Here is a 72089-nt window from a genome sequence, read left to right as displayed (position 1 = left end):
ATAATTAGATCTTTAAATTTTATTTTCAATATGTTTAGAAGATTCGGTATTTTTATTTAAAATAGTTCATGTTGGGTAATTAACATTCAAATTAGTCTATTAAGTTGATTTTCTTTAATGCTAAGAAAATAAAATGTAAAGAAACTTGAGAAAAGGTTTGTTTCCCACCGCCCACGTAAAAGAAAATCCATGAAGGCAGGGCCGGCCCCGGGTCGAGCCAAAATAAAAACGCCTGTAGACACTACACTAATACCAAGCATTAGTAAGGGTAAACTATGATTAATAAGTAACGAAATATATAAGCTAAATTTTTAATGGACGACTAATGTTATGAATAAAAAAAGGTTTTGTGCGTAATATATTTAGGATGATTAAGATTAATATCTGTTTTATAAAAATAAAATAAAATGTAATATATATATGTGTGTGTAATTTGCCCCCCGAAGGATTTATTATAAAGATATATAAAAACGAAACGAAATTTAGTTTCTTAGCAATAAGGAACAAATGGGTTGACGCACAAGGGTATTGTAAGTTGTAACCTATAAAACACTAGAAGGGGTTAATGGTTTTCTTTGGAAAAAACTTCTTGTTTAATTTGAAGTTTAAAGACAAAATACTATAAAATACCAACATGTTTTCTATATATATATATTTAAAAAACTGTTAAATTTAAAGAAACATAATCACACAAAAACAGTATAATAAAAATACATGAACATGAAATGTGATCATAACCCAAAATAAAATAAAAAATTTAAAATATATGAAATGGTTTTGTATAAACTTAAAATCATTAAAAAGTTATAAAATGATGTTTATCGCTTTTATAATGTTATTTGTCAAATAATGTTTTGATGATTTCATATGATCATAATTAAAAGTTATTTTTTATATCAAATTTAATATGTTAAAAAAAAACATATTGACTTTTATGTACAAAATAGTGTTAAGGCTGAGGGGTGTGGGGGGCTTTAATGGGGGCTCCAACCAATAATATTATGACGTGTGGCAGAGAGAGAAACTGGATAAGGGGGGTGTTGGAGCCCCCGTTGGAGCCCCTGGCCCTGGTGTGGAGGGGCTCCAGCGAATTTTTTTTTATTTTATTATAAATATATTCAAACAACGTATTATTAAAAAAACTCATAAATTATTAAAAAAAACACACATTAATAAAAAAAACAGATTAATATCTAAAAATAAAATAAAAATTAAAGTACTAAAAAAAACATTATTCTTATTCTTCGGCTTGGTCTTCTTCGATCAACCTCTTTCGGATACGTTTCTTTTGCTTTTCCATTAGCATTTGATCGACCGGATTTAGGTTACTGAAGTCTCTAGTAAGAAAGTCCAAATCTCTCATTCGACTTTTTTCCTTTTTTTCATAAGAGACCACCTACATGGTTTTGTTGAATTTATTGAGGGATTCAACAAGATTGGCGATGTTTACGGCTTCCCCCTCAGCCGGTTTTTTCCTCTTCGCGTCCCTTCCCAATGGTCGCCTCCTCGGCGGTGAAGACGTTTCCTCCTCCGCAATGTTTAGGTCGAATCCAACGCGGCAATCCGACCCGGTTGAAGTGCTATACGCTCCAGACGAACTAGTTTTAGTACGTTTCAGCCCTACTTCCTCATCAACGTCCGGCGCCACCAGCTCAACCCACTTGGAACACCTTTTCAACCTATCCCACAACTTTAAATCGTCCCACGTCTTCACCATCCCATACCTCCGCAAACACTCCTGCTTCCGCTCTTCGACCGTGAAATTGTAAACCGCCAAATCATCACTGCCACTTGGTCTCATACGACCGCTGTTCCTGTTGAAAAGATTAGTAAACAAGCCGACAAATTTTCTGATTTCGGACCACCGACCCGAAATCATATCGGCATTCCGCTCTGTACTCCCAACGAGCATGTAGAACGTCTCCCTAACCTTTGTTCAAAAAATCTTGCACTTTTGGTAGTCGGCTGCAAAATGAATAAATAAATTAGATTTCCATTTAACTTTTTTATTTAACTTTTTTATTAAAAATCATTTTTAAAAACGTTAAAACAATTACCGCAACGCCGATCCTCAGAAATGACTATCCAAGCCCGACACAAGGCTTCCTTCTCATCCGATGACCACGGAGTGGCTTTCCGTTTCGTCCTCGGAGTCGAAGCCGGTCCCGACCCGTCCGTTGCAAGTTGTTTTTTTCCGGTGGACGCGTCTTTTTGGTCCCGTAGCTTCACCGTGTGATTCTTGTGTCTCCGGAACAACAAAGTTAGGAGACGGTTGTGTGTTGGATGGTTGAAAGCCGGATGATTCTTGCGGCTCCGAATAAAACATCGGTTGGTGCGGTGACGACCATAAATCGTCGTCAATATAATCTGAATCAAGGTTTGGGTACCAATTTCCAGCCATTTTTTTTAAAAAAAGTTGAGAAGATGAATTGATTTTGGATGAATGTTTGAAGTTGTGGTATAAAAATGGGTGAAATGGGGTATTATATAGGAAAATTTTTTTTTTTTAATTTAATAAGAGCCCAACGGCTCTTTTTCTAAAACCAAGACAAGCTTTTCTCTCTCTTCTCCCGCTAACAGGCTCACGCCTGCATGGTTTTTCACGTTAGCGCCCCTGTTAGCGCCCCGGTGGTGTGGTATTAGCGCCTGGGGGAGCGAGCGGAGGGGCTCTAGCGCCCCCGTTGAAGCCCCACACCCCTCAGCCTAAGAGGACATTTACGGGAAGTGTCTAAAATAATGTATTTTTATAGTATTTGCCTCAAGTTTGAAATTTGAAGATAAGTATGTAAGATGACCTGTTATTTTATGTTAATAAATAAATGAATGTCATTCGTAGGTTAATTACCAAGCGCTAGAGATTAGACATAATTACAGGTAATTGATTAAACAATTAGATAAAAGTCAAACTGACTTGGAGTTGGTACTGAATAAAATATTTCACTTTCTCCTTTACTATCTGTTATGAAGAGCTACAAATAAGAGTGATTTTCGATACCTGGCACAGATGGTTAGGTAAAAGTTAGTTATTATTATATATTAATTAGTTATATTTAGATAATAAATAAATGAACATTGGTACTTCAAACATTGCTATGTGTTTTCAGGACATTGGAAGTTATGGAGCTTAAACGAGCTAATTCAAAGCCATCCAGATGAAGATTAAGCAAGCCTCGAGATGATGGAAGCATGGGGAAACATGTATTGAGGGTTAAGAAGGATTTGGGAAAGGATTGGATGAGAAACTTGAAGCCGAAGTGAAAACTGAACAAGATAGGATAGCAGGGAAATGTATTTTAGTAAAACGGGCATATCTTGGCCTAGAAAATGAGTTACGGGATCCATAATATATGAATTTCATGTTTCTCAATGAGACGAATCTGAATATGAAGTCAGTTGCATCTTCGCAATACGTGAAGATGCTTAAAGTCGGCAAAAGTTAGGGTTTTCACTATATAAACGATTTTTCGACCCTATTTCGGATATTACGACTTCCAAAGGCAAAAGAGGCTGTGTTGGGCGATTTCCTACCATTCCAAGGCTTCCGGTTCAGCTCAGGTTTGCATGTTCATCAAAGATAAGTGTTTTGACATCATGATCATGTTCGGCTAAATCCTTTGTTCATTCTAGGCTAGGGTTTTGTATAAATCCTCTTAAGACTAGATTTATTATGCTTTATGTTATGAACTTGATTTGACTTTATTGTTTTTATCTTGTTCAACTTAGTGCTTGATTGTTTAAACAATTTATATTTGCGATTATTGATTAGTACATCACTTGTTTGGTTTGTTCATCAACATTTAGGGTTAGGCTCTTGTGTCATTGAACTAAGAATCATCAGTTAATGTTATTTAATCAGTTATCATAAAACATAAATTGGTAATTGTGTAGATCGAGTTCAATTGTGTCAACAATTCGGTTAGGGTATCGTTTGTCATCACAATCAAACTAATATGTCTAGTAATTACTACGCAATCAAGACAAGTAAATCTGGAATTAAGTTGAAGAACACATTACCCAAACCTAGAATGAATGTCTTTTATCAAACTACTAGGTCTAGTTATTTGTCAAATAATGTTTTCATGATTTCATATGATCATAATTAAAAGTTATTTTTTATATCAAATTTAATATGTTAAAAAAACATATTGACTTTTATGTACAAAATAGTGTTAAGAGGACATTTACGGGAAGTATCTAAAATAATGTATTTTTATAGTATTTACCTTAAGTTTGAAATTTGAAGATAAGTATGTAAAATGACTTGTTATTCTATGTTGATAATAAATAAATGAATGTCATTCGTAGGTTAATTACCAAGGGCTAGAGATTAGACATAATTATAGGTAATTGATTAAACAATTAGATAAAAGTCAAATAGACTTCTAGGAGTTGGTATTGAATAAAAGATTTCACTTTCTCCGTATACTATTTGTTATGGAGGGCTACAAATTAGAGTGATTTTCGATACATGGCACTACATCAACAGAGAGACTATTTTTATTTTAAGGGTACGTGCAGTGGTGTTATCGTCTTTTTCAAGTTTTTTTTTATTGTTTTCAACCCACATAGTCGGCGACAAAGGTATGACCTATCGCTTATGGTTGCAGTGTTGTCGCCCAAAAATTCCTGTCTTTTGACACCCACTACACATGGCCATATGATGTTTCTCATTTACATATAAAACTATTCATAGAACTGTGACAGAAAGACGCGGTAGTTTGTTGAATTTGAGCGCTTCTAAGTCAAACGTAATTAGTCTTGAAGACTGCTTTGTGATCTTAGACTTAGCATGCATCTTTAAATGACTAGACGTCTTACATAATAGTTCTGCAAGCCTAATAGGAATCTAGCTCATTTCTGACACTCCGTTATAGTAAATATTGGTTCTACATTGTAATGAACTTAATGGTAGCCATGCATCATGTTCTGATGTTCTAAGATTGGCACGCTTCAAAACTCCGCGTTCATCGAAACATCCCTCGTAATATTCAATCAACCATATACGTTATAGACATCAAATTGATTCGCCAGCCTAATTCCTAAGTGATATCCTTCCCTCATCTAATTTCAAACTATACGTGCATAGAATAATTAATTTAGTTCAAGTTAAGTTATTACTTTACTTAAATCAGTTTAGTTAAGTTAATAGATTAATAATGATAAAGGTTGATTATTAGTAGTTGCACGAACGGTACATGTGAATCGAATCATCGATACTTGTTCTTATCGTAACTATATTATGTTGTGATATGTGCACTTGTCTATACTTGTGATTAGTTGATTAGTTATCATTTTATAAATTTTAGAACTAACTATATATGCAGTTTTTACTATTACTTTATATACTATCCAACACACGCCAACATATTATGTAATGATGCTTCAAACTCCTTTACATCAAAGAGTTAAAACTTTGCAAACATTTCACTTAATGGATTTTGATGCACGTTGCAAAGGAGTGTCAAATTTTACAAGTTAGAACTGATGTTTTAACGGGTTTGAGTGCATTCTTGTAATAGTGTGTCAAAGCAATATTACAAAGGTCCGGCATACTTCGCAAACTTTGATTCGTATTATAATTAAGGATTGTGAAATGAATGACGATGTGCCAAACCAATCACAACATTGCATCAGACTTTGAGCCATTGTTATAATAAGCGTGGTGCACATATATAGTAGTGCGTTAAACTCCTTAAACGGTATTGCTATAATGAATTTTTATGTACATGTTTAATAGTGCACCAAGTTTGTTACAATGATGCATCAAAATAGAAAGTTCAATTCACATATTGAAAGCCATATTGTTAATTCTTGTGTTTGCTTATTTAGCTTTAGCACTCGAAAAATAAATGTATGACGCAAAATGAACCATAAATTATGTATTTATTCTTGCTATTTTTTTTCGTTGCAAACCCACAAACACCTAATGTATAAAAAGTGATGTAACAGTTTATGTATACTTTAGCGACGACTGCCCAAAAACATTTTATAGCGGCAAATGAAAGAGAATGAATATCTACAGTATAAAGCCTTCTCAATCTTAATGTGTAGAAAATACTATGCGAATACATCATAAAATGACATGAAGAATCATACTAAGGAAGTAAACATAAAGATATCCACACACGCACACAAACCCACAAATATAAACATTAAGAAGTAAAGAAAAACGAAAGAAAAAAAATGGGTAATACCATAAAAAACCAACTAACCTTTTGTTTTTGTTCATAAAAGTCCTTTCACAATTTTTTGAATGTAAAAGTCCTTGTACTTGATTATTTTGAACAAAATCATGAGATGACTTGCAATAGCCAGTTTCAATGACCTACTAAGGTGGTGTTTGTTTTTCACAAAAGATCTTCCTGACCTCTTTTATTTGCACCGCGCAGACCACGCGTAGACATTTAGGTTTGCAGACTGTTTGTTTTTCGGAAGACATTTCATTAATAAAAGTCTGCGCGCCCTCTTTTCACGCAGACATGGACCAATCCCACTTTTCAAATCTTCTAACATCTTCTATTCTTTCTTTCTTCCATCTCCATCAGGTCTCTCAAAAATTTCTCAAACCCTAGCCCCTTTCATCCATCTCGTCACCCTTGCCTTCCACCTCTGGTGCGCCGTCGCCGCCACCTGCCTCCTCCACCTCCAGTACGCCACCGCCGCCACCTGCATCCTCCACCTCCGGCGACCTCTAGCCGCCGCTCCATTACAGTCGGCACTCACCTCCAGCCACCGCTCACCACCTCTATCCGACGACCTATTGTCCATATCTATCAACAAGGTAAGCTTCTTGTCCGATGATAATTGATATCTTGATAATTGCTAGTTGAGAATTTAATTAGGTTTGATTTCAATTACTGTTTAGGGTTTCGTAAGGGAATGAATTGATCCAGATTGTTTCTATTATTGTTTCTTATGATATATTATGAAACTAATAGTGGTCATTCTTAATTTGATTACTATGGGCTTTTGTTGTTGTCAATAGGGGTGTAAACAAGCCGACCCAAGCCCAAGCTCGACTAGTCTAGACTCTAGAGTGCGGCTCGTTTTGACCTACAATAACTTGAGCTCGGTTTGTTTCGAGCTCTTTTTCTAAAGAGACCTTGGCTTGTCACTCGTTTTCTAAGCTCAGGCTTACCTTGAAATCGGCTCGTTTAATATTTATTTATTCATTATTATTTTGTTTATGTTTAATTTTTCTTGATACTTTCAGAGAGTGATGTTTGAGCCATCAAATGGAATGCATATGAAGCAAGAGCCCGAGTTTTAACCAAGACATTTACAAGTATGACTGCAAAGTACATAATTAAATTAGATGCAAATCCAAATTGTTGAGAAGTTAATGCAAAGTACCGAACAAATTATTTAAAGAAAAATGTTATTGTGGTTTTATGAATATTATTTCAGTGTTGTTTGGCTATTATTTAAATTTCAATATTGAATGACATTTTAATTTAAATTTCAGTTTATTTAAAAATTTCTGTTTTATTTTAGCCGTCTGCAGACGTTAAAAACAAACAGTCTTCTTCTTACAGATTGCAGAGGTTTGGTCCACCTCTTCTACTACAGATGCCTACAGATGTGGTCCGCAGGCTGCAGACATTTTACCTCTGAAAAAACAAACAGCACCTAAAACTCATTTATTATATAATAATTTAATTAAAAGAAATATCTGTTTTGACAAAATCATCCTCACCTACCTCGGTCACTTTCACCGTCGTAAAACCACCTACCTCGGTTACAAATTCCTTCCTCACAATTTCCTCTCATTTTCTAGTCAATGCCATTTGTACATCACTATTTTTCCCTTTTCACACTCATGATTTTAATTTGAGTAATTAGAATTTCATTGTTTCATAAGTGGGGTTTTAATTTTGCTCAATTTCAGTGTTAAGGGATTTGTAACCGGCGGCTATTACACTTTACACCAGTCACAAAACCCGGTTATTCACTCCGTGCGATGATGAATCTTGTGTTCAATGTTGGTACGCTTCATATCAAATTCTCCCGGATGGAAACATTATTATTGGGCGGCCGGGGAGCTTACGGTTTCGAGTTCTTCCCAAGAAACCCTACTGGTTCTTCATCTTTGTTAAACATGTTTAACCTCACTTTTTCTGACTTTTGAAACTATTAATAGAATCATCGTTGAAGGTATGACATATGTGTAAGCTGGAGTATGTGACCAACCAAGTGGGTCGCCGATGAGGTTGGTGATGGGAAGTAGGACTGTAGGTGATGTAGAAAAATCATAGACTTCTTGTAATTAAATTATATAATAAATGAGTTTTAGTAGGTATTGAAACTGGATATTGCAGGTCATCTCATGATTTTGTTCAAAATAATAAGTACAAGGACTTTTACATTCAAAAAAAAAAATGGAATAATTTTTATGAGCAAAAACAAAAAGTTGGTTGATTTTTTATAGTATTTTCCAAAAAAGAAAAAGAAAGAAACTTCAATTTTGAAAGCAATAAAGTAGATGGCCCAGTCTTCCCTAAAGGATTTAATACTGAGATGCTTCCAGTGCGCTTTAGGGGTTCTCGAGTCGGGGAAAGGGGAAGGACAGAGAGGATACCATCTAAGAAGGACAGTTGGAGTTGACGGTACAGTAAGAGCTGTTAATCAACAAAAATCCCTAAAATATCCATTTTAACCATCTATGTCAAAGTTAATTTGTTTATCTAATTAATTTTATTCCAAAATGTCCATCTATATATATATATACTAGATTTTATCCCCCGTATTACGGGGGTTGTTTTATATTATTTGTTTTTAATATTTATATATGTATATTTTGATTTTAATTTTATTTATTGTAAGAAAGTTAAAAATTAATATACTTGAGGTTTGATGATAAAATGGTTTCACAAATAAATGATATGTTATAATCCGGTTTAAAAGCTATCTGGATTTGGTGATACCTATATACCTGTTTATTTTCTTTATTATAAAATTGTTCTTTAATTATAAATAATATCTTTTTTTTAAATAAAATAGGATATTAATTTTTATTATATCCCTATTTTATAGGATTTTCACATCAAATATTTGATAAGATTAATTTTTAATATAATGAGATGTTATAACCCGTTTAAGAGCAATCTGGGTTTGGTGAGACATTTATCAGTGAATTCGGGTTAAATGCGTGAGAATTCTTCATTTACAAATAAAGCAATCTGATGGCTTGAGAGAATGATTATTTTACATTATTCGTTTTTTAATATCTATTTTTTGGATTTTAATTTTCTTTATTGTAAGAAAGTTAATAATATACTTAGGGTTTGATGATAAAAAAGTTTCATAAATAAATGATATGTTATAACCCGTTTAAAAGCTATCTGGATTTGGTGACCCATGACCCACTTATGTTTTTTACTATAAAATTGTTTATTAATTATAAATAATATATTTTTTCTTTTTAAATTGAATATCAAATTTTAGTATATCCCTATTTTATAGGATTTTCATATCAAATAATTGGTAAGATTAATTTTTAATTTAATGAAATGTTATAACCCGTTTAACAGCTATCTGGTTTTGGTAAGACCCATACCCATGAATTTGGGTTAAATCAATGAGAGACCTCCATTTAAAAATCAAGAAATCTTATGGCTTTCATAAAAGGGGGGCGACCACATCACGACACCTAGGATTTTAGGGTTTTCGTTTATATATATATGTATGTATGTATGTATGTATGTATTACCGTCGAATCATTCCTTAAACTTTGTCAGGCTCGCATATTAATTCAATCAATAGCTACTTGTCACGCGTCTCTTTTACCATCGAACCTTTCAGATATTCCGCTAGATTATGTCTTATGCTTGATTATATTTACATAAGATTATAACTTTCTTTGATATTGAAACTTTACATATTAATTTAAAATCGATAACAGATATTAATTTTGAAATCGGTTTAAGTATCGATGTCAAGGTGTATCAAAAATGTAACTTTTAGCTAGAATTGACATTATCAAAGTTTAGATTAACACTTTGATTAACTTAAATAAGTGTTTACAAAATTTGTTTGAATGTTCTTAGTTTAATATTTTAAATACTTAAGTAACATGTATGCGCATCCACTTTAGTAACAAGCTATACCTTTTGTAAAGTAACAAATAACTTAAAACATTAGAAAATTTAAAAACAAATAATAATCAAATAAAAAGGTTAGAATTTAGAAAGTGTTAGGGCAAGTGAAGAAGACATTTCCTCATTTATCTGCTGTTTAAATCCTCTGACACAACTTTGATACATAACAATAGCATCAATCCCTATTTTTATATTATTATTATTATTATTATTATTATTATTATTATTTATTTTTTATTTTATAAATATATACTCATCCTCCTACTCTCTCACACCTAAACACATACACACGTATCTATCTATCTACATCTTTCTCTCTCTAAAACTAGTCTTTGTTTCAAGAGAACTGAACAGGTTATGAACATCAAAAAGCTTCTGCATCAAATGATTTGAATAAAGAAGGTCAAATCAAACTTCCCTTAACTTCTGTCTCAAGAACAAATCTTTGTTAATCCAAGAACAAACATATATCTATATCTATCTCCATCTGATTAATACTGAAATCAAGTTCAAAGTTTTTATATTTTATAACTAGTTTAACTTTCTCTTTCAGTGTTTCTAAAGTTCAGACAATGATTTCACCATTCTTCCTATCTTTTTGGATAATATTATTTAGCTTGTGATAATAATATTTTATATACATGTGGCTATGTTTTTATCTATATTTATCTCCAGTCTACAAGTGTCTGGGAATCAATATCTTTCATATATATACGTATATATAAATATTAATCATATTATTTATGCTGTTATAAGATCTAACCGTTGCAAATTAACCTCTATGGCTGCAGTTTTTGAGTCATGATCATGATAATAATGATGGAGTAACACGTGCACAATCATATGATCATCACTAACTACTCTTCAGGTATCTCCAAATTCAATTATATTACATATTATACATATCATTTACTGATGATAATTCTTGAATTATTTTATCAGGTTTTATTTGATAATATTTCTGGGAATTTAAGCAGATATTTTTTGGTTAGTTTTACGGTTGCGTATGGGTTGAGAAAATAGGTTAAATTTTTTTTTTATATTATAATATATTATTTTATTATTGGCTAATCTTGTGCATACAAGTGTCTTTTATCTGATATAAAGAATAATTTTTTTTGCAGATTTATTAATATAACATCTATGGCTACTTATTATAATGGAACTTCAGATAATAATCAAAATGGAGATGGGCTACAAACACTAGTTCTAATGAATCCAGGATATGTATATTATTCAGATACACAACAATCAACACAATCACAACAAGGGATTAATAATTATGCTTTTCTTGATCATACCAATAATCCGGGAAACAATCCGGCTATGCGGGCCCCACCACCGCCCTCTCCGACACAACAACTAGTTGGTGTACCGATGACGGTATCACAACCGTCATCAGTTCATTCCCCGAACGGGACCATCCCGCGGGGCCAGTACATATACAGCCCTGTTGAGATGGTCCCGCGTGAGGTCCCACCTTTTCAACAAGGTCTTTCTTTAAGCCTGTCTTCTCAGCAATCGAGATACGCGTCGCAGGCTGCCCGAGGCGGCTGCAGCGGTACCGGCGGTGGGTCCACTTCATCTGGAGTGAGTAATAATATGTTGTTGAATTCTAAGTATTTGAAGGCAACACAAGAAATACTTGAAGAAGTTGTGAATGTTGCAATCAAGAACCCTGATCAATCCATCAAGAATTTGAATATTACTGGCGGCGATCCAGGCGAACATGGATCGCCACCAATGGTCAGCAGAGAAGCCGAAAGCGCCGTCAAATCTGAACTTACTACAGCAGAAAGACAAGAAATCCAGATGAAGAAAGCGAAGCTTGTAAACATGCTTGATGAGGTTCCTAATGAAATCAATGCATTATTTATTATTATTATTATTATTACAACTACTACTACTAGGCACCCAGGCAACGGCGAGCCGAAAACCTGGCATGGGCACGTTTTTTTCGGCATACTAAATTTATATATACTTTTTATATAACTTTTTTTAAAATATAAAATCGAAATACTAATTGGGCTCTCTATATAAAATATTAAGCCTGAAAACCAATACAAGAATTTTGCTATGTTTATTGCTACAACGTTAATCATTATTATAAAAAAAATTGTTTATATAATTCATTAGGGCCATTTTTTTCCCGCTCATATATGGCTGTAATCGAGCCGAGTCTAGTCGAGCTAAGGTGTGCTCGAGCTCAAACTTAATCAAGCTGGCTAGAGCTCGGCTCGTTTTCTTTATCGATCTGAAAAACCGAGCTCGAGCTCGTCGAGCCGGACTCCTTTAACTTTTTTATTTTTTATTTATTATTTTATTATTTTACAAATTTTGATATATAAAAGACAAAAATTATAATTTTAACATACATATTATATAAAATTTATAAACTAGAGAATTTATAACTTTATATGTTGTACTTTTGTTGTTTTTCTATAAGGTTTTAGAGATCACGTGGCATAATATATGTATAATTTTTATTTATTTGTTCTTTGGTAAGCTATTATTATATATACTTATATAGATATTAAAATTTAGGGTTTATCTAAACGAGCCGAGCTAACGAGTCGAGCCAAGACCGACCCATGAGCCGAGCTAACTCTGGCTCGAGCTCGGCTTGTTTAGAAATCGAGCCGAGCTCATTTAGAATCGAGCTTTTTCGAGCAAGCTGCGGACTTTTTGAACAGCCTTACGCTCGTATAGGGCATTTGAATCCTCGCCTTTGCTATTATTATTATTAAAGATTGAACCATTTTTCTAAACTAATTTATGTGTTTTGAATTTAAAGGTGGAGCATAGATACAGACAATATCATCACCAGATGCAGCTCGTAATTTCATGGTTTGAACAAGCAGCCGGTCTCGGGTCTGCGAAAACATATACATCACTCGCTTTACAGACGATTTCAAAGCAGTTTTGGTCCTTAAAAGACACGATAACCGGACAGATTAAGGCTGCCCGAGTCAGTCTAGGTGAAGACAATAATGATAAAGCGGACGGTGGCGGTTCGAGGCTAAAAATTGTGGATAACCAACTCAGGCAACAGAGAGCTTTGCAGCAACTGGGAATGGTCCAACATAATGCTTGGAGACCTCAAAGGGGACTACCCGAACGCTCTGTTTCGGTTCTTCGGGCTTGGCTTTTCGAACACTTTCTTCACCCGTAAGAGTCAAAACCCGCAAATAATTGTTTTGAGTTTTATGGATTTGTTATTGAATTATGTGGATGTGATTCAGGTATCCAAAGGATTCCGATAAACATATGCTTGCCAAACAAACAGGGCTTACTAGAAGTCAGGTGATTGATCATCTATTAATTTTGTTTATTTTTTAAGCGAAGAAACCGATCCGAAACTAGAAAAATGGAAAAAAAAATAGAAAAATCAAACCGGCAAAACTGAACCATAACAAAAACCGACGTTTGGTACAGTAATATGATAAAACCGGACTTACGTTTTGGTTTTGCATGTGTTAAAAACGAAAACAAAAATCGATGGTTTGCTTTTGTAATCCGAGCGTACGGTTCGATTTTGGTTTTGCATGTAATAAAAGCCGAGAAACAAACTAAATTTAAAGATCTTCATTTTCTTTTTTTTTTGTTTTAATTTTTTTTAAAAATTTTAATAAATATATAACTCAAACATGTGAGCTCAAATGTATAATAATCACTTAGTTTTAATTAATAAAATAATTAAGGCCCAAATTCATTATTTTGGGCAAAATTTATTTTTCGGCCCAAATTTTTTAGCTTAAATGACAAAACCGAATCCAATCCGAAAACCGAAACAGATACAACCGTTTGGTTTTGTGATGTGTAAAACCGAACCTTACAATTTAACATTGGTTTCATGTAATAAAAGCCAAACCGAGTTTACTGATCTATATTTTTTATTTTAATTAATTTTTAGAATTTAACAAATAAGTAACTAAGAAATTATAGCCCCTAATGTACAATAATTATTAGTTAGTTAATTAAGAAAAATTGGAAACAAATAGTCCTACCTTTTGTGTATTGGTTGATAATAATCTCACCCTTAAAATTCACTGCCAACAGTCTAACCTTTCAACTATTTTTGTCTCAATGGTCCTCCGTTAAAAAACACTTAACGCCGTTACGTTTTTTTTTTCGAGTTTCAACCGATGTGTCTAGGGCTTTTGATCGGAAGAATGATACGAGTCAACTGATGTAAACCTTATCTCGAAACGATGTACAATGGATTGATTTTTGTTAATTGGAAATTCAAACACCCGAATTGAAACACTGTTTCGTTTGGATTACCGTTTCGAGATAAGTTTTACATCTGTTGACCCGTATCCTTCTTCCGATCAAAATTCTTAAAACATCGGTTTGAAACCCGAAAAAAACGTAACGGCGTTAAGTGTTTTTTAACGGAGGACCATTGAGACAAAAATAGTTGAAAGATTGGACTGCTGGTAGTGATTTTAAAGGTGGAATTATTATCGCCCAATACACAAAAGATGAAATTATTTATTTTCAATTTATCATTAATTAAGAAAGTGATTTAAACACAAGTTAATTATTCTGGGCCAATATTCATTTTCACGCCCATATTTTCAAGCTTAAATGACAAACCCTGCAGACTAAAAACGAACATTTTTCAAATTTCGAAAACATAAGTTTCGGTTTTAGCTCAAAACCGACCCAAACTGGACCGTGCACACATTGATTTCGCTTAGTTTTGACTAGGTTTCAAATTGGTTCATTAATGCTCGAGTGAGGCTATGGAAGCCAATGGTAGAAGAAATGTATCTCGAAGAAATTAAAAACACCCAAAACCAAAACAATCCATCTTCGCCGGAAAACTCGCCGGAAAATCAAAACACATCATTCCGGCCACCAAAACACGAGCAATCCGTCATTACGCCGCCGCCAATCGACTCTCCGACCACCACCACTGTTAATTTCCAAAACCCCTCTGGTTTCAGCCTCGCCGGAACCCTAGAAATGGCCGGAATCGCGCAATTCAGCCTCAAAAAGCCCAGAAACGACCAGCAAGACGGCGGCTTCACGATCACCGGTAACAATTCAACCGATTTCATCGGCGGGTACCCGATCGGAGAGATCAGAAGGTTCGCCGGAGATCAGTTTCAGCAGCATTACTCCGGCAACGGCGTCTCCTTGACTTTGGGTCAGCCGGACGGTCAAAACTTGGCAATTTCCGGCAGCCATCAGATTTTGCCGGATTTTGTTGCTTGAAATTAAGAAATTGAAAAATGATGATAGGGTTTTAAGGGTTTTATATAGATATAGATTTAGGGGGTTTAATGAGTTGTTTAAGGACTGTATAGTAATTTTGTATCATTAGATGCATAGTTGGATTGTATGTATGTAAAACTAGTTAATGTATATTTGGATTGGGGGTATACAAAAAAAACAATATTTATATTTATAATCATATATATCATTTTACTTGTGTGCATCAAAGTGTAAATTAGAGGTGTATGCATCGGTTCTTGGGTCCAAACCGATTCGGACTATAAATTGAATCGGTTTGGTTGACTTTGGTCAAAAAGCAGTTCGGCTACAAATAGGTCCGGGTTTGGAAACTAGTTTTAGGGGAAAATAATCGAACTTATGGGAACTGATAGAGTCGGGATGAAACTGCCTTTTCAAAGCGGGCGGGTCTTAAATTGTTTTGCGTCTCCGAGCTACAAACTGGTATATGAATTGTCGGGTTGGGTTGTTTGGAAATTGGTTTGGTTTGAACTAGTTTTGGTGTGTTATCGGGGTAGGTTTTAAAATCGGTTTATCGGTCTGAAACTGGTTTTTTCCTCAATTCATCCACGAAAGAGTATATAATAAGTTGGCAGCAAACCAAATTCCCGGAATTAAAACTATTCTTCGTATTGATTTTCTTGAGAGCAAATTCTGTATTGACGTGTTAAATTATCGAACCTTAAATAAGCTTGCTATCGGTTTGTTTCAGAAACTTAAACTATGCTTATATGAAAGCATACCATGTGATACAGTTTATTCGAGACAACCGTCAATCTCCCAAAATCACAAGAGAAAAGGAGAAAATAGACCCAAAATAATAATTCTTTCTTATTTATTATGAAAACATCGAAACATTAAATATGAACAAATTAAGACTTCAAATCCAAATCAAACACGATTAAAATAAACAGATAATAATATTTAAATATTAAACTTATCTCACTAGATTTCAGATAACCACTATTAATCCAAATAGAAGTTTGCATGACTGTATCACCATGTTTGTTATAGTGCTTATTATTTGAAAAATATCTAACGTTAGAGTAGCCAACTAACTTGGAATTTTATATTTTTGAAAGATACATAACATGTGTACTACAACGATAATGAAATATGTGTTAGTACTATGACCTGTAACTTGTTAGTGCGTACACAAAGAAAACGATATTGGGTCACATATAATTAGGAGCATAAGAGGTTACATCAATGTCCCACTTGCCCTTAAGTGTGGTACTTCACGATCAATAGTTTTTTCATGGTTTACTTTAGGATAATGGATCGTTTTGTTACCTTTATTCAATAATTTTTCTTTAAATAATTTTGCATAGTAATGTTTACATCGAAATAAAACACAGTCAACAAGCTACGTCGCTATTCATTTTTAAATAGCAAAAGTAAGTTGTCTTAAAATAACAATCATAGATCGTGGGATTATAACATTACTATTAATGATATGACTCGTTGAACACAATCAAGTAGCTTTGCAGACTAAGATGCTAGAAACTAAATGTATTAAATGCAATTAGGTAAATAGTATAAACATGTGTTGGTTGTCAAGACACGATTTCTCGTGTTTGGTCACTTTGTATGAAACAACTTTTAACGCAGCTTGACATGTCGTTAAAAAATTACTCCCCAGGCCCATAAAAGGGGAAATCTATGTCAGGTCTATACAGATGTGCTTCCTTTCTATCTATCCGAAAACCAAAATGCCAACTAATTAGACTATTGACCTTCTGTCTAACAGGTTGGTCAAGAAACTCATGTGTGCTTCATTTACGAAATTTGATGGCTTTCTTCAATAAACAAGGCAATTGTATCAAATGCATCTAGATTATATGAATCCATACAATCGTTGAATATGATGAGGTAGTCAGGCCCGACTTATCTGTAGAACAAGGTTCAACCATGACTTAGGGCCCACTAAACTAGGGGCTCCAAATTAGGGGAGAGGTCATGTGAGAAGTCAATTAACAATGAGAAGTGTGAGAACTAGATAATAACCATTTGTTGTATTAGATCCATAACCTACATTCAAGATGGTACTTTTGTAATATTGGAATGTCTTATTGAAATGGATTGAATGCTGCAAGGGTATTCCGATATTTTATCTTATTTTACTATACTAATAAAAGAAAATGTTGAAACTTAAGTGTCAAAGACACATTTCTCCTAATTTCTAATCTTTCTTCTCATTCATTTTAACTATTCATGTGTCATTGGTCAAAACCATTTTGTCTAATAGGTTATAACATAGTGTGAATTTTATTCATTATTGAATTAAGTGTCATTTTCATACATGAGGTTTGACCAACTACACAACTTTAGTACATTTTTTAAATTTCTTACAAATCAACACCTGGCGTTTCCAAAATCATGATATTTTAGTACTTTCGTTAACCCCGTTTGTTTTTTCCATTAAGTCTACATTAAATTAATTCATGTATTTTGAGAACCACAACTGAAATAACGGACCTTATTTATCTTTATTATTTGACAAAACCCGTGTAATACATGAGTTCAAAAGCTAGTTGTTTGTATTAACTTTTGAAACCCAAGTGTGTTAATCAAATCCTCCAAATATCGCATGCATTATAAATCAATTTCAAACTTTCCAAAAATAAAAGGATTGTTAAATAAGATGTCTACGCATATGTGGGATGTTTTGTGATTTGTATATACTATGATAGCTCCTAAACTTAAATGGTTAAAAGCTTAAAAACATCTATCTGATTTGACATCAACTAGGGGTGAGTAGGGTCTTCCCCGCAATACCCGACTCAGATCCAGTTTAGGGTATTCTCGAACTTAGGAATCAACCTTGTTGTAAATAATCATGTTGATCATTTCAGGTCTCGCGAGCATTACCCGGTTTATGCTCACCTTTATAGGAGGAGCAAACGGGTCTTACTCGTGATGCTCGGCCTGGACTCGATTTGTGGTATTCTTTATACCTGGGAACCAACGCTATTAAAATATAATTGGGTTTGGTCATTTTGAGTCTCGTGGGCCTTGGGGGTCTCAATTGGTTTATGCTCACCCCTAACATCACAATAATGCCCAAAAGTCAAGTTTGGGCGCCGCATACAAATACTAGTCACATTTGCACATGGTTGAGTGAAAGAGGTCTGTTGTCCAACATATAGAAGCCTCACTCACCCAAAAGGGTAAAGGCTTGCTTGCAACCAGTAAATGAGAGAAACGTCATACCCCTTTGAGCATAGGAGCAATCCACAAGGTGCCGGCTTGGTCAATGAATCCCACTATATAAGGATGTCTTTGGCATCCCATGTATTCTCATTCTAAACACGTCTCTCGTACTCAGTACTCTCTTCTTACTCTGATTATACTTCCTTAAAAACAACTAATTTATTCTCACGCCGAAGGTTGATCACAGGAGATCACGTCATGCAGTGAGCTAACGCTTTGTTCATCTGGAGATCCATTTAAGCATTTAAGCCATGGAGCCGTCTATATCATCCCTTATCATTATTTGTTGTAACAACATTATGTATTACCTATATATTCTTACTACAAGTTTTATGTATTACTTACATATTTTTATTTTATATAAAATGATTATGACCTACTGAAGAGGTAGGTCCCAGCAGAGCCCAGTTAGACCCGCAAGACTCACCTTGAACAGGGACGTCTGCGCAATAACCAACTGCTCCAGCAGGGCCCACCATGCTCAGAGAACCTTACGCGCAGTACGCCAGCTGTACCCGCAGGGAAAGCCTCCCAATGGCGAAGTTCCCCGCCTGTTCCCGCAGCTGCGGATACAAGCCATCAGGGAAGGCTACCCGCACTAACAGCAAGGCTACACGCACAAGGCATTCGCGACTTCAGTAGTCACATGAAGGAATGAGCAAGGCGGGAATACTCCCGCCTAAATGAGCCAGTCCGTATGCTTCTGGAAGGTCTTTCGTACTATACCTACTAAGGTATGGGCGGAACAGACAATTTGACCAGAGCAGCCCATGAACCAATCACAGGGTGACAGCTCACCGACAACAATACGAGGAGGAGCACCCTCTAGTACTGTTTGTCACTATTAGCCGCTGCCTACTCACCAACCCTTACGATGAGACGCGCGCAGCCTACAGTTGGTGGAACAGTGCGTAGCCGGCAGTAAAGGAACAGTATACAGCCGACCTTGTTACTGTTGGCCGTAGCCTATCCACCAACCAGTATGGCCTGTGCGTAGTCCACTGTTGGTAGAACAGGAATACTATTCAGCCGGCTGTACCTTCTAGGAAACCTGCCTTCGGCTATAAATACTCCAACACCTTGGAATGGTAAGGACATCATCTGATATCTCAATCTTATCTAGCAATCTCTTAATATACACTTATATTCAGAGCAATCTAGTCTGATTCTCACGCCGGAGGGTGGTCATAAGGAGGAACCCCCCCCCTTCTCAGTGACGAGCTTACGGTGTCTGTTTTGCAGGTCCCCTGAAGAACAACCTTCTCTGCTAGACCTCATCCTCGTGGGAAACATTACTTAACCCCCAGATTATCTATAATCTGCCCGTGGGTTCACTTAGTGTTTCTTCATTGGCGCCATCCGTGCATAAAAGCTAGAACTAATTTAGTTTTTTCAAAATTTCTGAAGAAATGGTTAACGTTACTCCGGTCCTAAGGCCAGTAACCGACCAAGAAACCCCGGTAACCACAACCCCAGCAACTGGGGGGAACACCGGCGGTTATACAAATCTTACGAACACTACCCCGACTACCCAAGCCGGGGCAAGTGCAGTAAATATTCCACTAGGGTTCACCGATGCCCAGTTGGAAAAACGAACGAGGGTCCCTCGCCAAACACTAGATCAAGTGAAGGCGTGGGCCGAAGCACGTCAGAGAGAGTTCCAAGCTGAATTGGATTCAGTTCAACAGGCTGACGAATTCGGCAGTACTCGCCAACATCTCAATATGAACAGCGAGTGCGAGTACTCAGACGACGAGAGGGAAGAATCCGATACCGACGCAAACCCTCGCCATAAGGCGAAAGGGAAGCGTAAGGAAACGGACTTCCAGCCGAAAAGGAATTTTGGGGAAGCTTTTAAACCCACGAATGCGGAGAGAAACCCGCGTGACTTCTCCAAAACCTTTAGGCCAACTGCTACAAATGCAGGAAAGTCAAAGTTTGCAAGGGACATTGCGGAAGCAATCGCCCCGAGAAGTGCCAAACAAATGTCCAACATTGGCACTTATGATGGTCTATCCGACCCAGACGACCACTTGAACAGATTCATTGCGGGGGCAACCGTCAGTAACTGGACGGAACCCACGTGGTGTTATATGTTCCAGATGACTCTGGTTGGAGCAGCCAGGGCATGGTTTGATCGTTTACCGGTCCACCACATATATGACTGGGCGGACTTTCAGAACAAGTTCAGCCAGCACTTCAGCCAACAGAGGAAATATACCGAAGAACAGTGGACGATCCTCAACTGCGTGAGAGAGGAGGATGAATCTTTACTAGACTTCATCACCCGTTTCAACTCCAAAAAGCTAAGTCTCGGCAACATAAGTGAAGATCTTGTTCGCGCCGCTTTCATCCAAGGCGCAGAATACCCAGAGCTTATCCGCACGTTGACGGGTAAGGATGGCATGCCATCAACATGGGATGCCATCATGACGGCGGCAAAGCGCTTTGCCGAGACGGAGAAGCAACTGGGAAGGGATCTTCCCCAGAGTACACACCTCTACACGCAGAGGACAAGAGAGAACAATGTTCGGATCGCCCGGCAGAACAAAAAGAGGAAGCTAGGTATCTGGCAGTCAAGGGTAAACTTTGACACCTCATCCAGCTCTCACCCTCTTGTTGGCGGAAGAAATGTGACAATCGTCAATTTCAGGTTAACCCCGTTAACTCAACTCCGTCAATTCACACTTCATTACATTTAAACTAGGGTTTAAATGACGCTTAACACTTACTACATGTGTAGTCTTTCGGGATTTGCACCGAAACGCAAACGAGTTGACGCGAACGATTGATAAATAAACGACAAACGTCAAAACACTAATTATGTGAGTATTATGTGTTAGATATATGTGTGTTACTTGATTGTTATGTGGAATGTTAAACAAGAAACAAGAACCAACTAGTTTAGGCTAGAGATGTAACACTTGAAAGATTAGGGACTAGAGTGTAACTTGTATTATTATAAATATATCCTTAACTAAACCCTAACCTATTATTATTCTTTCTTCAAAAACCCGATCGGAACAAGCTCCCACCCCACCCTTGGCTGCCGTCACTTCCATACACACATTCAAGCCTTAATCAAGTGTTTAATCCAAGAACTAGGTGCTAGGAAGGTATAATTGATCATCCTTTATCTTCTTGTTGTTTGATTTTGATGTTTAATGGGTTAATCAAAAACCCTAGGCAGCCGATTTTCTTATGTATGTATGAGTTAACATGGTGGTTGTTGAATTCATGATGATTGATAACTAGTATTGATGTTGTTGCTTGATTGATTGTTGTCTTTGATTTGAGTTAAAACACAAACCCTAATCTTGTATGTATGGTGTAATTGAGTTGCATGGATAGTAGTATTAGTGTCTAGCATGTTATATGATTTATTTGTGATCCATGGCTAGTGAAATTGTTGAGTTTTGATGTGAACAGAATCTGGACAGAATGTATGTACGATGTTCAAGTGACTGTAACGAAGTGTAAACGTGAAAATTGGTTGAGATTGTGGGTACTGCAGTAAACTAGGTTGAGTCCAGTTCTCATAAAGTATAAATTCGTAATTTTTGGATAAGTGGAAGTATACTTTTATGATTTTACAAAAACGTGATGCAAAGCTGAGCTGTTAGACCTGCTGTTAGGTTATGTTGTAAATGTTATATCTCATGAACTACGAGACCAATTGGGTTGGTTCCACTTCTGGAAGTTGACTCATTGAGTTAGGAACCAAACCCAAGTGGTCTTGCATTTATTGGATTTTTCGTTTAATGGGAATTGCAAATAACATTCTGTTGCACATGAATCTGACTGATATGAGTTTGCTGTAATGTTTTGGTCATTATAAGAAAAATATGTGGAATAAAAATAAGATAAAATATGTTCTGGAAACCTAAGATATGTATGCTTCTGTGGTGATTTTTGGTGAATTAATTGAGACGTTATGATCGGTGAACTAGTGAAATCTTTCAAGTAGAAATTCTGTCATAACGAAACTAGCTGCTGAGTTGTGTAGGAATGCATGAAATATGATAGTTTTTGTATAATTGTTGTATTTTGACCAAAATACCCTTGCGGGGAATAGTTGTTAGTTGATTGCCATGAATTGACCAAATTGCCCTTATGGGGAATAATGGTTAGTTAATCTTTGTTTGTTGACCAAAATGCCCTTACGGGAATAATTGCTAGTAAAGTATGTTATTAGTACGTGACACGAAAGTAATTGCTCACTCATGTATCGTATCACAATTGTACTTGTTTAAGTCACACACAATTCACAAACGAAACACGAAATCTGTTACGTGCATAGGTATTATGTGCCGAGTCTAGAGACTCGTTAAACGTACCGATATTTAGAAAATCTCTTTGTTATTTAGAACGCTAGAGAGTTTCTGCGACGCACATCACTTGGTGATCTAGATCGGGATATTCTTCGCAAACAGTGAGTTTCACTTACCCCGCTCTTTGAACTGTTTTCAAACGTTTTTCACTTGGGGGAGATAACATACTCCGATAAACATATTTTCTGAGAAAAACGCATATTTAAGATTTTGTTATAAATTATATATCACTTATAAAGGCTAAGCGGCAAACGTAACATTTGAAGTCCCACACATCGGACCGGTTAATATTTGGAATAGCGAGTCACTGTTGAGTAGTACTACTGGGTTTGACAAACCCCACCCGACGTTAAGCTCAACTGGAGGTTGAGTGGGTGTAATTTTGGCTAATACTTACCATGGTCTGGATTGACCTGGTGACGGGCACTTGATAAACAGTCAGCTTCGGTCGCGAACCACTTAGCGATACTTGTTGTATAGATTAGCTACCTATCGATATATAATTTGACATAACACTATCTGGTAATGCAAAACACTTAAACGTTGTAACGTGGTTACGCAACACTTAAACGTCGTAACGTGGTTACGCAAAACACTGAATCGTCGTAACGAGGTTACGCAAAACGCTAAACGATTTATCTTATTTAACTTGTGAACTCACCAACCTTGTGTTGACACTTTTAGTATGTTATTCTCAGGTAGCCGAGGCGGGCGCGCGGTTTAGGAGCATGCATTAATTGAAACCATCTTTATTCTGCAAACTTAATTTTTAACAGTTACATTTGGTTTTAAGTCGTCCTGCGTGACGCAACTTTTGAATTAAGGTTTTACGCTTCCGCACTTATTTACATTTAAACGTTTTTCTTTGGTTTGATTATAACTAATGATTCCGATCCTGCCAGTTCACACCCTCTGACGGTAAAACTCCGTTAGTGGATTTTGAGGGTGTGACAAGAAATCACACACACCCTTCAAGCCAAAAGCACCGGTGGACGCCACTCACCAAAAGCGTCACGGAGATATTTGCCACTGAAAAACTACCATGGCCAAAGGCTCCAATGATCCGGCAACGACCTAATGCGGATCAGAGTAAATCCTGTGACTTCCACGGGACAAAAGGTCATAGTACGGAAGAGTGTACATCCTTAAAGGATATTATTGAAGCATTCGTCAAGGATGGAAGACTGGCACACCTGGTGGCATCAATCAAGAAGGGAGGAAGAAACGACAACCGGTACCGAGGCAACGGACGAAAGCCCGTTGACATCAGCATCAACATGGTTCATGGTAAGATCAGAGGAAGAAAAAGGCGAACGATAGAACCATGTTCGTGGAAGGAAGCTGAGGTGCGCTTCCCGCGAGTGCCAGGAGGACCCAGCAAAGAAGGCCCTATCGTCATCAAAAGCCAGCTGGGGCACTACATCACCTCCCGCACTCTTGCTGACAACGGCGCATCGTCGACGGTGATGTACAGACAGTTCTTCGACAAGCTAGATGACGAAGACAAGGAACGCCTGGAAACGATCTGCGCCTCGATGGAAGGGTTTGATGGCAGCACAAACACCCCCCTGGGTATCCTATCTTTCCCTGTCGCTCTTACGGATGGGAAACACTCCCGCACAGAAGATGTGGACTTTGTCGTGATGAGGAAGCCACACCATACATACGACATCCTCTTCGGGAGAGACGGGATGGCAAGATTCAACGCCGTGGTATCCTCAGTCCACGGCATGATGGGATGGCCAACAGCTGAGGGTGTAGCGATGATCACCGGCATTCCCCAGGTATGCATCGCATCTGTCTCATCTAAACCCAAACCAAAGATGGCTAAACCAACCATCACCGAACCAGAAAGATGGGCCTTCAACGGCAAGTACACTGACCAGGCCGTCACCATTGGCCCAACAATTGTTGATCCCACACGCACCTTACTCAAGCGTTTATTACAAAGAAACGCTGACATCTTCGCGTGGACACCAGCTGACATGACTGGTGTACCCCGAAGTAAGGCAGAGCATAAGCTCAAATGCGATCCGGCTGTTACGCCGATCGTACAAAAGCGCAGAGTAATGGGGCCAGAACAAACTAACGCGTGTAGAACCCAAGTCAAGGAACTCCTTGACGCAGGCATCGTACGCGTTAGTAGATATCAAACTTGGGTTGCAAATCCCGTTATGGTACCGAAGAATGACAAACAATGGCGCATGTGCATAGATTTCAAGGATTTGAACAAAGCATGCCCCAAAGATTGTTATCCGTTACCTGAAATTGATCTTAAGGTGGATTCGTTGGCACCGTTCCGCCTTAAATGCTTCCTGAACGCGTATAAGGGGTACCATCAAATCCACATGGCCGTTGATGATCAGGACAAAACCGCTTTTCGGACGCCCGATGGCACATTTTGTTATCAAATGATGCCATTCGGACTTAAGAATGCCGGGTCCACATACCAACGTCTGATGGACAAAGAGTTTCATTCCCAAATTGGGAGGAACTTGGAAGTCTACATGGATGACCTGGTCATTAAAAGCCTTGACCCAGAAGCGATGTTGAAAGACGTCGAAGAAACTTTCAACACGCTTAGGAAGATAAACATGAAGCTCAACCCGAGCAAGTGTGCCTTTGGGATGGAAGAAGGGAAGTTCTTGGGGGTCATCGTCACTAAAGATGGCTTCAGAGCGAACCCTGAAAAGGTTGACGCCATTATCAAAATAGAATCACCTACTACCATCAAACAGGCTCAGACACTGAATGGACGACTAGTGGCACTTAATCGCTTTTTGGCAAACCACGCGGATAAGTCGTTTCCATTCGTGTCAACGTTGAGAAACTGTTTAAAGAAAACGCACTTCCGCTGGACAACAGAAGCGGAAGCAGCTTTTCAGGAGATTCGGTCACGCTTGATCGAACTCCCAACGCTCACAGCACCAAAAGCGGGAGAGGAGTTAATCCTATACCTTTCCGAAACAGATAGAGCAACCGGGGCAGTCCTGCTAGTAGAGCGAAAAGGCATCCAGATGCCAATCTATTGTGTCAGCCGTATCGTAACAGACGTAGAAACCCGGTACTCTACCCTCGAAAAATTAGTCTTGGCACTTATACACGCTTCACGCAGGTTAAGACGATATTTCCAGGGTCACCCAATCACCATTCTCTCCAACTTCAAACTTGCAAACGTTCTAGGCAAACCCGAGTTATCGGGACGCCTAGCCAAATGGGCAATTGAGTTGGGGGAGTACGCGATAAAGTATAAGCCAAGACCAGCCATAAAAGGCCAGGTTTTGGCCGACTTTATTGCGGAAGTGCCTGCATCGCGGGAAAAAGAGTGCCAGGAAGAGGCTCAACCCTCTCCAGCACAAGACATCAATGATGTCTGGCGACTCTACACGGATGGAGCAGCCAGTAACGAGGGTTCAGGCGCAGGGCTGAAACTAACCAACCCAGCAGGCCAAGAATACACTTACGCTATTCGACTGGATTTTCCAAGTACGAATATCGAAGCCGAGTATGAGGCATTCTTGGCTGGGCTGAGAATTGCGCGTAAAATGGGAGTGAAAAACTTGGAAGCCCACGTGGATTCCATGTTAGTAGCCAATCAAATCAACGGGACGTACACGGCCGTGAACGACACAATGGCCCTGTACCTCGCACAAGCAAAATCCCTTATGCGCGATTTCAACGACTGCAAAGTAATACACGTCAAGCGAAGTGAAAACAAATATGCGGATGCGTTAAGCAAGCTTGCATCATTAGCCAATACCCACTTAGGAAAGGATATACGCATTGAACTCCTCGAGACACCTTCGGTCCCGCACAAGGAAATTCGTGTCATCCAAACCGGCGCAGAAACGTGGATGACACCAATAATAAAATACCTTGCGACAGGTACACTGCCAGAGTCAAAAGCACAGGCAAGAAAACTACGCTGTAAAGCACTGAATTATCAACTCATCGATGACATTCTTTACAGGCGTAACTTTCTTGGCCCACTTTTGAGATGCGTGGACAACCAAGATGCTGACTACCTCCTAAGGGAAGTACACGAAGGCATCTGTGGAATACACGCAGGTCCCCGCGCTGTTGTAGCTAAGCTAAACAATGCGGGATACTTCTGGCCGGGGATGCATACGGATGCGCTGGCATACATCAGAAAATGTAGGTCTTGCCAGCTCTACGCACCCAACACGCACCGCCCGAAGAATGAACTTGTTCCAGTCACCTCTTCATGGCCATTTCAGAAGTGGGCCATCGATGTGACAGGCCCATTTTCTACAGCAGCAGGAAATGTTCAGTTCCTAGTGGTAGCCATCGACTACTTCACCAAGTGGATAGAAGCAAAACCCTTAGCCCAAACAACCGCGAAACATATCAAAAAATTTATTTGGGAATTTATTATTTGTCGTTTTGGACTTCCACAGAATTTGGTGAGCGATAACGGCACCAACTTTGCTGACAAGAAGCTACAACAGTGGCTGAAAGAACTTCAAATCACCCACACCTTTACCTCAGTGGCACACCCGCAAGGTAATGGTGAGGTGGAAAGAGCAAATAAGAGCATCGTCGAAGGCATAAAGAAAAGACTCTTGGAACACAGATCCGGCTGGGTGGACGAGCTTCCACACGTCCTTTGGGCAAACAGAACGCTGAAGAAGGCCAGTACGGGAGAAACCCCGTTCAGTCTCACTTATGGCACTGAAGCCATGGTCCCGGTCGAAATTGGTTTACCCTCACCAAGGGTCTTGATTCAGCCAGAAGACAATGATGCCGAAAAACGGTTGGACCTTATGCTAACCGAGGAACGCAGAGACTTAGCCGCAGTGCGTGAAGAGAACTACAAGCGACAAATGCAAAAGTACTACAACACGCGGGTAAAACTCTGCAACTTCAATGTAGGAGACTACATACTGCGTAACAACGAGGCTTCGAACCAAGAACGCCCAGGAAAGCTGGCCCCGGTCTGGGAAGGGCCATACATTATCAAAGAAGTCCTGGGAAAGGGCGCATACTGGCTCGAAAGGCTCGATGGCACTCCCATCCCAAGAACATGGAATGGAGCTCAATTACGCAAATGTTATATGTAGATCAATTCCAAATTTGTAAAGAAAAGGCCTAGAGCCACTTCTAATGGAAATGATTCTCCTTTCACAATGTGTTGATAGCCTTACCTTTATACTTATGAACTTCCCACACTAGTGCCGGTATTCACCGCATAAATGGGGGAAGAAGTAAGTCGTTACGTGTGGAAGGCGGCAAAACCTGCATAAACACAACGCTAAAAATAAGGAAAACCTACACGCAGGTCAGGTGTAAGTAAAGTTTAGCCATCCTTGTAAGTGCAAGTGACGGTCTTACCCGCACAATCACGAGCAAGGAAGCAAAACTTCAACCTATCATCTACCACGTTCAAAGGTTAACTTATTCTGAACACTTAGAAAATTTCAAAGGAAAAGATGAGGAAAACTTCCACGCAGGTCAGATATAAGTAAAGTTAAGCCATCCTACTAAGTGTAAGTGACGGTCATACCCGCACAATCATGAAAGAGGAAGCGAAACAAACTTATAATTTACCACGTTAAAAAGTTAACTTATCTAAGTACTAAAGAAATTACTAAGATCAAAACATGCGTAAAATAAACAAGGCAAAGAGCAAACACAATCTTTATTTCATCAAAATTCAAATATTACAAAGCTATACAAAAGCAAAAATCTACGCTAATGGTGGAAAGGGATCTTCAGAGTCAGGCTTCAGGACCACTTCCACTTGGACCCGCTCCATCAGTAGAGCGTGGTGGTTCAAGGAAGGCTTTAAGAATAGCTAGCCCATCATCAGCAGCAGCGACTTCGTTCACCTTCTCCACCACAGGATGCGGGAAGGCGGCATACTGGTTCACTGCTTGGTCGTAAATAGCTTCAGTATCTACATCGTACAAAGGGAAGTTAGAAGGCGGGATGCCTTTCTCAACAAACCCTAGACCAAGCAGGAAGCCGGCCTTTTCCCCATCCTCATGAGAAGCGTTGAGAGCTGCGCTCATAGCATCGTCATAAGACGTCTCTGAGAAGACCCGATACACAACCTACAAAGAAAAAATACAAATATCAGAACCTTTTCTATTTATAAAGAAAAGCGTGAAGACATGAAGCTAAACTTACCTGAGACAACGCTTCTCGAAGAAGCCATTCCTTGGCAACCAGAGCTTCTTGGAGGGCAGCTTGAGCTTCGTTACGGGCGCGTTCGGCTTCACTCCTGTTGAGGTTGGCAAGCAACACATCTTTAGCCGCAGCCTCTTCGACGCCCTTTAGCTTACGCTCGGTATGGTCAAGCACCCCCCTCTGGTCCAGGATTTCTTGAAGCTTCTTAGCGTCCTCCATCGCCAAGGCATCATGAGCCTGCTGGAGAGCCTCTAATTTGGCTTTAAGCTCTTCATTCTCCACGCGTAGAGGCTCAGCAACGGCTTCAGCCTTGGTGGCCCTCTCAGTTGCGTTCCTCGTAGTTTCCTTAGCCAGCCGAAGCTGTTCATTAACAGCTTGGGCAGCCTTGGAACGGGCCTCGAGTCGAGCCTGAACTTCAACCTCGAGGGCCTTGAAGGCCTTCTCCTTTTCCGCGGCTAATGCGGAAAGCCTTTGGTTCTCCTCCCGGACAGCTCGCGCCTGAGCCACTTCTTTAAGGCGAGCTGCTTTTAACTTGTCGTTTTCACGACAAAGCAGCTCGACGCGCGGCTGCATCCGGGCCAGGAGAACCCGAAGCTCATTGGTTAGCCTACCCTCCTGGTAGCTAGCCATGGCTTCCCCCAACGCACCACTGGGAGCAGCGTGACGAGCCCATTCCACGCACTCCACAGGGGTGCGAAGGGTTGTTCCTCGGCGAATGTTCCATCGTGGAACATACTCTTCATTGGAATCCGACACTGCAAAAAACATAAAGCAGTTAGGGAAAGATGATATATAAAAAAAAATAAAAAAAATATGAAAAGGGCCAAAAGAACCCTACGCACCTGTAGGGTCAATTACAGGCCGGTAGCCACCAAACCCATCACCTGAACCCAAGGGAAATCCATCCAAGAGGTCAGGCAGATGGGAAGGTGGCAGAGATTGGCGAGAAGCCCCATGCGTACCTGATGGATCGGCCGTCGTTGCCGATGGCGGGGGCATGGTAGCAGCCGCCGCGGAATCCGCAGCAATAGTAACCGCCGGCTCGGTGAAGGATGCTGTAAAAATAGCACTCACAGCCGGCGGTGACGTCATCACAGCTGGAACAGTCGGCTCAAAGGAGTGAGCAACTGAACCAGCGGATGCAGGCGCAGGCGCAGCCGCCTGGGTCGTCGCCTCAGGTAGGCTGACCGGGCCTACCGTCATTGGCGGGGAGGTACCACTCTGCGCTCCACCCTGGAATGCGCCAACATCCACGCCTGCGTAAAGAAGATAAGTGTTAACGATATTAAGCTATGAAGATAAAAGCTAAAGGAAATTTGAACTTACGGGTTTTCTTGAGCCTGAAAGTACGGACGGGCGGGGATGAACCCGATGGAGCCGGCCTCTTCACGCCGGTCACCGTTGTCATCCTGGGCTCTTCGGTGACAGTTGTCATAGCCTCCGGAATGGTGATCTTGTCACCACCGGGATTCCCCGCCACCTCTTCGCTCTCGGTCTCCGAGTCAGACCGAGGCGCTGGATCGGCTGTGGAGGCCACCTTCTCCTTCCCCTTCCCGCCGGCAGCCTTCTTCTTCCGAACCAACGGAGGACCATCTGCGGATTCCTCATCAGAACATACGATTACAGGAATTCCAGCAGAGGTTTCAACATTGAGGGGTCGAGGGTCGAAGAGCGCCTTACCTGGCCGACGGGCGCTAAGGATCTCATGGCCTAGCGGATAGACCTCCACGAACCGATCCGCCGTTTGTTCTAGGATGGGCAACTCGTTCTCACCTAGAGCGCGAGTACCCATCCGTGCGGGACCGTCAGCCTCCCGCGGGTTCAGGAGCGACTGCAAGTCGTTCCCCTCTGAAGTAAACAGGAAAAAAGTTAGAAGAAATTCTAATTCAACAAAAAGAAAGAAAGCATACCGTAAGGAACAGAGTTCGAACCGTATTCGAGGACGATTGGGATCTTATGCGCATCCGCAGCCTTCCACACCCGGCTCATCCCCAGCATCACCATCCCGGACTCCGCAAACCGGTAAACCGGAGATTGGACCCGAGATATCTTCGCAAACCATTCCGCCTCCTGGTAGTTGGAGGCGTGAAGGCTGGGAAGTGCTTGCCCATTCTTGAATTTCATGGCAATGGGGATGGCGCGAGCGGATATGAAGAAGAACTCCCGCTTCCACGAGCGAAGACTGCGCTCGGTCGTGCAGATCTTTAAACCCTTGATTCGGGTTGTAAGGGTATACCACCCCTGGATGCACCTCCAAGTGTAGAAGGTCATCAGGCGGTCAACATAGGGCTCAACGCCCAAAATCCGGCACACCCACTCGAAGTGGCGAATCTTGGCGATCGCCATGGGGTGCAACTCGGTCAAATGAACACCGTGCCTCTCAAGGACACGGTAAACAAACTTTGTCAATGGGAACCTAAGATTCCCATAGACAAAGAATGCAGCATATACCCCGATCTTGCCTCTGGGGGCATCGTACACCGTCTGGTGGGGTTCAGGAAACTCAGGCTCGAGAGACTCGAGCATGAACTTCCTGACGACGTACCGATACAGATCGCCAGGCAGAGCACACTGGCACTCGCCAGCAGTACTCTTGTCATCGACTGCAGTTTCGAGATCACGAGACATCTTGTAAAAGAAGAAGAAAACGATTTCGGGAGAATGCTTGCCTGAAAAGGTGAGTATTCGCCGGAAATCGCAAAGAAGATGAAGAGAAGAGTGAAAGTGTGGATTACAAAGAACCCTCTCCCCCTTTATATACTAATCGCAATTAATGCGATGAAATTAATGCGGAAGAAAGAGAAAACGAAGGTGCAATGAAACTATGACACGTGGCAAAATGCAAGCTTGCAACAGCTGTTGACAGGACGCATACCATTAATTTCACGGCCACGCGCCCGAAAAATCGCGCCCACGCGCCTGAAAAAGCGTCTGGAATGACCATGTACTGTCACGTCACCATAACTTCCTGCACGTCCTGACACAGTCAGAAGAAACCGTCGCACGACGTGTCAGAGGTTTGGACTGTTCTTATCCTTCCACCAACTCTTCGAATTTCAAAATTCAAAATTCAAAAAGATTCAAAAGTAAGCGGGAAAATACCCCTTACCTTGGCAACCAAGTAACTGTAAGACAGGTGCGGGTACAGTGTTAAGGCAAAACCCTTCACAAACTTAGCACCTGCAAGGAATTGAAGCCAAGAATTCCTTGGCAACCAAGAAACCGTAGGACGGATGCGGGTACAGTGTTAAGGCAAAACCCTTCACATACTTAGCACCCGCAGGGAATTGACGCCAGGAATACCTTGGAAGTAAAGTAACCGTAAGACAAGTGCGGGTACAGTGTCAAGGCAAAACCCTTCACATACTTAGCACTCTGCAGGGAATTCAAACCAAGAAGGATCTTCTGGGCCATGCTGGCGGGAACGGGAATAACATCCCCGCATGACGGGAACGTCGAGAACTATATTGTTCGAAACTCCATGATGGGATTGGTGGTTTTAGCATAATTGATCAGTATGTTGAAAACTACCAAAACCCCACGGGGAATCCACACAAGTAGGACTCAACGCTCCTGACGTACGAGGAGGTTACAAACCTACCCGCTTCACACCCAAAGATCAAGCAGAAAAGTCGGGAATTTCTGCGTGACATCAGGAAAACCGCGGGAAGAATCACCACGGAAAACCGAAAAAATAAACACTTTTCAAAAACTCCTTGCTAAGTCCAAAAGTTCACCTCACTTATTAATAATTCATGAGAAGAACATTGGACTGGGGGGACTTGAAGAGGTAGGTCCCAGCAGAGCCCAGTTAGACCCGCAAGACTCACCTTGAACAGGGACGTCTGCGCAATAACCAACTGCTCCAGCAGGGCCCACCATGCTCAGAGAACCTTACGCGCAGTACGCCAGCTGTACCCGCAGGGAAAGCCTCCCAATGGCGAAGTTCCCCGCCTGTTCCCGCAGCTGCGGATACAAGCCATCAGGGAAGGCTACCCGCACTAACAGCAAGGCTACACGCACAAGGCATTCGCGACTTCAGTAGTCACATGAAGGAATGAGCAAGGCGGGAATACTCCCGCCTAAATGAGCCAGTCCGTATGCTTCTGGAAGGTCTTTCGTACTATACCTACTAAGGTATGGGCGGAACAGACAATTTGACCAGTGCAGCCCATGAACCAATCACAGGGTGACAGCTCACCGACAACAATACGAGGAGGAGCACCCTCTAGTACTGTTTGTCACTATTAGCCGCTGCCTACTCACCAACCCTTACGATGAGACGCGCGCAGCCTACAGTTGGTGGAACAGTGCGTAGCCGGCAGTAAAGGAACAGTATACAGCCGACCTTGTTACTGTTGGCCGTAGCCTATCCACCAACCAGTATGGCCTGTGCGTAGTCCACTGTTGGTAGAACAGGAATACTATTCAACCGGCTGTACCTTCTAGGAAACCTACCTTCGGCTATAAATACTCCAACACCTTGGAATGGTAAGGACATCATCTGATATCTCAATCTTATCTAGCAATCTTTTAATATACACTTATATTCAGAGCAATCTAGTCTGATTCTCACGCCGGAGGGTGGTCACAAGGAGGAACCCCCCCCCCCCTTCTCAGTGACGAGCTTACGGTGTCTGTTTTGCAGGTCTCCTGAAGAACAACCTTCTCTGCTAGACCTCATCCTCGTGGGAAACATTACTTAACCCCCAGATTATCTATAATCTGCCCGTGGGTTCACTTAGTGTTTCTTCACCTACATTACCTCTTCTTTAATTTGATTCAACCTATCCGATATGTACATCCAATGAACCAGTAAACTGTCAGGTTAGATATCTGGTCTGGTACTATAAGCATCGAATTAAACCATAACTCCCTAAAAACATGTTGAAGATGAGAATTAATAGGTAAAAAAATCAAGATGCTGACACGAGAAAGCCGAAAGAACCTTGTAAGGTTGTAACGGTAAGGTAAAATTTCGTAAATTAGTGGGGATAAGAGCATTCACAGCCCATTCCCTTAAAATATGTGAGGGGAATTTATAAATTATATGGTGTGGTTATGAATGGTTGTGAGTAGAGAGAAGAAAAAATGTTATATGGGAAAGTTAAATTTGGGGATTCACGGTTCATACCGTATTTTTAATATTTTCTAAAAGTGGTTGTGAGTGGAGGAAAGAGAAAAGATAATGATAAAGATATAAAAAGTGTTATTTAATTAAACAGAAGAGAGAAAAAACAGTGATTTTTAGTATAATTATATAATATATATGGATATAGAATAGAGAATGTGTTGGAAATGTTCTAATAAAATATAAAAAGTGAACACTATAAAAACAAAGAAACTCAAAACAACGGTTTATTTTTTTATTTTAACTTTTTTGTCTTTAAATTTTTTGGTTTTTTTATCAACCGAAAGTAAGCATTACCATTTCAAAGATAATAAATTAACATCTATAATTTTTAAAACCTATGATGTTTTTGTCAATTATCAGTTTATTACTCTTATTTTAATCTTTACAAACCAATTAAATCTGTAAAATCATTAATTGCCAAAACAACCCAACAAATAGTTAAATTGTTTTGTATAATGGCGGTCTCTTATCAGTGTATTATGTATTTATATTCTTTTCGTATTTCGTTTAATTTTAAAATATTACTTTTTTTCATCAATTAGTTGTTTAGTACACGGGCCTCAAGTTGATATATTTTATAATTAATTTATTATATATACAAACAGTTTAAATAAACAAAGTAACCTTGATTTTTTGATTTTCCATCATATTCAACCATAGCATTAGAGAAAAGTTTATAATGTAAACTACGGTTTTTGTCGTTATGGACCGTTCAAATTTGTTATTCAATCAAAATTTAAAGCATGTCTTTTTCGTCCATAGAGTTTAAATTTTGTTGTAATTTCGTCCATCTCGTTAACATATTTTGAACTAAAATAACAAATTATAACAAACCATATTAATGAAAATGAAACTCAGAGAACAGAAATTGCAAAACTTAAGCTTTTTGATTAAAATAACAAATTTGAACAAACCATAAAGATGAAAAATGCACTTTACTTAAGTTAATATTAGAATTTTAAAGATATATTGTAACATACACACAGACTCATCTTGCTAACATTTAGATACATCCAATCGACCTAATTCATTTATGATTTATCTATCGACAAACGTCGGTAGCCAGCCAGACTTCAAAATTTAAGGAGTATTAATCGGGTTTTAAAAGCAAAAGTTGACATTTAAAGTCAATAATTCAATTAGAAGACCACCTTGTGACTATTTACAAATATGCCATCAAAGTTTTCTATTTTTCAAACTTGTCACTATATTTTTGGTTTTTTTCATTTTTAGTCTTCAAATTAAATTCGGTTGGGGGTTGATCATGATATATTGTACATGTTCAAGTTTTCATTTGTTCTGTTAATGTAATTTTTATTAACACAGGTCCTTATGTTTGGTGAAAATACCATTTGTCTTACTTGGGTTAGAACACCGAATCTTCCAGTAAGAGGCAAAAGTCTTTATCAAGTGAGCTAGTCCTAAATTTGTAACTTATAGTGTTGTATTTAAGATACTTTTTAAAATTTCTAAAATTTATGGACCATAATTTAGGATCGGAAGCTCGAAAAGACCATTTATTTGGAATTTGGTTTAGGGCTTTAGAAAATTGACCAGTCCCTCATTTAGATTCTTAAGTATTCTAAGACTTGTCTTAAACCGTCCATGACTACCATTTGTGTCTAGACTTATATAGTTATTTGTAGAGTGTTCTTAAGCCTTGATTTTTTAAGTATTGCCCAGAAACTTGTAGATTCCAAGAATTATAATCTAAATTTTGACGTGCCAACACACAACTTCCATACACATTATGAAGCAAGAACTTGATCAACAGTTAATGTATTTCTTCTCTTCATCAAAACTTTATCATGTTCCATTAACACGAAAGGGGTATACGTTCACGAACAATGTCATGTAGTGATTAAAACTATAGTTCCTTATAGGCATAACCAAAACGATAAACATATGTAGATTACACATTTCAATTATTCAATTACCTTTTAGCTCAGTATGAAAATTAGATAAACCTAGAACTAGAAAACCCTAATGGTGAACACCCAAAAAAAAAAGAATAAATCGACAACAATCTAAATAAAGTACATAAAATAGAAATTTTTTGACGACGGAATTAAACCAACGCGACAACAACCTTAGAAACCAAAATGCAGCAACACAACTTAAATCAATTATACGAAATCTAATTATGTACGTAACCGAAAAACATCACAAATATAAGCACAACATACTACAAAAAGCATGGTCATACTTCCTTTGGTAATCTATATTCAAAATTCTTTAGATCAATACATCATGAAATATTTAAACCCAGTGTTTTGAAACCCGGCCCAGTCAGTTAGACCGGTTCGACCGGGGCCCGAATCCTATGCCGGGGTCGGGTTAGGGTATTTGGATGTTTTCTAAAAACCCGACCGGGGTTTGCAGGTGGCTATCGGTCCGGATCCGGTGACCTGGCGGGTGAATCGGTAAAACCTATTTTTCATTAAATCCAAAATGAAATGTGTTTGCCGGGATTTGAACTTGGATAATTTCCGAGATAGAAGCTTTAATAATATTACCACATGAGGCAACCTACCAAGCTTCATTGATGTCTTTATTGATCAAACATAAATATATATTTAAAAAACAATGTATAAAACATAAATAAATATTAAAATCTGTTATTATTATTGGTTTTGCTATTCAAAAGGGGGTTGCGGCGCAGCTTGTTGCCTGTTTGTCTGCTACTTTATTGTAATCGTTTTGATTTTAATGATAAATGAGCGTGTTAATCTTATATGTATATGAATTATATATATATATATATAATTTATGATGTTATTCGGGTTAAACACCGGTCCGACCTTTGACCCGGTAAAACATTCGGGTCAACATTCGGGTCTACATTCGAGCCGGGTCTAAAAACATTGTGTAAACGATAGTATTTTAGGATCCAACATATCAAGTTTATAAATCTCAGATCACTAAATGCAAAAAAGACAAACTTGAAGAACCTAAAGTTGCAATTTCTTAACAATGAAGTCTTATCCTTCAAAGTTCACACTTTGCCACCGCACTCTTGCACATGCATTAATAACAAAATAAAGTTGTCTACATCTCGAGCCTCACAACACCTTTGAAAAGTCAAACCTCATCTCCCTTTGACCAACAACTTGCCTTATTTTTCTTTATTTTGACTTTCAAACCCAAAAAAAATATTCCATTTTCTCACTTATTCCCCATCATATATATTAAACCAACACATTACCATTTCATTTCCTCATAACACCAGAAGAAAAACAAACACAACTTTCATTCATTCAAGTACAAAAAAAAGCCCTTAAAGCCTTAAAGGCTTAAACCTTCATATATTCATTCATTTTCCAATGGGTGACCTCAAAAATATTGAAGTACCAACCTTTTTCATGTGTCCAATCTCTTTAGAACTCATGAAAGACCCCGTAACGCTTCCATCCGGAATCACATATGATCGCGAAAGCATCGAGAAGTGGCTATACACCAAGAAGAACAACACGTGCCCGGTCACAAAACAAGTCCTTTTAGATCATGTAGAGCTCACCCCGAACCACACCCTTCGTCGGTTAATCCAATCTTGGTGCACAATTAACCTGATATCCGGTGTTGACCGACTCCCCACCCCTCGGGCCCCGGTCTCCAAACCCGAGATCCTCAAACTTTTAAAAGATTTAAAGCACCCAAGCATGCGAATGGAAAGTTTAAAAAGATTGAAAGGTATTGTTTTAGAGAGTGAAACAAATAAGAAGTCAATGGAGGCAGTGGGAGCTATAGATTACCTTGCTAAATATGTTTTAAATGACCAATTATGTTATATTAATCATTCTGATCATCAAGATTTAGGGTTTGAGTACATGATCACCGCAGTCGACGAAGCGATTAATATTATTCATCACATGCATATTTCCCAATTAGGGTTACAAAGTTTGTTCATCAAGACTGGTGACTTTGTTGACACGTTAACACTCGTGTTGCAACGCGCGGGTAATTATGAAACTCGTACGTACACCATCATGTTGTTGAAACTAATGTTTGAAGCCGCGGATGGCATGCACATGCACGTAACACCTTTGTTAAAACCCGAGTTCTTTGAAGAGTTAGTGAGGATATTGAATGATAATATTTCACAAAAGGCCACCAAAGCTACATTGAAGCTACTGATTAATGTTTGTTTATCGAGTAGGAATCGAATAAGAGCGGCTGAGGCGGGTGCGGTTTTGGCTTTGATTGATATGCTACTAGATAGTATAGATAAAAGAATATCCGAAATGGTGTTAATGGCATTGGATCTTCTTTGTCAATGTGCTGAAGGAAGGTCTGAGTTGTTGAAACATGGTGCGGGTTTGGCGGTTGTTTCGAAAAGGATTTTTAGGGTTTCGCCTTTGGCGAGTGAGAGGGCGGTGAGGATCGTGCATTCGGTGGCTAAGTTTGTGGGCAATGGTGGTGTGGTGGTGGAGATGTTGCAATTAGGGGTGGTGGGGAAGCTTTGTTTGGTGTTGCAAGTGGATTGTGGGAGTAAAATGAAGGAGAAAGCTATGGAGATACTTAAGATGCATGCTAGGGTTTGGAACAATTCATCTTGTATACCACATACTTTGATTGCTTCATATCCATCATAAAAATGAAAATTTGAAGTTTAAGTTTTAGGTTAGATGATTTGAAGACATTTTGGACATTTGATTGATTTTGTAAAGATATACTTTTGTGATTGTAGTTTGTTTAGAATTAACTTGAGTAAAGTTTATATATATCATTGTTTTGAGCACAAATTTGGTGCTCTATTAATTTTCATCAATTTAACATGATTTGTCGATTGTTGATTTTGATTAATTTATGCCTTGTTTTTAATGTTAACCATAAAGATATTAGGGGGGTTGTTTTGGATTGACGGATAAATTGTTCAACCCGAAGGGGATTTATATATTTATTTGTATTGTGTCGTGTTTGTGAAAATCGTGACATGCTTTGAGTCAATCTATTTATTGGTCGTATGCGAATATAAGTAATATATAGTGACATTGTAACAATTTAAACAACTAATTACTCTTGATTATATAGAACATTTTTGTGATTGGTGTCTTTTAAATAATTTTTTGCTTTCTTATATCTTTTATTTCCAATTACAAACTTAGTTTTATATATTAAGCTCGAGATTAAAGGAAATGGGTGATAGTGAATAGATAACTAAAACTAATGAATAAAGTTCTTGAAAGTTAGAAGGTGATAAAGATTTAAAACATGAAAAAATTAATTGATCGACTGCGAAAATTAATTGATAGTTAAGAGAAAAAATAAATAATCAAAGTATTATTAAATCCGTTTAACTGTGAACACCGACACTATTACGGATGAAGCACCCGAGAGAATGGCGTCTGTGTTACCGATGAAGCCGAATGGTTTTGCCGATGACGCCTCGGATAGCCTTATAGCAAATATTTTTATCATTAAATTAAAGGGTATAATTGTCATTCTAAAATAAATTTAAGTTTGTTAGATTATCGTAATAAGAGAAATAGAGTTATTAGTTAGGTAGGTTTCTCTTTATGCGGCCCTTATGTCAATTTAGTTATTAGAATATACAATTTTTTTTAACATGTTTATAATGTTTAGTTTGTTTTTAGGGTATTGTTTGTTACTTTTCTCAGAATAAAATAATATTATTATATATAAGAAATAATAATAGTTGGTGGGTCGGGCCATGCCGTGTCGGAAGGACCAGAAATAGGATCTTGAAAACCTTACAACTAAGATTTTTCGGTGGTGTATGAACTCATGATGTTATTATTATTATTATTATTATTATTATATAATAAAGTGTTGTGCATTTGTAACAACTTAAAAACAACAAATATAAAAATATTTCCTAACATGGCCAAATTAAACCATCATACTAGAGATGGATAAGAGGTGGGAAAGGCAAATAAATCGGTTAACCGAACCGATTCGAAATCAAACTGAAACCAAACCGCTTTGAAACCTATTGAAAGTTTGAAACCGTAGGTTCGGAATCGGTTTGTAATTTTCTCCACCAAAACCGGTTTCACACCGGTTAACTGAACCGAAACTGGGCAAAATCTGGTTCAACCCGAACCAAAACCAAAACCGGTCAAAACCCGAACTGAAACCGATCGTAACATGGCAAGAAACCGGTTTCAACCCGAACTGAAACCGATTATAAGCCGGTTTTGACCTTTGTTGACCAACCAAACCGATTTTGAGTTGTAAACCGGTTTGTGCACCTCTGCATCATACAATTGGTTTTCCTCCTTATTTTACCTCTCATTATATTATTTTAGTTTTTTTTACACCTAAACTCCTAGTCATTTTGAGAGGTACTGACAAATCTCCCCTGGTCAGGATCGAACCCGGGCCACCCTAGGAGGAAACGTTTACGAAAACCGCCCTAACTACCAGACTATAAGCCTGATCATAGGCGAAGCATAGTGAGGGCTAGGGGTGGACCCGACCCCCTTTATTCCGCAGTAGTGTGAATTTCTCGATTTTCGTCCGAAAACTTTTATATTTAGTGTAAATTTACCTGTTTTTGGCCAAAATTTGAACCCTTCACCAACCCCCCCCCCCCCCCCCCCCCCCCCCGGTTTATGATTTTTTTCAATACATTTTGAGTTCAAGCCCCGACGTTCTTATCCAAGCTTCGTCACTACTCAATTATTGCAACTTCCGGATTGATGTGTATAAATCAATATAATTTACACTTATCTAAGAGTCAAGATGAAGACTAAATTTTAGGTAAAAGAAAAGGGGGATGAATTTTATTACTTATAATACCCGATTACGTACGTACCCATGGGTTGAATGTGAACTTATTTATGAGCGTTCGTATTAAATAGTTACTCATAATAAATATAAAATAGATAAATGGATGCTGAAGTCCGCCCGTCACCTCAATAATTTATTGCTCAAATTTTGTTTTAAATTAAAGAAAAATTGGTGGTTAGCCGCAATGTTGGAACAAGAAATTTCATTGCTAAATACCAAATTTCTTAATTAAAATTAGCTCATCTATACTCTTTAATTAATTACCAGCATCAAATATAACAGTTTTATTTAGGGTTGTTTACGAGCCGAGCCGAATCGAGCGAAGGCTTGTTCGTTGCTTGGCTCGTATACAACCGAATGGCTAAATTTGAACCGAGCGAAAACCAAAACGAACCAAAATCGAATCGAACATTTTTCGATCAAACATCGAGTGATTTTCAAGCATTAATTATTTCTTTTTCACTCTAAAAATTTCAATAGTAACAAGTTTAACGGTTGTAAATAATATATTTTGTAAACAAATAGTAGTTTTTAGACAAACGTGTAATAAGTTGTAAATTTTTAGGAGAAAAAAGTTTGAAGTAAAATATAATGAACATGTGAACAAACTTCTATATTCTGAAACCTTGAATCGAACCGATGAAACTATAAAATTGACGAATAGGAATTTTAAAAGGTTTAAAAAATTGTATACTTATATTTTATGTGTGTTGTCTATATATTTATATATTTGTTCATATATAATTATATATAAAATAAATTAAAAATATTCGAGCCGAACCGAACCGAGCGGACCTTTGCTCGTTGTTTGACTCGTTTACAAACCGAACCGAGCAGAGCGGCTCGCTCGTTTACAATCAAGCGAAAAACGAGTGAGCATTTTCCAAGCAATTTCCGAGCGAACGACGAGCAAGTTCGAGTGGCGAACGGTTTGGACGACTCTGGTTTTATTTGACTATAGGAAAATATATTTAGTGTATTTTATCTATTTTGTCGGACACATGTTGAGTATTATTATTAATATATTACACGTAATTATCATTATTCTTAACACACATAATATAGTCAATGTGTCAAACAAAAATATCACCCAAATGTGAAGACTTGAAGACTGTATAATAATAATAATAATAATAATAATAATAATAATAGAAATTTTGAAGTTTACAGATGATATAAAACAACTTAACTCAATTTATAATGTTTTTAGTTTTGGACCAAGTCAAATTTAATAGGCAATCATTCATTTATACGTAAGAAAGTGACTAGCATTCAAACACTATCAAGATAGACTCATCTTCTATGCATAACTTTTTATTAAAAGGCCAAATTTTATAAAACGAAAAAGGGGACTGCTCGCAAGAAACAAAAAGCCCAATACATAGAATTAAAAGAATTAAAAAAAAAAAAAAACAACTGAACACCAAAACCAACAATTGTACTTTCTTTATGTTTTAATTTGATAAGTGATACATAGCAAATTATAATATTGTATATGAAGATTAGTAAACTATGAAAAATCATGTAATACACTCAGGTCCATCTTCAAGATTTCAAATGCCCAAAACAAGTATGAAAAATAGGCCTTATGTAATTTTTTTTTCCAAAAGATCGGGGATAAGGACCCAATTTATCAATATCTATTAGAACTTAGAAGGTTTCAAATCCATTATTTTGTTTATATTTTGACTTTTGAATGATTATAGACCCTTCATATAAACCCAAGGCCTTTACTAAACATAATTATATATATATATATATATATATATATATATATATATATAATTTTTTTTAAAACTTTCGCTCCCCCCCCCCCCTCCCCTTCCTGAAATGGACCGTCACAATCACGCAGCCTTGTATGGGGTGAGAGCTTGGCCTAAATACACTCAGATGTTTTGCTTCAAATGTGATATATATGACGATTATGTAACTAGTTACCAAGTGCACTCTTTTTATCTTCCATCATACTTACCAGTTGCCAAACTCTATGCAATAAGTTAAAAAAAAATGTTTACAGGATAAAAACGCCATACTAAATTGGTTGATAGCTAATGCAAATGAAGAAAATCTCTAACGTATATAATTAAATTATTTTGAAGTCACAGATTTTCTTACATTACATAAAACAATTATATTCAAAAATCATTTAATAAATTTGAGTTCATTGGATTTTCAAATATTTCTTGAAGTTTCTAAGGAAGTCGAAAGTCTTGTGTGTTTGTAAAAAGTCCAACCAAAGAAAATTAAAGCCAAAAAATAATTAATAATTCACCACCTGTTTGCCCAGGCAAATTCCAGCTACAATATTTCGAGAATATGTGTGACCGACGTATTTAATTATATATTTTGCAAAATAAAAAATAAAACTATGAACTACTGATGCAAAGCAAATGGAAAAAAAATAACAAAAATGCAAATACCACGTCAAAATTACAATTTACAACAAAGTATACATTATCTAATTAATGCTCATAAAAAGTTGAAAAATTAAAAAAAAAACTAAAATATTTTTTTCTAAAAATATAATCACTGCAAGCAGTATTTTTAATCTTTTGAGATGTCACCCATGTAGTTTATCCTGCATATTCACAAATACACAAAACATAACAAGTCAAATATCTACGAAAAATAATAATAGAATTCAAAGTTCAAATTAATAAAAATGGCTACATAAAATAATTGGGTCAAGTCTACTGATGATAACGTATTAAAAATGTTTGCAAAAAAAAAAATGGAAGGCATGGTTATAATAAGCGGATATTTTAATCGGGTCGCTTGACCTTTTAATTTGAACCGTTAGAGATAAAACATAACCCAAATCGAGCCATATTTATGTAAACGGGTCAAAATTGTTATATAGAATAGAAAAATATCAAACCTGAAGCATTTGCATCAATTTCGGGTGCTGTTCTAGAAGTTGGACAAGTTTTTCGCGATCACCTAACAGTTCCTACATATAAGAAACAGCAAGAGAATATATTAAAAGAAAAGCTGCATATTAATAAAAAGTTCCTACAGTTATATAAAAAGATTATAGAACCGGCAGCTTCAACCAGTTTTTTATTAAAGGGTTGTTGATGTCAAAATATTAAAAATAATAAATAACAAAAAAAACTTACAAAAGCATGTCAAATGAGTGTGCATAGGGGTTTGTTTTGGGCTCAAACTAAACCAAAACGAAAACTCAATTTTTAGGTTTTCAAACCATTTGGTTTTGGTTTGAACTCGAATCAATTTAGTTTTTTCGGCTTTATCATATGGACTTGAAACAAATTTGGTACTTGTTAAATTCTTACAATTAACATAAGATTCAAAATTAAAAATAAAAATTCATAAATTCAGTTCAGAATTTTCGGTTTTCGTTACATGCAAAATCGAAACTGAACCGAAAAATCTGTTTTTACGAAAACATAAAGACCAAGCTGTCAGTTTTTGTTTGGCTTCGGTTATTTTGTTTTGTTTTTTTTTTTTGAGTTTTTGGTTACAGATCAGTTTTTTTAGTTCCATACTTCCATGTACACCAAAGTGTATTATTTAAAGCATCCGCGTTATTTTGTTTAATTTAACATGTTACCATTGAAATAATATATGTTCACTACAGGCATCATGTACACACTTATTATGTAGTTTTCTAAGGAAAGTGTTTCAGATCGACCAATTTGACCTCTTACAACCTCTTAACGAAGCATTACTCGTTTGGACTCATTCTTGGTTTCCCAGCGCACCCATTTTGTACCTCCACGAAAAAGACATCCACTTTGTATGTAAATTATGTAAAAAAAGAAAAATACCTGAATAGCTTCAGGAGAACTGAAAACATGCTGCAGTGACAATGCAGTCGCATCTTGCTGTTGAAAATTACTACTTTGCCCTTGCTGATGCTGAGCTTGTGATTGAGAATCAAACCGCTGCTGCTGCTGTTGCTGAGTATGTGAAAAGTTCTCTTGATGCATGGTTTGATAATACATGTTACCCGGTTGAACCATCTGCAACATCGCTTGATCAGGTTGTGAAGGAATGGGGACCTGCGGTCTAAGATGCTGAGGTGGTGGTGCTTGGGGCGGCTGAGGTAGTTGAGGTCGTCGCAATGGCTGCAGCTGAGCAATCGATTGTACAGAAGACAACCCAATTGGAAAACTTTGTGATTGGTTTTCTGGGGTGTTGCCATAAACGTTATATGGAATTGTGGGTCGGTTGAACATCATTGGCGCCATTAATGGCACTGTCGGGTATGGCATATTTGCCATGTTTGAAGGAGCAAAACTTTGCATTAAATCAGAAGACTGATTGTATACTGAAGATTGGGGTGTTGATGCTCTTACAGATGATAACGAGGACGCGGCGGTGTAAGGCGGTGGGGTTGGCGGCAGTGGCGGCTGAGACCTCACCATTCCGCCGGAGTGAACCTGCTAAAATTATACAAAAAAAGTTGGCTACCAAAACACTTCACGATTAAACAAAATGTATATTTTACAGTTTTACTTACATGAAAACCGGGCTGATTTGAATCTACATTTCTAGGGTTTACAGGTGCAATGGTGTGCGGTGGCGGCATTGGCGGAAGTGGCGGTTGAGCCATCGGGAACTTTTGTTCATAACCGCCAGCCGGACCATATGACGTTTGTGATGATGATTTAGGGTTCATATTACCGGAAGATGGAAACCCTAAAGGTCTATCAGGTGTACCGTTTCTCCCATCATCAGACAGGTCAAAAAACTTTTTCTCAGAAGAAATACTCGGTTCACGGGTCAGCGACATCTCGGGTCGTGAAACTGATACCCGTGATGAAAAGTCGCTTTGATTATTATTATTATTGTTACTATCATCAAAACTGGATTTTAAAGGTGTACCCAAACGGGTATCACTTTCGGTCTCTTCGACAATTGAATGTGGCGAGTTTTGGTCATCAATGCCAGCTGGCTGTTGCTGTAAATTATCATCAGGTTGAGGAAACGGAAGCCCGTCATCAGACCCGGAATCTTCACCTCCAAAAACTATTTTTAATCCTTGAAGATCGTCATCTAAATCGGGTTTCAAATTCTTGGACTTATTCGTTTTTTCAGCATCGAGGTCGTTTCCGGGCGGTGCATTTTTCATTTGTGGGCTTCCAGCCAGGCCTGCTGGATTGTGCCGTTCCCGTTCACGGGCCATAAACTCATCCACGTGAATAGACGGTGGTCTGCCACTACTGGATCCGATCCGCGGGACTGCAATAACATTTGAACTAGTGGTCCCATCGTTTCTCTCTCTAGCAACATAATCATCCACATGCATAGAAGGAGGCCTGCTAGTATTGGGCTTCCGGAGCCTAAACGTGTCCCTACGGGTCAGGCCCGATGGGGCTGTAAACGGGGTCGAACCACGGGAAAACGCACTTTGACTCGGGTTCTCGCCGAGTGGGTTATCGACTCGGGGACGTCTGTTTGCACCTTCCAATGGGGTGAGCTTTCTTCTGAGTGATTGTCCGTTTTGAGAAAACGGGTCGCGCATGTTTTCAGGGCACTCCCACATGAACTTGTCCCCGTAACTATGTAAACTCAAAAGATCAGCACGGTCAACACTGAAATTTGATATCTTTTGTATCTTTGACGGACGTTGACTTTCACTCGGCATTGATTTAAAAACGCCAGCGATGGCATCATTGTCCTTTGCTGAGTCATCAGGTGTTTGCAACAAAAGCAACAACGAGTTTGCATGTTCTTTAGCCTGCTTATTGTTTACAACAATGCAAAAGTACACAAAGAGGATAAATAACTAAACAAATTTAAAAAAAATTCAAATAAATGACACACCTGACTGGAACCTAGTAAGGATGTCAACTTAATTATGTACTTGATATTCTCCTCTGAAGAGTTATTTGGATTGCTTGTACCACAAGGAAGTCCAAATAAGTATTTCATTGCGTCAACCATCTTTAAATTCAAGCTGCAAATGAAGGTGTTTGTTTAGTTTAGTCTAGTCAATAATCATGGTCAAATCTTGCACATAATAAAATCAAACTGACCTTTTATCCATGCAAAAAGTCAAAGCTCCTAATGACAGTGCCTCAACGGCTTCAACGGTTGGTGTAGACGCAACATCATCAATTTCAATTGAGTTCAATAAAGTTCTCCAGCAAAATAGCAACGGGGGAGACTCTTTTAATTCAATTAGGTCAAAATTATCATTTATTAATTGTCTGTTACCAAGGTCAGATTCTTCATTATATGAGGACTGAATATGTGATAATATAGAGAGCAGACCACTTCGACCTTCAGATGAAGAACCTATCTCTTTAAAGGCTGATAAACATGCAACTAGCTCTTTTCCAACAGGTAAAAGCTGAAAACAGGAACAGATCATATACGGTTCATAGTAGAAAAACACAACTTATGAGAGTGGAACCTACCTTGACAAGTGTGAAAAGCTGGAATAGTAGCAGTGAACAATCTTCGGCCGTCAATTTCTTTGTACTGAGCCTAAATCAAAATACATATTTTTTATTTCGAAAATGTTATCAACTGATAAATATTGAAGTACTATATGACCAAAAAAAAAAGAGGGGTGGGTTCAATACTTACCTATCATGCCTAGAATCAGATAACATAGAAATTGACCTAAATACAGGGATGCACCAACTAAGTTGAGGAATTTTAATACTACTTTTAAGCGCTTTAGATAACAATTGTATAATGCCTTCACTCAACAATATTGGCTGTCAATGAAAGATAAATATCAAGCCATAACTCATAAATCAAACAGATATGTAGATAATACATGTAAGGATATTTTTTTAACAACAAATTATAAATAGTAGGAACCTTCGCATGTGGATGCTCGAGTAAGCTAGCACTAAAATCGAGTGATCTGCAAACCTGAAACCAACCAAACTTATCATGGCACGCAGATCTAGAAGTTACAATTTCAACCCGTATATACAAAAAATATATAACCTTGTAAGCATCTGTATCAGTTAACGTAGATGAGTCAGATAACCGTTCATCAATCCATAGTATTATGGGCCTTAAGAGTATAGCAGCACTCTCCGCATGTATACAGGCCACACGGATAATAAATATCCTTAGCAAATCTTGTATGACAACCAACGCCTGTTCAAACAAGATATTAGTGTTATAACAAAACTCAAGATTATGAAAATAACACTCACAAATTATTGGAAAATGTGTACACTTACACTAACAGCACAATGTAAAACAATCCCTAAAATCTCATGAAGGATTGGTGTCAACTGCCCAATCAGCTTCTCCTTGTGCCCAGCCTGTAAGTACCAGTTGATCTCTTTTTCCTTTGTGGGGCCTAATATTGTTGCAACTGCCAGCTGGCGGAAAACACTCAGCATCGGCATTCCGTTCTTCCAAAGCAACACACCTTCATCAGGTAATAAATCGTTCTAGAACAAAAAGAAACAAAAAAAGGTAAATACATTACCTATTTGATAAAATAAAGTAAATGAAGTTGATTAAATATATACTTACCAGCAGAAAAAGTAAACTGCAAGTTTCTTTTGGACCCATTGCAAGTAATGACGTGGTGTGAAGACTTTCGAGAAGAAAATTAAAAAGATTTGGAGTCCAACCATATGCGGGCCAACACGCGAGTGCAGAGACGATAAGATGGCATGCAGCTTCAAGCCCAAGGGCAATATTGGGATAAGGGTAAGATAAATCAACTGCACATGCAGCTAATTTTGGGCTGCAAAAAAGATAGTATAAGGAACTAAACTCTCAAATATATCTAAAGTCCTCTGCTATTAATAATTCAATAACTCAAAACTACCTCAATTCACGATGCAAATGTAGAAGTGCCTTCATGAGTTTTGTATTTCTGTGTTGCTCCTTTGTATCCTGCAAGTACGGGTGTAGATGTTATTTGTTTTTTCTATTTTCATTTTTACTGTTTAATAATCAATGAATGAATGTTAAAACTTAAAAGGCAAACCTTTAACTTATGCAACATATTAATGAGAAGAGACAAACAAGGAACTAAAAGATCAACTATGCTTTGTTCACGGTTACGTTCAAGCAATATGTCTGAAGTAGTATTCATTTCTGTACCCTCGTCAACGAGATAATCTGCTTAAGAAAAGTAAAGATCAGTAAAATAACTGAAAATACATATATTATAAAATAACTAAACTTTCTACTACTAACCATAGTTGTTAGAGGACTTCTCAAGCATCAATTTACAATTGATAAGAACCGCATGAATAACCATCACAGCCCCTTCATCATATAAAGCACCAGCAACAACCTTCACCGGTTAAATGTTTGTTAGCTTATTAAGATTCTTATTAAGAATCAATAAGAATATAGAAAATGTTTATAATCACGTACAGAATTATCTGAAATGAAGGCTAAAATTCGAAAAGTTGTAGTTAACTGAGCAACTGAGGAATCACGAAGAGTAAAGCCAAGAAACCTCGACTCAGTAATCAGTTTCCCTAACAAACTATCTATTATGTTTCCATCAGAGCTTCCAGAAGCATCTCCGACAACATTATCAACATCCATGTCATCAGATGCTAGAATGTTTGTTGATGCCATGTGTGCATCTCCGCCAGAAGCTAAGACAGCAGCATATCTCAGAAGACCAATAGCCCCATTTTTATGATAAACCACACCACCATCTATCAGTTCCAAAAGCCGGGTAGGGGCATCTTTCCGGGTTGACCCGGGGGAGGAAGAATGTAGGGCTTTGTGAAGCTCCTTAGCATGCCCGATCCATGAGCTCAGCGATGATGACGTGGAATCGAGAACGATGATTTCAAAAATCTCGACAGCAGAGTGAAAGATGGCAAGATTCAGTGGTGATACGCCTGCATGATCACATAATATTGTTGAAATGAAACATGTCTCAGCGGTTAAATTGTCAAATGTAACTAAACATATATTCAAGTGTTTAACAAGTCGTTACATTTTCTTAAGATATCAAAATTTTAATAATATAGTTACCGGTATTCACAGGTACTTATTCCAGTTCTTTTAACAGAATGTAATGGATAAATTTTAATAATATAGTTACCGGTATTCACAGGTACTGATTCCAGTTCTTTAACAGAATGTAATGCAGCAATCAAAACAAAAACAGCCTGAAAACAAAAGCAAAGAAAATAATATTATGATAATGACCCTATAAATATACTTATATACACAACGAACATTCATAATATGATCACCTCTGGAAAATGTCCAATAGCCAACAAAGCCTGGCGTCCACAATCAGACCTGCAAATCATTTAACCACTCATTATACTATGAATCTATAATGAAGTTTAAAATCGTGAGGGAATGAAATGTCACACCTGGAAATACAACAAAGCTCCCATAAATTCCATAGAAGCTCATCTAAATGCCCTTGTGAGGTAATCAGACGATCGATCACATTCATCTGAATATAGCAGTCATTAGAAGTTTAGAACACAAAATATAGAGAGAACACTGTCAAAACTGTTTCAACTAATATAGGATACTAACCACTCTTAAATGTGTCTTCATAATTATTCCAATTTCATGTGGATGACAAAAGAAACCCTTGGATATTAAGACTGATGCGTAACGAAGAGGGATAGACTCTTGTGTACTCAAATCAGGTCCTTTTAGGGAATGAATTACAGTAGTTGAGAGCTCAGGGTCAAGCATAAGGAACATTAAACCTGATTAACCAACAAAACATAACAAACACAATATTAAAGATCGCAAAATGGTGTGATTGATAACGGGGAAAAATGGGTTCGGTCTAATATTAGAGAAACTGGTAACGAGATCAAAATGGGTTTGGTCAAACGCGTAGTTTTTGTATGAGAAAGATTTATTCGAACACCCTATGTTCAAAATTATTACGTTTGTTCTTAAATAGTTGACGTCACATTATGGTTACAAAAGTAGAACACATAATCTAATTCTTCTGATTTAAACAACTTAGGATGTTTAAGGACCCGTTTGAGTTAATCTTCATTTTATTATTTATACCCATTTGAAATTAAAAACCCGAACCGATTAAAGTAAACGGGTTAAAATTGCTACATGCGCATGATAGTAATAACAGCATGAGGGTTGATCTGACAAACCTGACCGACAAAAAACAAGTGAAAGGATTATGGATGCAATGTATGATGTGATATCCATAAAGACATCCCTTACGGGCCCCACTTCAGATCGCAGTGTAGAGGATGATAAAATTGCAGCAGATAAAGGTAGAAACCCTTTTTCCTGTGTAGAATAAAATTAAAATAAAATATCAATAACCTTGAAATATACAAAATGAACAAGTGAGCATAAAGGTAACAATACCTTAAGAAGTAAAAGTAGGCTTGAGTCAATATCGCAATTTGAAAATCGATAATTTGACGAAGTAATTTGCTTGCTAGTAGCTTTGTATGATAAAGGACCATCTGTTTCACCAAGAACAAGTGACCTGCTTGTGCTTGCAACTTGAGAAGGATCTTCAACTAATGGGTTGGATTTTATTAATTTCTGCAATATTTGGTCAAATAGATGACAGATAATCAACAATTGTGCCACATAAGGTTCATTAAGGTGGATAACTAGCTATGTTTGGATCATGTGATTTATATAATATCAAAAACAAAATACATAAAACTCACCAAGAGTTTTCTGAGTTGAAGTTTAGCACTTGTAAGCATATCGATAGTGACAGGCATAACTTTACCAGCAGTAGATAAACCTCCCAGCGCTTGTAGCACAGCAAGCTGTAAAATCTTATACTTAAGCAAAACAGCAATCCAAAAGAAGCATTAAAGAAACAAATAAACAAACTCACAACCTCATATCTCGAAGCAACTTCATAAAAGCGTACACGATGAAGAATATAGGTGCTGAGAGAAGCAACATCATGACGTGGCTTTTGCATCAACCATTTAAGTAACTGATTATAACCATCACTAGTGCCACTTGGAATCTTATCATCTTCACGGGGCCACCAGTTTAAGAATCCTTCACAACCAATAGAAAACCTAGTAGCCTGTTTGATGACTCCTAGAAGAATTAGTGTAGCAGCACTTGAATGCACTTTGGTGCAGAAAATGTCACTCAGTTGCTTCATGCCCCCACCGTTAACAAAGTGAAAGCAGCTTTCTTTATAAGAGCATAATAAAAGTGCAGCACTTAACCACACCATGAAAATCTTGCTCTGAGAAACAAAGCAAAAGTTTAGTAGTAAATGGATGCATGTTGCACATGTGTTGACTTGGGTTATATTATACCACTAATGGGTCAAATGGGTAAGCTTTAGATTATTGGTTAAAGAAAGGAAGAATCAAATCGGCTGAAAAAGAAATTAGTATTTCAAAATTGTAGTTTTAGTGATCGGATTTAATACATAAAACAATTTATGAAACTTTCCTACCTTTATTCATATACATAATTATGTACAGAGTAGGTCTGTAAACAAATCGCACGTTCAATGAACCATTCGATAGGAAGCTAGTTTATGTTTGTATATTTATTAATGAACAAAAGTTACACAAACAATTACATCTTGTTCGTTAATTATAATTTTGTTTTTATTTTAAGTAGGTACACTCGCGTTGTTCGTTACTTTACGTTTGTTTTAAGTTTGTTCCTTTACGTATGTTAATATATTCATTTAACTTTGTGGCCCATTACAATTTAGTCTAGTTTTAATAACTTTTTAGGTCCAACACAATGGTTTCCACGTTTACTTTCAATTGGTTTTACCTCAGTTGTGTTCGTTCATCTAATGTTCAGTCATGTTTTACGTTTGTGGCCCGTTCATTAATACTGCTAACAAACGAGCATGCACTTACACAGACATGTTCATTTTCTTAACAAACGAACACAACCAAAAAAACCCTGTTCGTCTACTTGTTCGTGTCCGATCGTTATGTTCAGTTAAAGTCAAGCAAACGAACACAAGCATGCTTCGTTCACGTTCATACGGCTCATGTACAAGCCTAAGAGAGAGTAAATTACCTGTGAAAGTTGAGCAGCGACGACACTCTCGCAATTACTGAGATTGTTATAGTGTTGTGTCAGAATATCCACCAACTGTTTGGAATTGACTAAATCACCCTCAGACTCAAGAAAAATGTCATCAGTCATATTTTCGGTCAGAAGGCTATTAAAGATATCAAGAAGCTCTTTCCTGGCTTGACTGATATCAAAGAAAGAATCTTCACGGTCAACCAACTCATGATCTCTAGATGCACATTGCAAGCTTTGAGTAGAATACATGGTTGCTGCAGACACAAGAGAATTAACAACCGTATTCAAAGCATCATATCCTGCATTTGGCATCTCTAGAATCTTAAAAGATATCTGTAAGAACTGTCTTATTTCAACTAATATGTCTTTTGCGATAGGTTTTAGAGTCAACGATTTTAACAGAGATATGGGTTCCTCAATGGTTGAATTTATGGGATTTAGTGCAGGTGGGAGGTCATCAAGGTTGCCCTCAACAGTTGCCACTGTGTTTGTTAACGAGCTGTCAAAGTCAACGTCTATGTTGAATTGACCAAGATCTTCCCCTGTGTTTCCATAAATGACCAAACTAAGGCTCCGATAACTTCCCCTTACAACCAAATGACTTGTTGCAATTGCCTGAAACAATAGATGTACTTTTCATAAATAAAAGTATTTTGGACACACAACTGTTACAATAATTTATATTAGGTACCTCAACAACTTCAAGGACATTTGAAGATGAAGGAGAGTAGAGAAACGGCTGGCATAAACGCCTAAACCGTGTTTCTCCTTCACAATGAACAAAAACCTCTAGAGCAAATGAAGGAGGTGATGTGGCCCTGTATGCAATAAAAAGATAATCTAGTTTTGAATTATCAACGGATATGAACATCTAAATATCAGAATTAGATGAAATATAACATCACTATAGAAATTTGAAATAAATGTAAAAAGATAGGTGATATATTATACCCCAAAAGTGTTACTGAGGGTGATGATGACGATGAGCTCTGCTCAAGAAACTCACAAGCAGTCACAACAACAGGTTCAGAAAATACCACCTGCAGAAAGATAACAAAAATATGGTTGGAAACTTTGATACACTCACATTTAAAAACTCTTAACATGCATAATTGCACACCGTACTGTAATATTAGATAAAATATATTATTTAAAAACAAAACGAGTGAAAAGTATGAATAGGAAGACAAGGCACAGACCTCGTCAACATATTCATCAAGGTGTGCGTGAGCAAATGTCTGGGCAAACAGCACAGAAGGTTCGGGCCGGCCCATTGCTTGTTATTGCATAAATGCACTTTCTCCACTGAAAATCTTCTAGAAATAAAGTCCAGTTATAATCTTAAATGAATGCTAAAAAAATCTCAACTGTATTCCCTTTGTTCTAGAACAAATATTTCAGTGTGACGTATGGTCGCCAAATAGATTATAGCCTGCATTTCCAAACAAAATTCATTGGTCAATAGAAACAACATAGACTTCAATATAAAGGCTTGAATCGATATATGCACCAAACTATATAAGCATGCCGGCACTATCTAGGTTAACTACCTGCAAACTAAAGTAATCACATTCACACTACATAAAAATAAAAACAGAAGAACCACAATTCCACAATGGATGCCAATGATTTACTTCTAAATCTATGTTGTGAAAAGCCCTTCGGTTGTGCACCTAGGCCCTCAAGCGAGGCACAGAGAAAGCGCCTACGATTCAGGCGATCCGTCGACCTTCGAGCGAGATTCTAACCAGATTTTAGTATTATTCTGACCAAATCCTAAAAAATCTGCCAAACTTCTGCATAGTGGGCAAAATGGTCTAAAACATCCAAAAACGACCTGGGACCAGCGTAAACTAACCCCAAAACAAGCCTAAAACATGTCTACCCCCCTTCTCCCTAAAATGGTATTTTTATGCTACGCGCCTTGCTTATCTCAGGCCCTCGCTTTTTAAGCGCCTTGGGGCTTTGACAACTGTGTTCTAAATGATTAAAACTCTAATGCTTTCAACAAGAATTGCTAACTACATCAAGCATCATAGAGTACCAATTGCGTCAAACATAAACATAACAAGTCCCCTGCTAACATGTAGTCCAGATTGGAAACCCTAGACATTTAAAGAGAACATAACAGCACTATTATTTGCTAAAGCCATGATATTTCAACGTTAAAAGAAACCAATTCACCACTAAACTTGACGCTTCGAGTAGAAATAAACTACTTCCATGTTCCAACACACCTTAACCGGTCTATGATCATCTAAACCATAAATGGGGCAAATTTCCAGACTAAATCAAAATGGATACATACAAGAGGCAAAATTATTGTGATTCAAGTAGGATAAATCAAAGACGTCAAACTAAAGACTTAGATCAATATTTGCACCAAACTATACAAGCATACCACCACTATCTTAGTCAAATCACATATAAACTAAAATAATCACATTCCCTCTACAAAACTCCAATTCCACTGTGAATGCCAACGATTTACTTCTAAATAATTAAAATCGTAATGTTTTCATTGCTAACTACATCAAACATTATAGAGAGTATCAATGACATCAAACATAAGCATACCAAATCACCTTCTAACATGTAATCTAGTTTCAAACCCCTAAATACACTAAAGCCACGTTAAAAGGAACTAAATCACCACCTAAATTTGACGCTTCGAGTAGAAATCAACTACTTCCAACACACCTTACCAGTCTATGATCATTTAAACCTAAAAAAGTCAACCAGTTTCCCAACTGAATCAGGATACAGACAAAGAGGCAAAGTATTATGATTCGCGTAGGGTAAATCGAAGACGTTAAAGTTCACATCAACAATCAGGATACATCAGACATAAACATACCAAATCCCCTTCTAACATGTAATCCAGTTTCAAAACCCTAGATATTGAAACAGAACATAAACAGCATTATTATTTGCTGCAGCGAACTAATTCACCGCTTCGAGTATTAATCAGCACGCCTTAACCAGTCTATGATCACTTAAACCTAATCAGAATACAGTTACTGTGGATGCCATAACCATAACAACTACATCATACATAAAGTAAACCCTAGGTATTAAACTAGCACATAAACAGCATCAAACGAATTCACCGTAAAAGCTAACGCTGCGAGAGATATTAACTGCTTCCAACGCGCCTTAATTGATTAATAATATAATGATTTGAAGTTGAAGCGAGTATTATAAATCAATTAATAATAGAATAAGAGGATTGAAGAAGTAGTACCTGGTGATGGATTCAAAATCAAAATCGTTAGCGGAGTGAGAGTCGATTGTAAACCCAAACCCAGACGCACACGCCCTAACTAAACTTACTCGGTTCGGAGTTTGGGTCTTCAAATCATAACCGGACTAGGTTAGGTTAGGTTAGATTAGAAGGGTTTTAAAACGTTGGCCGCATAGGTTCCACTTTTCATACCGGTTGTTTATATTGGACCTTCGTTAAAAAAATCTTAACCCTGTTAAGTTTTTTCCGAACTCTAAGGTCGTGGGGTATACTCTAACGTCCAGCATAAGTTAAGATGACATGACACTTTAAATATGTATTAAATCACTCCCCACTAGTGTTAAGTTTGTTAAAATGGCTCATAGATTATGCTTTTAACGGGTTAAAAGGCCCACAGATTAATTATGTATTAATATTACTAATTGATTTGTTATTAATTATGGATTAACCCATTTCCTTTTGGTGAGTTGGAGTGAAAGAGAGAAAAATGAGTGATGTGGTGTTTTTGTGGCGTTAAGAGAGGTTAGAGTATGCCCGATGGCCTAAACTGAAGTTTTAGGGTCTTTGATCGGAAGAGGATACGAATCAATTGATTAAATCTTAACTCGAAACGGTGCTCCAAATGGCTTATTTTTATTAATTGAAAGTTTAAACACCCGAATTGTAGCACCGTTTTGTCGGTTGGAGCACCATTTCAACGTAAGCTTTGCATAGATTGGCTCGTGTCATTTCGATCAAAAACCCTAAAACATCAATTTGAAATTAGAAAAAAAAAACAAAAAACGAAACTCAACAGGAGAAAGTCCAATGAAAGCAATTAGTATGAAAGGTGAGACCGGTGGCAGCTATTTTACGAGTTGGGATTATTATGAAAATGTGATTATTAAAATCCAATTTGCCGTTAAACCCCTATTTTTTCGCAGGTCAAAGTCAACCAAACCTCCTGTTTTTTAAACTTAAGTCTTCACCTCAACTACTTGGTCGGGGACAATTTGCAAAACATATTATGTTAGAACTTAGAAACCTATTACGATCCCAATGAGCTTTAGCTCTACCAGTATAGAAGAGAAAGTGAGTATTTGAGCCGGTGACCGTAAGGTTTCAAGTTCAAATCTGATCCCAACTCTGTTGTACCGTGGCGGGTCTTTGGACAGTGGGTTTTCTATGGAACATGATGTGGTGGCCTGTTATATTTAAGGAGTGAAATAAGATAGGTGGGAAAACAAATTTTTGGTTTACATAATCATAACACATAACGCAACTAGTTGCTTATTTATTAGGTATAGATTTTTGTCATCATTAATTTGTTAACATTACTAGGGTTAGTTTCAAATAAGAAGTTTGATTTTTCAAAGAAGGTTAGGAATGAGGGTATTTTAGTCTAACACTTTAATATCAAAACTCACTTACATAAAACCCAATTACATCTTCACTCATCTCCTACAACCATCACCACTCCACCGCCCACCGCCACCACCTCGCCGGAAAAGTCCGGAAAAACACTATGAAAAACACAATGGAAAAAAACACAATAAAAAAAACACAATAAAAAACACAATTGTATGACACAATGTAAAAAACACAATGAAAAAAAACACAAACGAAAAATACTATTGTATAACACAATTTTGTAAAACAAAAATTGATAAAACACAATTTGTAAAAAATCCACTAATTTTTTTTTATTTTATATTACAATATGGTACTCATATAAAAGATAAAAAGACACTCGTTATTATGGTGAATTTGTTTTTCAATAAAAACATCATAAAAAAAGTTATGGACGTTTAAAAATGATGGGGGAATTTGGCATGTGTTTTACATGTGGAAAGAGAAAGTCAACAAATGTGTTATTCTTTTTATACCCTTTCTCTTATTTTCACACTTGAATTTCCCTAAACTAATGTTATCCCTCCATGTTCAAAATCAATGGACAAAATTACTTCTTATCCTTCCTACAAAAACTATACTTTTTATTATAACCTAACCCAACATTATTATTCACCTTCTAAATTTTTGTATATAGTATATGATTGATGATTTAACCTTCATTATATATCTTTTTTTCTAATTTCATTTTATAATTACTAGTTTTTATAATATTAAGTATTTGTTCGTTTAGTAAATTTTCGTTGCGTTTTCTTTACTCTCTCTGTCATTGTCTTTCTTGTGACTTTTTATGGTGACTTAATGAACTCTAATAGATTGGGTGGTGTTGTTACCTTTAACATCCCACCCTTTTCACATGTATTTTTTGATTGGACCCCTAATTAATTCACATAAACACGAAGGCAAATTTCCCCTTTATCTTGTTAATAAACTAGTGTAATTTGTTTACAGTTGAAATCAATTTTATTTTATTTTGCAAGTTGTAAATATAACTATGTTATGTATGAGTGAGAGGTTAAATAAAAGAAGTGAAGAATACAGAACGAGTGTCAAATAATTATACACGTGACATTGAATAGTTACTTATTTATTAAGTATAAAAAATCAGCCGCATCGTATTTGTAATCCTACTATCAGTATTGAAAAAGATGTTTTATTTTATTGTTTATACTTTCAATTTCATATCTTATTCAATAAACAATTTACATATACATATATATATACAACTTTTTTACACTCACATTCACTATTCATTTTTAATGCATTAAATAATTGTACATTAGGCTTGCTCATTTGTACAGCATCTAATTTTAATTTTCTTCCCCTATACTTAAGATTTTTTAATTTTCTTAGCCTACCCTTTAATAAGTTTTCATTTCTTCTCTAGGCTTAGGTGGTTATTTGCATCTTTTAATTTTCATTTTCTTTACTATTATTATTAACACGTCGTAATTGTTCGGTTTAACAATCTCGCCGCAACGCACGGGTTCTAAAATCACTTTTTATTACGTGAGTGTTTGCTAGAACAATTTTGACGTTTCTTTTTTTCAAGGTTTAAACCTCATAAACGCGCTTACTACTACTACTACTACTACTACTACTATTATTATTATTATCATCATGTCGCAGCTGTTCGGTTTAACGATATCGCAGGAACGCACGGGTTCTAAAAGCTCTTTTTATCAGGCATGAGTTCTCTAGGACGTTTGGACGCTACATTTTTCAAGAATTGACTCCACACAACATACGAGTACATAAAACTAGTTTTACCAATTTAATTTTTCTTCAATAACTTACGTTTATTAACTTTTAAAGAAAAAACCCAAATTCACAACCACGTTTACTCTTTTTTTTTGCTCGCCATTTCCATTATAACTTTTATTTAAAACCACGTTACATACACGCGTACCAATATCATATCATGTCATACCATACCATATAGGAGTGTAAACGAGATGAGCCTGAGCTCGGCTCTTTTAATTTACACAGAGCTCAAGCTCGAGATCGACGCTCTATTTTCAAAGCTTGACCTCGGCTTGTAAGCAGATTCTCAAGCTCGAACTCGGCTCTTTTACTATTTATTAATTATTTTTTATATAATTATAATTATTTTTATATATTTTTTCTATTATAATTTTATGTATAAAAAATATATATTATTTAGTTACTTTTATTTATTTTTTCATAACATTATATATATCAATTAATTATTATTTAATATACAATTTAAAAGATTATATAAATGACAGACTCGTTTACACTCACCAGCCGGCTCGACTTCGATAAGTGAAGCCCCGACTCAGGCTCGGTTACTAAACGAGCCTACTTTTAGAGCTCGAGCTCGACTCGATCAAGTTTTTAACAAACCGATCTCAAGCAGCTAAGCTCTTTTGCCACTGAATCCACACCAATCCCTGTGCTTACTTTCTGGACGTAGGGCTGCAAAGTGCAAACCAAAGTTCACCTCTCGAGCTCAATCCATGGCGTCAGTTCGAATGATAGGCACGTATCTTCTTCTATTCATTTCAATTTCTCTCAATATACATATATATAAACCCTAACTGCTTACTAAAAGTCAATAATTATGTATTGCCTGTTTCAATTCCAATTCAAATCAAGCAGACATTGCCGTTAACTTCACAGGTTAGGTTACTTCTTACTTCATTTCACACCAAATCACATTAAACAGATTTAAATTTTATTTAAATATAGTTTTATTACACAGATGGCATGTTTAAAGGCGTGTATAACGGAAAACAATGTCACTTGCCTGATATTGCAGCTGTTTTAGCTAGGGCTTGGACCGCTGGAGTTGACCGAATTATCGTAAGCTTTGCTTCTCATTGTTGCAAATTAGCTAGGGTATGCAAAGTCGGTTCGGTTTGGTTAAGGTCCTTACGAATTGTGTAATATTTTTTTAAATGACGATTAACGTTATAGCAATACACATAGCAAATACACATAGCAAAATCATAGTATTAGTTTTGCGGTATTAATGTTTTATATAGAGGGCGCAATAAGTTTTTTGGTTTTATATTTTTGAAAAATATGTATGTAAAAAGTTTATATATAAAGTTAGTGTGAACGTATATGTTTGATTCCAACATACACGCCGCATATGTTATGCGGCGTGTATGTTATACGCCGCATAACATATGCGCCGTGTATGTTTGTATATATATATATAGGATTGCTTGTTTCTTGTATTGTAAGAACTAAGAATTCATTATGAGATAATAAAATTTTCTCTCTATGCTTTCTTTCTCATTTATTTCCGTGTCATCGTTTTATACATTTTATACGATTAAGTTAGTGCCCTTGGAAAAAACATGACCGGGGGGGAGTCTGGGTCGCCCTTGCCTGGGGTCGGTTAACCATCAGTTATGGGTCGGTTTTAGTTAAGCTTGGTTAATTGTCCAATGCACTTTTTTTCTTTTGTTCTACTTGAAAATTGTTCAGTTATGTATTCTAATAATGTTTATATGGAGGGCGCGATAAGTTTTTAGGTTTTATATTTTTGAAAAATATATATGTAAAAAGTTTATAAATAAAGTTATCGCCCTTGGAAAAAAGTGCCCCCGGGAGTCCGGCTCGCCCTTGTCTGGGGTCGGTTAACCCTCAGTTATGGGTCGGTTTTGGTTAATTGTCCAATGCACTTTTTTTCTTTTATTCTACTTGAAAATTGTTCAGCGATGTATTCTAATAATGTTTATATAGAGGGCGCAATAAGTTTTTAGGTTCTGTATTTTTGAAAAATATATATGTAAAAAGTTTATATATAAAGTTAGTGCCCCTGGAAAAAACATGCCCCCGGGAGTCCAGTTCGCCCTTGCCTGGGGTCGGTTAACCCTCAGTTATGGGTTTGTTTTGGTTAAGTTTGGTTAATTGTCCAATGTACTTTTTTTCTTTTGCTCTGCTTGAAAGTTGTTTAGTTATGTATTCTAATAATGTTTATATAGAGGGCGCAATAACTTTTTGGTTTTATATATTTGAAAAATATATATGTAAAAAGTTTATATATAAAGTTAGTGCCCCTGGAAAAAAGTGCCCCAGGGAGTCTGGTTCACCCTTGCCTGGGGTCGGTTAACCCTCAGTTATGGGTCGGTTTTGGTTAAGTTTGGTTAATTGTCCATTGTACTTTTTTTCTTTTGTTCTGCTTGAAAATTGTTCGGTTATATATTCTAATAATGTTTATATAGAGGGCGCAATAAGTTTTTAGGTTTTATAGTTTTGAAAAATATATATGTAAAAAGTTTATATATAAAGTTAGTGCCCATGGGATTGTCCAATGTCCTTTTTTTCTTTTGTTCTACTTGAAAATTGTTCAGTTATATATTCTAAGCTCGGTTATGAAGTTTCGAAGCTGATATATGCCGGTTTCAAACTTGTTTATGGTGTTGCAAGTTATGTTATAAATTGTTGCAACACCAATTAAATGTTCGAAGCTAGAAATGCAGATATAAAAAATTTCGAGGTATTAAATTTAGAAAAACACAAACATACAAGTTCGGTTCGGTTAAAGTCGGTTTACGATGACACATTAACTGTAACCATAACCAATTGGACGGTTAATCAGATTAACTTAACCATAACCGTCGGTTTTATTCGGTTATGGCTAATTTCGGTTAATGGTTCGTTTTTCATGTATCGTTTGGTTTTTGTTCACCCTAATTAGGTCAAAATAGTTCAATTGAGGTGATCTTTTTTGGTTCAGGTCACAGGTGGATCACTTGAGGAGTCAAAGGAAGCTTTAGCTATTGCTGAAACTGATGGTCAGTCTACGTGTGTGGCCTACGGCTGTACATAAAATCAAAACAACCGATCCGAAACCAGAAAACCGAATCAAAACAAAAACCAACGGTTTGATTTTATGTTTTTGTGAAAACCGAACTTACGGTTCAGATTTGGTTTTGCATGTCAATAAAAACTGAATTGAATTTTTGGATTTTCTCTTTTTTATTTTTTAAGTTTAATATATTTATAAGAACTTATTAAATATGTAACTCAAATATTTTAGCCCTAATGTATATTATTAGTTAGTTATTAATTAACCAAATAATTTACGCCCAAGAACATTATTTTGGGTCAATTTTTATTTTTCGGCCGAAAATTTTCAAGCTCAAATGGCAATACCTAAAAAACTGAAATCGACCGAACTGAAAACCCAAAAACTGAAACCGAACGGTTTTCAAAAACCAAAGTTTCGGTTATTGGTTCGGTTTTAGCCCGAACCGAACCGTGCACACTTTTAGTATATTTTACCAATTTCATAGTATTTGATTAATAATTGAATTTGTTTTATAAAATATTTGTCCTTAAGAGTGCAATGTTTGTTGCAGCAAGGCTATTTTGTACAGTTGGAGTGCACCCGACACGATGCAATGTGTGTATAACCTTGTTAACGTCTGTTGGTAATCATGTAAAGTTATTGTGTTTATGATTCTTTTTAATCTGGTTTCAGGAGTTTGATGAGAGTGGAGATCCAGAAAAGCATTTTCAGGCGCTTTTGTCATTGGCTAAAGAAGGAGTTGAGAAAGGGAAGGTAAGATTTATAAAAAATATGATGCTGAATAGTTTTTAAAGTTTTTAAATTGGAAGAAATTGTTAATGAATTTTTGTGTTTTTTCAAAGGTAGTGGCAATTGGTGAATGCGGATTGGATTATGACAGGACTCATTTTTGTTCACCGGATATTCAAAAGAAGTATGTGCTGCTTGAAGCGTTTATATAAAAATTGGCACGTTTGGGCTATTGTTTATTTTTTTTTTGCATACATTGTTATTATTAGGTACTTTGAGAGGCAATTTGAGTTAGCAGATATCTTGAAGCTTCCGATGTTTCTTCATATGCGAGCAGCTGCTGGGGATTTCTGCGACATTCTTGAGCAAAACAAGCACAGGTATTGATGTGTGATTCATACGACTACTAATAAGATATGTTTTAAAGTTATAAAAAGAAATCAATTGGCACTCAATCAGTATGCATATATATATATATATTTTTAACAGCCAAAACATTTTATTAAAAAGTTGCCCCTTTACAAGTTACACAACACAACACAAAACAAAATCTTCTCTCTCCTCTGAGCATAAAACATAGAACAAAAATATTCACTCAGGCCGTTTACCGTTCAAGTGATCTAAATTTTTTTGACATGGCTAGTGTTCTAGATATCACATTGAATAAATTACAAACATGTGCGCAGCTCAAACTCACTCAAAGTCTAGCTTCTAACTCTAAAGTTGTTATCCATGTTTGGATCACACCATCTCAAAAGTCAAAACATGCATTCAATACAGGTGTTTACTGGGTGGGGTATTGGGGTTTGGATATTGGTTTAGGAAATATTCATGCGATACGTGTCCTTCTCCCAGTATCCGTTCATTATCGGTCCATTTCTCGAACGCACACACGAGACCATCTTTTCTTATGGCTAGGGCATCATGGCATATATTCAAAGATGTTTATCTCTCAAACTTGGTTTAAAATGCGCGCATCAGGAGTGCATAATGCGCAATGTGCACGATGCGGTGATGAGATCACATAAGCTGCAGCGATGCAATGCGATTCCATGATGCGCATGTGATGCAGTATTGCAGCCAATGCGCTTTGATGCGTCGAGTCAGACGGTTGACCTATACAGCACAACAAACATACCCACTATAATCCCACTCATACCAGAGCTATTGGTAGGGTGTGGGACGGTGTTGTGGGGGCAAGCATTAGAGAGGTTGTTCCTGCTGAGACACTCAGACACACGACTCTAAAAGAAACCCTTTAAAAATGATTTTACGCATACAATAGTGAATGTAGTGTGTAGAGTGTAGCGACCAATACTTGAATAAATTAGGCCATAGACAGTTTAGTATATTATATATAAATATTTTTTTGGGTATGTTTTTTAATACGAACGCCTCACATACGTGATGCATGTGCATCGCTCATCGGATTTTGGGATCAAAACGAGTCAGAGCACAAATCGCTTACCAGGCTTTTAGTAGCAATTCACAAAAATATCTTCTTCTACATATCCCAATCCGGATCATTAAACCGTTCCTGCATATATTCACTCATTTGTGAGCAGGTTGTAAACTCTATATTCTTCAATTTGAATCTCCTGCCTCATTCTCTCACAATCTGATCTTCCATTTTAAACCCACATATCACATTTTTATTCAAATTGGTCTTAAACCTGAATACCTGATGAAACCTCAAAGCATCTTAATATTCTTCAATTTCTTTCAGTGTTCATCCTTTACTCGAGTTTCCTTTGTTTTTTCAACTTACACGAACCTATGTAGCATATTAGTAGTTTTGAATCATAATAAAGATATCTGAGGCACATTCTCGACATTTGTATTTTTATATTCACGCTCAAGTTCTAGAAATATGTGTTTGTGTTTACTGTATCTTATAAGAGTTAAGCTGTCATTAGATTTGTTTACTTAAACGAAGAAAACCGAAACTTTTTAGGAAGATTGAAATTTATATAATCCATGGTTTGTTCCCTCTTAATCAAGTAACAAGATGGAAAAACAATAAATGTTACGAATTTTTTATTAATGCATTATATAAAAAATGGAATTTGGTTAAATATTCTTTTATTACGTGACAGGTTCTGTGGTGGAGTTGCTCACTCGTTTACTGGCACTCCTAAAGACCGTGATAAGCTTTTGGCATTTAGTAATCTCTTTATAGGTCAATATCCTTCTATGTTGTTACTTATAAGTTGTATCCTCGTTTCCAATAATGTACGGTTATCTTATTTTCATATCTCATTTCTTTTTATAACAGGTATAAACGGGTGCTCTTTGAAAACTTCCGAAAACCTTGATGCTTTAAAGGGTATCCCGGTTGATAGAATGATGATCGAGACAGATTCTCCTTATTGTGAGATAAAAAACACCCATGCTGGAAAGAATTTCATAAAATCCACGTGGCCGTCTAAGAAGAAAGAAAAGTATGACCAGGATTGCCTGGTCAAAGGTCGGAACGAACCATGTTTAGTTCGGTAAGTGCATTTCCATAATTATATTGCTTTAATAAACATAATTAACATATTACAAACTTCAATAATTGTGTTTATTATATTGCTTTTATAATCATAATAAACACATTATTTATTTGTGTATTTATAACATATAATAATCTTCAGGCAAGTACTTGAGGTTGTGGGTGGGTGTAAAGGTGTTGCTGATATAAACCAACTGAGCAAAACACTATACCACAATACATGCAGGTAATTTCGTCTTTTAGCATTAAGGTTACTTTTGTCATTTCACATGCACTTAGTTGGAAAATACTAACGGCCCGTCCATTCCAACGGCTATCCGTGTTACACTTTAGAAATATTGGTCAAACTGCAAGCACAATCCGAGTAATTAAGTCTTTGTTTTGTAAAGCATTTGGTTCAACCCTATAATTTTAAGGGTTGAAATTACTACTTTGTCCGCGGAATTGAAACCGATTCACCAAATCCGTTGAGTTAATTATTAAAATTCGTTTGTTTGTTTACACGCAGGGTTTTCTTTCCTCATGACTTGGATTCTGCAGCAGATGCTATTCTTTCCGGTGTTCAAGCATCCAAGTAATGTGATTTACAGTTGTTTTTAAAGATATGATTCCTCATATTTTGTTGATTACACTTTAATGTGCATATAATTATTGAGATTATATGCATGCTAACAAACCATGTAGTGAGTGTCTATTTAGAACCCTTTTGGTTTTTTAACCTTTTTCTTTTGCAAAGCAACACCAAACCAATTTAAAAAAGTAAGTAAACCAGATAGGATTACATTTCAACAAAAAATCGAGTTCATAAGTGGATAAGCATGCAACCTATAGAGGCGGCAATAAAAAACTAGTTAAAAGTGACACGTCATTATCATATAGACAGGAAGCCATTAACTAACTAACCAACTATTTAACTAGTTTGTGAAGTAAAAAAAACAAAAAAAAAATGATTGCAGCATCGTGGGTGGACCCCACTTGATTTAGCCCTCTCTTGGTCCAGGGTCCAGGTATTGTCTCTAAAAACCATACCCTATGCATCGGGTTCGGGTTGGGTATAGAACGGGTATTCTAAAACCGGGTATTTGAATACGCTATTTCCGGGTATTGAAAAAAACTCTATTTTCTGGTTTTTTTGGGTTTTTTTCCAGGTATTTTCGGGTATAGATTAGATTTTTTAAGGGGTTGCACCTTTTAGGTGTATTTTTCGGGTATAGACCACGGGTTGGGTATAAAAAACCCAGTTCTGGGTTCTGGTTTTTTGTGCACCTCATTTGTCATTGGTTAACATAGGCTAAAGTGGAGCGGGCGCCGGCTCACAACACCCAGCCTAATTGTTTATTTAACATAAACTGACAAAATAATCAAGCTAAACATTCATGATTAAGTAATACCTCTAAAATACATATTTGTAGATATTAAAGTGATATTATTAAAAAATATAACCAGATTATATAAAATTCCAAGATATCCAATGTTTGCTACCACAAAAATGGCCCCATATGATATGGATACCAAAACAAAATCCAACAAAAGAAACCCTTTTTGGTGATTATAATTTGCACTAATAAATTCCATTAATGAAAGTAAACTTATATATTAATAAAATATAATTAAAAGGGAAGCCTTGGTGCTTAAAGTACCACTTGTAAGTTGTACACATCTCCATTTTCTTCCCTGGCCACATGTCATATATGTAAATATTTGTCGCTTTATAGTGTTAGTGGAAGATGATCAAGTTAAACTTTTAATTGCTACAACCAAAACTCAACCTTTGACCAGCATGTAACAGTTTTTTTTTTTTTTTTGGAAATTGAAAATAAATAATGTTGTCTTTGCTGATAATAATCTCACTTTTAAAAATTTTTACTACCAACGGTCCAACTATTTTTGTCTCAATAGTCCTCCGTTAAAAAACACTTAACGTCGTCAACTTTTTTCAAGTTTCAAACCGATGTTTAAGGCTTTTGATCGGAAGAAGGATACGAGTCGATTGATGTAAAACTTATCTCGAAACGGTGATCCACACGACGAAACAGTTTTTCAATTCGGGTGTTTGAATTTGAAATTAATGATTATCAAGCCATTTGAATCATCGTTTCGAGATAAGTTTTACATCAGTCGACCTGTATCTTTCTTCCGATCAAACGCCCTAAAACATCGGTTTGAAACTCGGAAAAAAAACTTAACGACGTTAAGTGTTTTTTAACGGGGGACCATTGAGAGAAAAATAGTTGAAAGGTTATACCGTTGGCAGTGATTTTTAAATATGGGATTATTATTGGTCAATACAAAAAATATGGGATCATTTATTTACCTTTTCGTAAGTGGTTGATGGTTTTTATCTTATAAATTTATAATAGGCAAAGTGTAGATTTAGTAATAGATTAATTTAGTTGGGTTAGTCGGTTTTTTCTCACCTGTCAGCAGATGAAACATGACGATCATTCATTGTGACCATTTATAACTAGAGCACGAAAATACTATATAAGCATTTGTACATAATGTATTAAATGTGATGCATAAGATATGTATGTACGCAGCACGCTTCTCTGTTTTTCTTTTCCACTAATCTGATTATTATACACCGCATACAAATATTTACGTGACTCTTACGGTTCTCCGTTTAATATAGTTTATGTATTCGTACGTATAATAGAATAATAAGTCGTATGCCGGAATCTATATTGTTTATGCCTCGTTGTGGTTTCTTTGGTTGGGTTGCTCATCTAATCAAAATCACAACTTTGATTAGACTATATAGACCATGACTCGATATAGTTAGTTGGATCTCAAAATCCTAATTAAGTAATAAATAAAACCCACATACTTATCTACGAATCTAATTAAGTATCATATATTAAATATAAATTAAATACAAATCGTTTAATTTATCACTAATTGATTTAATTATAAAATACTTCTAAAGTATACGTGGGCAGATATAATCTAAAAGCTTTTGTCTTTTGTTTCTTTCCGTCTTACAAGATTTGCCCAAATCTTTCATGACCCTATATGTAAAAACAATTGTCTTTCTTTTAATGACGAACGGGGGCTAGACCCAATGAAAAAGTTGTTAGGGGATTCGATCTCATGAGACCTAATCCACCTAGTAGTGCTTCACCTACGCTTAAACCCAAAAATATGGCACATAAGTGGGATTAGAACTCGTGACGTCAAACTGAAGAAACTTTTAAGTGAACCGAAAGTAAAACTCCTAACCACTCCATCAAACTGTAAAAATAAATGATTAACATAAAATGTCCCTGCACTCGGAGTAAAGAAAAACTAATATCTACATAAATTATACAAATGCTTTCTTTTATATCTATGCAGTAAAAGAAACCATATTTTCTTTTTACAACGGAAATTCTAATAATCTGGCATTTATCCTTTTTCCGTTACTTCACAATTTTACGAATTTCATCCTTACATACGAAACCTCACCATAAATTGGTTGTGAGTGCATTCACCCGCCTTTCAAGACTTTCGATTCTTAACCAAATTCGACGTCGATGTGCCATTTATGCTCTGTCGTTGTCGATACGCATTTATGTGGTATTTGAAATAAAATTCAGCTTATACAATAATCCAAATATATTAAAATTCCATGTTCCTTATGGTAGTGAAAAAATCTATGATTGAAAGAAGTTAAAACAGGACCGTATGGTTGTTTAACCATGTGGAAATGTTTGTGGATTTTGGTCCCAAAAAGTTGTTAACTGTTCATGCTGGTCAAAGGTTGAGTTTTGGTCCATGGACCATGTTGTTCACTCTACAACCAAATGTTTGTGGATTTTGGTCCATGGGACCTTTTTGCTTTTCTAGTAAAACCTTCAATCATTTATTCATCTTTGCATTATGAGTATATTTATAATAATGAATTTAATTAATATTCAGTAAAACTGAGAAATTTCTTTTATCGTCGTTAAAAGTCAGAAATTCTCAATCTTGAGTTCTTACGGGAATTTGCAGAAGTAAAAGATGAGAAAATATACCGTTCGAAGTTTTTGTATCGATTAGATGTCATAAGATGCATAACCCTCATATGTTTGTGCATGCGACGTCTTTACGGACGCGTAATATCTCACTTTCGCGAGCAAAAGAGGCACTCCACTATTAGTTAGTTAAGTTTTCATTTATTTATTTGGAGTTTGTTTAACTTAATATTTATAGATAAGGTTGAAGAGGGAATGAGGAAAGATAGATGCAAAGTTGGAGCTCATCTTTTTTTTCCATTTTTAATGGGGACAATGATCTAATTATAATTGAACTTCCACTTTTGAATCATCACTTTTAAATTTGAAGTAATGATAACTGGGTTTACCTACATTGTTAAGCAATGGAAATTGGAAAATATTATTCTTCTCAAAGTTTGATTAGGAAAAAAGCAGGGTGAATAATGAAGTGCATCAATTATTTGAATTAAAATTAAACAAAACTAAAATTTAAATAGAATCAAATTTGATTAATGCGTTACATTCAGTTTTCTAGTTTCCAAATTGGGTTAACAAATTAGTGATTTTCAAAACGATCCATCCCAAACATCCAAATTCAGATTAATATATGAGAAAATTAACGTACAGATTAAATTCGCGTACTAACTGTAAGAATTAAGTGGTATAATTATACTATACTGTAATTATACTACATTATAATTACACTATGTTGTATTAATAGCTAGGATAAAAACTCGTGTATTACACGGGCCTGAATAATTTAATAAAATGAAATAAAGCAAAAAATTAAATATTACATAAAAAACGTAAGGTTAGAGTTCACATATATCTAAATATATTTCCTTGCAAAAGATAAAATAAAAAGATAAAAATATGATGTGACAACAATATTATTCCTCATATTTTGGACGGGAAAAAGTAAAATGGATGAATATTAGATTGACACATGGCATAAAAATGAATTTCTTTATTATATAGGATAGATACACTACTTGATTCTCACAGTTAGCACACTAATTTAATTTGTATTTGATCAAAGCCATATACACACCCACACATATTGGCTACGTATGTTTTGAGCGTTAGGTTCCTGTGTAACACCACAAGATTAACAAAATTAAGAACTCAAAAGTTCACACAGCTCAATAATAATAGCCAACAAGGCATCAAACATTTTTTCGACGCCTCACAACGGCAACTCGTCAATCGCCCCTCTCGATGTTGATATCTTTGCGACTTGAATCACCCTCTGGTATGGAAATGTTTTTATCTTTGGTTGTGCATTGTGTTATCTCTAACAATGCTGCACCAAGTATGAAAAACACATTGCTTATGTTATTTTTATTTTTTATTTTTGTTTATGATTAACATTATTTTGTCCAAGTAACTATGTGTGGATGCATATATGCGTTAAGTCTATAAAATCTAAGGCTTTGATAAATTAGAAAACCCAATTCTGAAACTCATAGCAAATCCCACATTGCCTGGGATTTGCTTCTCTCATAGCAAAAAGCGGCTCCAAATAAGGCATCAGGCGCCCCTCTCTTTCTCTTATCCCCTCTCATAGAACCCGTTTTATGGCGTTCCTCCTTGAAGACGCTCTCTATATTGACCTCCGTCTCTTCCTCTCTCCTACATGTGAGCCAAAAGATGTTTTATAACCGCACATTGCAAATCCTCTAAAGCGTTAAAAGTTTTATATGTTGTGTTAAGTTACTCTTTTACAAGTTTGTATGAAATTCGGGAAAACAATAACATTGGCTTCTTATATGCTTAACCAACATATGGTACCTAACACAGTAGCAAAATCACAACTTCCAAATTGATTGATTATAGCAAGATTTACTTTTATGTTTGATAATTAAGGAACTATAAGAAAACAATAATATTACAAGTTAAGGTTAAAGTACAGAGGGAGACAAAAATAAAAAGTGTTAGAAGTATTTATGATTAAAAAAACCCTTTAAAAAAATCAAGAAAAATTATAAACAATCATAACTCAAAATATAAATAAAAAACTAAAATGTTTCCCACGTCTTTTTCGTTCAGAGAGAGAGAGAAGACACAACGACGAAAATAAACAAAAACACAATGATAATTAAAAAAGAAAGACATGATAGACCACAAAATATAACACAATGCCGAGCAAAATATAACACAATGCCGAGCAAAATATAACACAATGTTGAGTAATATAATACAATATCAAGAAAAAAGTGCAGAATGTCAAGGAAAAAAGACACAATCAATGACGAAAATAAACAAAAAACACAATGATAAATGAAAAGGAGTAATGATTTATTTTCTTAACATTGCGTGTTTTTTTTAACGAGGACGAATGAGGAAACATTTTATTTTTTTTGTTTTTGATTTATATTTTAAATTATGATTTTTTATTATCTTTTTTGAGGTTTTTTAGAACAAAAATCCTTCTCATACTTCTTATTTTTATCCTCTTTATTTGTCCCTAAGATTACATACCCTCATTAATAATATTAATAATAATAATAATAATAAAAATAAAGTTTGATAAGGAGAGTATTAATCTTGACGATAAAAATAAGTTATGCCGGCTATTAGGATTCACCCTAGGACCATAATATGT

The 72089-nt window shown here is 36.7% G+C and overlaps 3 protein-coding genes and 1 pseudogene across 3 annotated transcripts; 3 read left to right on the top strand and 1 right to left on the bottom strand.

The window, feature by feature from the left end:
- Positions 1–11021: 11021 nt before the first annotated feature.
- Positions 11022–15443, top strand: LOC143626905 (BEL1-like homeodomain protein 1). The gene is made up of 5 exons (XM_077096840.1): positions 11022–11120; positions 11222–11945; positions 12892–13265; positions 13340–13400; positions 14811–15443. The coding sequence occupies exons 2-5, from the start codon at positions 11241–11243 to the stop codon at positions 15318–15320; spliced, it is 1650 nt and encodes a 549-aa protein (XP_076952955.1). The 5' UTR covers positions 11022–11120; positions 11222–11240; the 3' UTR covers positions 15321–15443.
- A 22012-nt stretch (positions 15444–37455) lies between these two features.
- On the top strand, positions 37456–38801 carry LOC143626831 (E3 ubiquitin-protein ligase PUB23 pseudogene; annotated as a pseudogene).
- A 4636-nt stretch (positions 38802–43437) lies between these two features.
- Positions 43438–56174, bottom strand: LOC143626904 (protein virilizer homolog). The gene is made up of 29 exons (XM_077096839.1): positions 56128–56174; positions 54083–54315; positions 53835–53923; positions 53575–53701; positions 52872–53498; positions 51703–52068; positions 51524–51628; positions 51210–51392; positions 50987–51128; positions 50394–50572; positions 50222–50307; positions 50096–50144; positions 49942–50008; positions 49254–49735; positions 49071–49170; positions 48859–48992; positions 48697–48764; positions 48396–48612; positions 48095–48310; positions 47853–48008; positions 47721–47774; positions 47481–47614; positions 47309–47378; positions 46925–47241; positions 46713–46845; positions 45406–46626; positions 44711–45328; positions 43798–43869; positions 43438–43497 (listed from the first exon to the last, which is right to left on the bottom strand). Exons 2-29 carry the CDS (start codon positions 54155–54157, stop codon positions 43480–43482), a joined length of 6105 nt encoding a protein of 2034 aa, XP_076952954.1. The 5' UTR covers positions 54158–54315; positions 56128–56174; the 3' UTR covers positions 43438–43479.
- A 3947-nt stretch (positions 56175–60121) lies between these two features.
- Positions 60122–66135, top strand: LOC143626830 (uncharacterized). The gene is made up of 11 exons (XM_077096788.1): positions 60122–60159; positions 60242–60342; positions 62231–62288; positions 62856–62899; positions 62978–63058; positions 63148–63218; positions 63304–63414; positions 65131–65213; positions 65310–65526; positions 65671–65754; positions 66037–66135. The coding sequence occupies exons 2-11, from the start codon at positions 60247–60249 to the stop codon at positions 66104–66106; spliced, it is 915 nt and encodes a 304-aa protein (XP_076952903.1). The 5' UTR covers positions 60122–60159; positions 60242–60246; the 3' UTR covers positions 66107–66135.
- The last annotated feature ends 5954 nt before the right edge of the window (positions 66136–72089 follow it).

This window comes from Bidens hawaiensis, unplaced genomic scaffold, assembly GCF_021521415.1.
Source record: "Bidens hawaiensis isolate Kalapana, Puna unplaced genomic scaffold, B.hawaiensis_p1.1 tig00004525_1, whole genome shotgun sequence".
Lineage (NCBI taxonomy): Eukaryota > Viridiplantae > Streptophyta > Magnoliopsida > Asterales > Asteraceae > Bidens > Bidens hawaiensis.
This window is presented reverse-complemented; position numbering and strand designations above follow the sequence as displayed.

Excerpts from the sequence above, each read along its gene's own strand:
- LOC143626904 (XM_077096839.1), bottom strand. The coding sequence starts at position 54,157 with ATGGGCCGGCCCGAACCTTCTGTGCTGTTTGCCCAGACATTTGCTCAC. Across the intron at positions 48,765-48,858 it reads ATATGTTGCATAAGTTAAAG|GATACAAAGGAGCAACACAG; the intron begins GTTTGCCTTTTA and ends CCGTACTTGCAG. Across the intron at positions 43,870-44,710 it reads GTTCTCCTGAAGCTATTCAG|GAACTGTTAGGTGATCGCGA; the intron begins GTATTTTTCTTT and ends TCTTATATGTAG.
- LOC143626830 (XM_077096788.1), top strand. The coding sequence starts at position 60,247 with ATGTTTAAAGGCGTGTATAACGGAAAACAATGTCACTTGCCTGATATT. Across the intron at positions 63,219-63,303 it reads TCACCGGATATTCAAAAGAA|GTACTTTGAGAGGCAATTTG; the intron begins GTATGTGCTGCT and ends TGTTATTATTAG. Across the intron at positions 65,755-66,036 it reads CTATACCACAATACATGCAG|GGTTTTCTTTCCTCATGACT; the intron begins GTAATTTCGTCT and ends GTTTACACGCAG.
- LOC143626905 (XM_077096840.1), top strand. The coding sequence starts at position 11,241 with ATGGCTACTTATTATAATGGAACTTCAGATAATAATCAAAATGGAGAT. Across the intron at positions 11,946-12,891 it reads TTGTAAACATGCTTGATGAG|GTGGAGCATAGATACAGACA; the intron begins GTTCCTAATGAA and ends TTGAATTTAAAG. Across the intron at positions 13,401-14,810 it reads CAGGGCTTACTAGAAGTCAG|GTTTCAAATTGGTTCATTAA; the intron begins GTGATTGATCAT and ends AGTTTTGACTAG.